At 37.1% G+C, this 72,089-nt stretch overlaps 1 protein-coding gene across 1 annotated transcript; it reads right to left on the reverse strand.

The window, feature by feature from the left end:
- Positions 1-45,436: 45,436 nt before the first annotated feature.
- Positions 45,437-53,301, reverse strand: LOC149770020 (histone H4 transcription factor-like). The gene is made up of 4 exons (XM_089949524.1): positions 51,995-53,301; positions 48,112-48,186; positions 47,299-47,373; positions 45,437-45,501 (listed from the first exon to the last, which is right to left on the reverse strand). The coding sequence occupies exons 1-4, from the start codon at positions 52,044-52,046 to the stop codon at positions 45,437-45,439; spliced, it is 267 nt and encodes an 88-aa protein (XP_089805650.1). The 5' UTR covers positions 52,047-53,301.
- Positions 53,302-72,089: the final 18,788 nt, after the last annotated feature.

Genomic DNA, 72,089 nt, shown 5'->3' on the forward strand with positions numbered 1-72,089 from the left:
AACGATCAAACGTTTGAGTAACTGTCCTTGGAACAAATGATCTTCGATCATGGATCGCTGTCCCTTGGGAATGGTGAAGGTTTTCACTTCCACGCGTCGTATGGGATACTTGGCGGTCGTTCTGCTCAATGTTTGACTGATGTCGTTACCCACTTTAGGTAACACTTCCACGCGTCGTACGTAGAGCCTGGCTTCCTCGATGACAGTTTTGCAAGCAGTAGTACCTATCAAATGGAAAGTGGCACTGCTACGATTCAGTCTCAGGCGAACATTCACCCCGTTTAGCAAATATTTCTCTTGTAACCACATGTCCAAATGCAAACGATCCATTAGTTCTAAACTCTGTCCATCTTTGATTATGTTTCTTCGTTCTATAAATCCGTCATTGTTTTCTTTCTTTTCATCAGTTTCGAAATTTTCAAACTTTTCAGCTTCATCAACTTCCCATAGCACAGAGGCATTGAGATGAGTGTTCTTGGCGTCTATTCCGTACGTCAAGAGATTTTCCAGGTACGCTCGAAAAGGGTAAGTATCCATGCTGCTGCTGACCAGTTTGTTGTTCAAGTACAAGTCCACTCCGCTAAACAAGGAATGCATGAAATTGTTGACGGGAGCTATTACCTCATCGCCATCTAGGGTCGAATTGTCCTCATCGACAACTTTGACTTTCAAGTACAAGTAACTGTTATTCAGATCGATGTAATCTTCGGGCTGTCCTTTGATTTCAAACTCGATGGGAGCTGAGGCTGTCAATGAGGAGACGGGGTGAAATTCCACCCACTGGGATTCTTGCATGGTCATCATGGTGGGGGGCATGGCAAACAGATCCAGTTCCGTCTTGGAACAAGCGCAAGATTCTCGGTGCATCATTTGTTGTCTCTTTTCTCAATAATCGAAAACGTCTAAGTCTCGAACGGTTCTTCTTTTCTTGGCCTTTTTAGCTTGAAGTCTGGTGAAAGGGTGTTTTCTTCGTCGTCTCCTTCTGCCTTGTCCTTGCTGAATGCCTGACTCGGTAGCGTGCAGGGCATTTATAGGTGTGTCTCGTCGGCCCAAAATGTCTTTGCCCGTTTGCAGCAAGACATTTTTGCCTGCCCTCATGAAGGCTTCTTTAGGGTTTTGTTTGTCGATGATGACATTTTGGAGAAATTCTTTGCCTTGCGTCAGTGCCGCATCTTTCAAGGCGTGCAATCCGCGTGTCACCATCGGTTTCAACACCGGAGCCACCGAACGAAAGGCCGATTTCAGCATGTCTCCTAAACCTTGTCCTCGCTGTCGAGCAACCCCTCGGTACACTGGATACATTACTTACTTATTTTGGTGAATGGAATATTTTGTCCCAAATCTCCTTTTATAGTAATGTTGACCGTATCCAAATAAGACTTGCTGACTGGCAAATAGTGAGGATGGACAAATTCGCGGTGGACGTGGTAAGTGTTTCCACCTTCCTCGTCAGCGTTCGCGGCAGAATCCACTTTGAAAGAAATGACACGCAGTAACGGTACGGAGGTATGTCCCACCACGTTATACTCCACCACATCGGAATACACGAACATCAAATTCAGTCCTTGATTCAGTTCTACTGGGGTACGAAAGAACTTGCTAAGAGACTCGTTGTCGTAAATGATTGCTAGCTCACTTTTTTGCTCAAATTTCTTTCTCATCTCCATGTCTCCGCCCAACATGTCAAACAATTCAGGACAAAATAAGAAAGACATCATTTTACGCCCCTCAGGAAATTTCATTAGGAAGCGACGAGCTGTTTTGTGGTACTCCAGGGTGACGACACCTTTTCTGACTTCCTCCAAAGCTTTCAGAAACACGCCATTAAACCTGGTGGCTATGGTACTGACCAAATGTTGACCACTAAAATAATAGCCTGGGGGAATGAACAAGTGATAGGTGGTGTACTTTTGATTTTTTGTGCCAGGGGTTTTCTTGTCATATTTGCTATGGGTATCCAAACACTGTTGCAATTGTTCGTCATAAACTTCCACATCAAATTTATTTTGATTGGGAAGGACATTGAGGACTTGGGTCGGGTGAATCATTTCTACTAAAGCCACTTCCCAATGGGCTTCGTGATCTAAGGGGATGGCCTGAGGTAATTTGGCCGTGTAACAGCACAACGTGTTGTGGGGAAACACCTCCATGGAACTGTCACTGGGTAAGGTTAAGTAAAATTGGTTTTGGTGACTCATAATTCCAGAGTTCTGTAGCTGTCCGAGGGGTTACTGGACGTCAGAGGCGTGTCTCCGCCCAAAATGGGGTTCTGATTGTGGTTGGAGTGGTGACTGACACTGGCACTGGACACTAGGTTCCCGTGGTTCCCGTTCGAGGAGAATTTCAGGGAGGGATTGGGAAGCAGGTAACCGATGCAACTGCTCAATAAAATGGTCCACAATTGTTTGTCTCCTTGTTGCAAACTCAGATTGGCGATGGCTGCCCCGATGACACAATACACCACGAAGATTTGGCAGAAAAAGACGATTTGCGTTTTAGGCACACGTTCTCCACACCACACCCACAAGGGTTGTTTTTGTAAATCTTGCACAGAAGAACTAGGTGAAGGAGGAGTGGTCGACGTAGCTGCGTCTGCTGTGTGAAAGGGCATGATGGTCACTTCTTTTTATAGTCGATGACTTGCGAAGCGTCGATCCAAGAATCAAAACTGGGTGGATATCCTTTCCAACGTACTTTGACTTCTTTGACACGTCGTTTGCCCACTTTACGGGTTCTGCGTTCGAGAATGCTTTCGATGTCGTACACGTCGTCCTCTTTTTGGTGACACGTTGTAACTCGGGCATATAAAACGTTCCTTTGAGCACTTCTCCATTCATGTCTTCCAATTTATAGACGGCAGGATGACGGCCATGCACTCGTCCAGTGACGCGAAACAATTCGGTCGTCCAGTTAGGTAAGTAACCTTTGTCGAAAGTGCGTTTGGTTTTGCCAATGCGCACCCAATCTCCTACGGCCAACATTCCACTTTTCTTGGGGACAGCCCTCGTCGGGGACGTACCGAACAGACGCTCAAACACCAACACTTCGTTGTCGGGAATCACGTCTTGCGGGGCACGTCCAATGCTTCGATGGTAAGATTGGTTGTACGCTTGCACCAGGTGCGGTAAGATGTCGATGTACTTCAGGGTGTGGTGATGCGTAAAATATTTCCGCATGCGTTCTTTCAAAGTGCGTTGAAAACGTTCCACGATGCTGGCTTTGGTTTCGGGATTCTCGGTGGTAAAAAAATGAATGTCACGTTTCTTTAATTCTTTTTGGAAAGCTTGGTTCAGAAATTCGGTGTCTTTGTCCGTTTGCCATCGAAGAGGGTGACGACCGCTTTGTTTCAACACCCGTTGCAGGGCTCGCACTAACTCGCTGCTCGATTTGGAAGTCAAGGGCACGACCCAGGCAAATTTGGAAAAGATGTCGATGACACAAAACAAATATTTGTAGCCGCGATTGTAGCTGACCAAATGAGAGACATCGGCTAAATCGGCTTGCCATTGATGATCGATGCCTTCCAATCGGGTGCGACTTCTGGCAAACTTGCGTCGAATGGGTTTGTGCAAAGTGTAGGTAGCTTGTTCTTGTAATCATCGTTGCACTTGAGGTAAACGGAGACTTTTCAGTCGACTTTTGGCAGCAAGATACAATTTTTGAACTCCTGCGTAACCTGCAGGATGGGAGGGATCGTAGTAAATGCTGAAATGCTGGCTAAGACTTTTTCCATTTTTATTTTTTGTGTTAATAAGACACCCACTCTTGGAGGATGCTACTCTTTTTCTCTTGGGGTATTTTCTTGGATTGCAATGCTTTGCGTGTGCGACCGGCAATAGGTGTTGAAGAGGAGGAGGATGTCTGAGCGGGGGATATCGGTTCTTGTTTTACTTCTGTCTTCACTTTCTTTTTCTCTTGTGATGAAGAAGGGGTGGCCATCATCTTTTTAATCCATCCAATTCTGGAGGTAGGTGGTGTTGTTAACTTGCGTACTTTTTCTTTGTGGAGTTTGAAACCCTTCTTCTTCTTCTTCTTTTCCTTTTTCTGTCTTGGTCACTGGTACTGGTGGTACTGGTACTGGTACTGGTGATGGTGCTGGACTTTTCATCAAGGTCTTAAAATCTTTCAGAGTGGGTAGAGCTGTTTCGTCTAAAGCTTTCTGGTGAAAGAGTTGCAGTCGTTGCAAGAGTTGACCGTACTTTTGCGATTTTTCTGTTTCGGACAAATCTTGGCGATCCATCAAAGACTGCAATTCGTGTTGTAACTGGGACATCTCGCTCAAATTGGGATTGGGAGGTAAATGCGGGGTGCGTTATTCTTGCCACCGATGGTATTCCATCCATCGTTTGTAAGGCACTAAAGCTAGTTTTCGTCCTTCCATGGGGTTGTCAGCGGTCGATTCTGAGATCTTGGGACTTCCGAGGGCCTTTTTATCTTGCTCCTACCAGTCCTCCCAACATGGTTCCCAAGACTCCTTTCAGTATGGGGCCTAACAAGAGAGGTAAAATACCTCCACGTTGCACTAACATCTTCTTTTTTTGACGAATGGGAATTTTCTTTCGAACCATTTGGCGAAGAACGTGACGATGTTTGCCTAAGCATTGTTTCTGGTGTTTGGACAAAGGGATCGTGCCTTTCAAAACGTTCAAACAACATTCGCACACGGTATCGATGACCTCTTTGGAGGCCGATTGAATGAGTTTTTTTCGTAGGGGTGGAGAAGCTTTGGACAGGACAGATAACATGTCCCCATGTTTGGCTAAACGTGGTGGCAGTCCTTTCCTTTTCTTTCCTTGGGGTTTTCTGGAGGGTGACATCTTTGAGTCTTCAGGAGCACCAAAAACACTGATACCCTACTTGGTCACAGGCCTTTTTTATACTGGAACGCGTCGCCACTGATTGTCTTTACGTCGTATCAGTTTGAGGACAGGCATGACACGTCGTGCAGGGGTACGCAACGGACTAAATCGAGCCAGTTCTTGCTTGGACAAATCCAGTAAACTTTGTAACATGCCCGATCTTTCATGGACTTTGATTTTGGGAGAAGGTACTTTGTGAGCAGCAGCCACTGCCACTAAATTGGAGGGTCCTGCCACTGGGGAAGTTCTTTTGGGGGTCATCAACGGAGAAGTTCTTGGTGTGATCAACGTCTCCAAGTACTCTTCAGTTCCTGGTGTCATCAAAGGAGAAGTGGACAAACGTGAGGATGCCGGAGACGCAGTCACCGCTGTGGCAGGTCGTGGTTTACGAGTGTAAGATTGCGTCCTAGCCGAAGTACCTCTCTTGTGACTAGTTTTCTTCTGTGCACTTTTCAGTTCCTGGGGACTTTTTTTCTGTTTCTTTTTCTGGGGGCTTCTTTTCTTTTTCCGAGGTGGTGGTGTCTGGTCAGAGGAGGGTCCTGCCACTGGAGAAGTTTTTCTTCTTGGGGACCTGGTCTTTTTCTTTTTCTTCTTGGAGCTTCGTTGGACTTTTTTCTTGGGGAGAAGTTTGGGGGCATTAGGATCCCATCTTAAGAGAGAGCGAATGATGACCCCTCCTAGAGTACCGCTCCCTCCAGGTTTCAAAATGATTTGTTTTTTGGTTTGAGTGTCGATGCGGGGATCGGCCAGTTGGACCAAAGCGACTTTGTTTCGATCGAAAAAGCGTTGGGTTTGATGAGGAATATGAATGATTCCTTGGAGTATTTGACGTGCCGTCACCGTGAACCATCGTAAGACTTCTTTGAGACTAGCTTCTAAGACACGAGCTCGTGTTTGTGGATTTTTTTCTCGACTGATGCCATACAAGGCACGAATCAATTTGACGGGAAGATGCGACTGAAGGGACGTCATGTTCACACTGTGTGTGAGACAGACGAAAGGGTCTGAGGTTTTTATAGATTTTTTTATGGGGAGTGAAATGAAGTCGAGGACGGAGACGTGTACAGGACAGGCCCTCCGTCTTGGCACCAGTGGTGAAACAAGTGGGTACGAAATCGCAAATCCTCGGGGGTCGTAGGTTTCAAATCGACGAGTAAATAGGCGTGTGGAGTTTGAGTGGCATCGTCGTACGCCTGAGTCAGCCAAGGCGTTCCTAACTGTTTGGCTAAGACTTGCACTTGCGATTTATCTCGAGGGCTTTTAAACAAGACCACGTAATGTGCATTGAGACTGATGGTGCGATGGGCTTTACCTTGTTGAAACAAATTTTGGGTGATGTAAACGACACTGGCATTACGGTGATGCCCTTTGCGCGTGAACCACAATTTAATTTCTTCTTCGTCTTCTCCTAACATGTCGTCAAAAATGACCAAATGGGTTTGACGGGAGTCAGAGACGATGCCGTCGTCTTCTTTAGGAATGCCTTCCACAAACACGATGGAATCGCCTTGACTTTCTCGCAAGAGGTTGTACGCCGATTGCCACTCTTTGTAACACCACACGATCCGTTGAGGTGGTCGATCGATCAAATGATGTTTATGTTCGATCAAACGTTTGACGAATTCGGTTTTGCCTGAACCGCTAGGTCCAGCAATGAGCATGTTAAAGGGATGGCGAAGATACAAAGCCTCCCAACTGGCACGATCTAAATGTTCGTCGATGACTTTGACAGTAGAGGAAGAGGAAGCAGAGACAGCAGAGGTAGCCATTGTGTGAGAAATGTCACTTGTGACACGAAAACAAACAAGACAAGAGTTTATATACTTTTTCAGAACAGGTTTATTGAATGTTTTTTTTCAAACATGAATACGAAAGACAAAAATACATAAAAGCAAAAGGCTTAAGTACAAGGATAAAAGGCACATGATAACCATGAACATGGAATAAACACAAGTGTCTGTACAACAACATGTTTTGGGTAATGTTCTAACCAATTCTATGGTAGGGGGTAAGGTCACACAAGTGTCCTCCCGAAAGGGTCTTTCAGGTCTGTAAACGACAGTCCTGTCCTGGGTGACGGGTTCTTCTGGCACCGTCACTAACACGGGTTGAAAAGTAACTTTTTTCCTTGAACAACTCTCGTGCATACTGTGCCACTTCTTGGGTCCAACCCTCAAAACCCCATTCTTTCCAGGCACGGACATCTGTCCAATGGGGATGTAAGTCACAAGCTACACACACATCGTTGTACACGTCTTGGGTAGCTAAAAGTTGACGAATCTTTTTTTCCTGTTGAGGTCGAGAAGTATCCAGATGAAAACGCAAGGCTTTGAGCAAAAGGAGTTTTTCGTGACCATTTAAGGCCATTGAGGTGGTAAGTACTGATCGTAAAGAGACCACAAAGAATCGGCTGGTAAACGAAATCCCAGAAAACAAGTCACTAAAACACACACTACTTGTCGTCCCAAATTGAATGGATACAGTTCTTGTAATAATTGATGGCAATGATCCACGGTTTGAATATGGTCATTGAGTACCTTCCACGGAATCTGTTGGATTACATACGACATAAGTCGTGGCATGGCAGCCTGTTTTTATAGTCTCTTTGTTTCGAAAAGAATACACGTACTTTCTAGCCAGACATCTTCGTTCTCCAGTGGGGAATCTAAATGTTGCATACTGTAACAGAAACGTCAGACTTTGTTTAGAAGTTTCCTCTTCCAGTAAGTAGATTCCACGTAAAATATGTCTGTAATCCTTTACCTTGTCTTCCTCAATGTGTTGTACTAGGTGAATCTCGAAGTAACCAAAATGATCAGCACGTGGATCATCGGGAGCCTGGAAGTATTGAACAAGGTCTGACCACTGAAACAATTTCTGACGAATCAGTTCTCTTATACCATTCAGGTACCAGTGCTTAAAGATCTGGTGACGTAACGGATGCAATTGTTCTTTACGTTTCACTTGTATTTTGACCAGCTCTCGGTAAATGCGTTCTCTCAACTCCACAGGCAAAGCACGAATGTCCTCTTGTAAAGTATCCATGAATAGGTCAGTCCGTACATTTCACAATCTTCTCATAGAGAGCAAAAGTAATCCACATAGTGAGTAATTTCTGAACACTGCCATTCAGGGTAACGTCCAAGAATGTCACTGAACTCTTTTGATGTAAACGGTCTAGAGTAATATAATAGGAGGAATGCACCCTTGACCCAAAGAAATCTAACACACTGGTTGACTTTTTTCACTTTCCTCTTATGAATTTCTCGACACAAAAGTTCTACAGTGACCCATTGAGATTTCACTCTGGCAAACCCCTGCCAAACTTCCTTGTAAATCTTCTCTTACAGTTCTTTAGGTAATGATTCAATATCGTTTTTGAAATGAAGTTTAAATACTGGTCTCGGTGATGTCCAACATTTGACTCCTAACCAGTCTGGTTTCTTCTTCGTCAACGACATGGTAAGTTCCTTTAATGTCTCGGTCCCACTAAGGGTAAGTAATGACAATTCGGTGACCATCGAGCATGTTCTACGTAGGCCGAATCTTGCGGTTCCCAGTGGTGAAGTGACACACCGCAACTGAAGCACTTGACTTTATCTCCTTCGCCCAAGTAGAAAAATCCGGCTCTGGCTAATTCTTCGGGGGTCGGTCCTCCCAGATACTTAGGCCATTTTCCTTTGAACGATTGAAGACGATTTTCAAAGTCGCAGTATTCCGACAAACGCACAGGAAACGAATATTCGTCTTTCACAGGTTCGTTTCGATGAGGGTTGGGTGACATGAACAGGAGTTTGCTCAGGGCTGGATGACATCCGTAAGGGGGTAGACGTGAAGGTGAACATTTCCCTTTAAAATGAAACTCAGTAAAATGTCCAAGAGGACGAGCGGCATCACTTTCGCATCCTACAGGTTTGACACGCACAGCATCACTTTCCATGAAAGGGGTAGGGACACTAAAGTTCCCATGATGCTTTACGCCATCGCTCAGGTCACAAGGTACAGCATCGTACCCATCGCAAGGCTCACAATCGCATTCCACTTCCGAAGTCTCACACTTGAATTGTGCCTTTCTAAACAACTTGTTTCGTGTTTCTCTGAAAGTATTCATCTTGTTCGCTCGGTCTTGGTAGTCACAATGAACTATCGATCTTGCCTAGGGTTCCTTTTTATATACAGACCAATACCGACGTGTCCATACGGTAAGGTGAAATGATTGGGAAGTCGCACTCGCTTCTGGCACACGATTTGATAGACTTTTTCCAAGGGCCGACTGACAATGTGGTGAGTGGGTAAACGTACAATCTTGTTCGGTTGATAGGTGGTCACTTTAAAGTGTGCATCCTCTCCCGATTGCAAGGCTTCTTTCAATGCCCCAAAGTTGACCACTCGACTGGTACGATGATTCAGAGTCAGTCCTTTCACTTTGCACGTCGTGTGCACTTCTCCTTGTTTGTCCCGGTATTCGTAGCCGTAATTTTTGGGACCGCCACTGACGAAACTTAGAATCTTGTCGTCGGGATGCTCGTCTGTCCAGGCTCCTAAACGGTCTCCTTCGATGTCAGGGTGATGTTGAATCGGGTGATGAATGTAAATGCAACTGTCCGTGTCAAAGTACAGGATGCGTTCCCCTAACAGTTCTAAAGCTTCGTACAATTTTAAGCGAGCATGAGCTGTCATGTAAGCCGCAATGATGACATTTCCAAAAGGGTCGTCTTGTACAAAGTTCAGATCTTCTTCGTAACTGACCAAGATCAAATCCTCTCGAACGATGTCCACGTGTTTCATGTATTTGGTTTTGTCGTGAATCATCTGGAAGTAGCGGGAAGGTTCTGTCAAATATTCCGTCTTGGGGAAACACGGTCGTTGTGCCATTTTACCCCACAAGCAATTTAACATCACTTTGGCAAACGATCGCCTGTCTTCGTTTTTCTCGATGTGGTCTAAAGTGATGCCTTCTTGTTCCCGGCATTTCTCTTTGAATTGTATTTGGTCTTCGGGAGTGTGGCACCAGGAAGGATAGCCGCTGGCTTCTTGCTTCAGTTTCAAAAAGGCATCCACGTAGTCGCCGAAAATGCCTTTCTGAGTAGGGTCACCCTTGTGGTACTGTTGTGTCTTGGGAAAGTGGCAAATTTCGTACACTTCTAACAGTTCGTATCCCATGTCCAGAGCTTTGAACAATTCTACGCTGACCCAGGTTCCCGTCAAGGCCCGTTCTTCCTGGCTGTGATGACAAGGCTGATCTTGGTTGCACGTTTCGGCACAAGTACGGCACAAGGGAAACATCAGTTTGCCTTGACAATGGTGAGGTAAGACGGGATGGTATAGGTTCGTGGGAGGCAAAACTTTGCACTTGATCAAGCCTTCGTATTGTCGAATGTTTTTCAGGTCGATGTGTTCCGTCAGCAATTGTGGGTGCGACAATATTTGCACACGTAGGGATACAGCGAACACACGTCCAAGTATTTGATTTTTTTCTCCTTTCTCTTCGTCGGCTTGGTACAGCAAACAGGTGGCATTGGTCCTTCCTCCGTACAAACTATCCCTCGGGTTCAGCGGGTCCATGAACTGGTAACTTTCCACGAGGCGTTTAAACTCGGGATCGGTTTTCATACGGTGATCGTATTCGTGTTCCCACATTTCCACCACTTGGTATCCTTGCTGTTCTAACTTTAGGCGCCGCTGACAAGTGTCCTGGTACAAGTCTTCCATCGTCCGTTGTAAAAACTGATTTTTAGTGTCACGGTCAGGGTAACAGACGGGACATCCGTGAAATAAGCAACCGTTAAACTCGTACACGATCTTGGGGTTTTCTAAGTCCCAACCATCGACCGAATACGTTCCGATGGTCTATTCGCCTCCTCCGTTGCGGGCATGCTGAATCCATTTATCTTCCTTGTCGCACAAGTAATGTAACCAACGTAGGGCTTTGACCGAGTATTGACGCTTGACATAGTTGGTCGTTTGAGGACTGATGACAGCCACGGTGTTTTCAGGCATAAATCGTTGGCGGTCCACTAAGGAACACGCTTTAGCAATGGTGCAAGCTTCTTTCAAAGGATCGACCCCTCCGTGTTCCATGAACAGTTCTCGAAATTTTCCACAGCAACGTCGTAAAATGTCCACGTCGGAACGACAATACTTTAACATTTCTTCCTGAAAGTCGAAAGGGTCAGAGGCATGAGCCTGGTACCAAGCGTAGAAATCTTCTCGTTGTTCGGTACGCATGTTGTCGGGGTCGTAATAGTGAGCCTCAGGCAAATGGGGTAGAACGGCGTGTTGATTGGCTTCCGTATTGAAAAAGTGAGGAAAGTACTCTTTAGCCATTTCTGTCATTCCAAACGTTTTAGGCATTCGACTCAAAGGCATGGCCAAATAGCTCATCGAATCTTTAAACTGTACTTGTCCCACTTGCATGAAAATGATTTTGGCTCCGTTCAAAGTCACTTTAGGACGTTCGGTGCCTTGTTCCGTATAGTATCTCAAAAGAAACTGTCCATCGTATCCGGAGAAATTGTGAGCCATCACCGTGGCATGACGATGACAATCTCCGTAACGTTCGATGTCCTCTTGGCTCCACGTCTTGTCGATGGGATCTAAGACCCATTGGGCAAAATCGGCTAACGTGTTCGGTCCTCGAAAGATTTTTTCACGCCCTCCGGGAATTTTGCTGCAGTGAGGGCAATGACTGAAGATAGGTTCTTGAATGCACTTCTCGCACGCTCGATGAGCCACGCAGAAATTAGGAATGTGAATGCCAGTCTCTTGCATGCATTCGAAATCGAAAAAGATGAAATTGCCTTTCTTCTTGTGACCGTGCTCTTTCTTTGGTGGGGGTTGGTATTTTCGCACGTAACATTGGTGTTCCAAGTCCACGATGTGGTGACAGATGTGACATTTTTTCTTTCCTCGACATACGTGTGCCTTGGCAGTATTGGTACATAGGCCTTGTCCACAGGTAGGGCACAATCTCAGGAGTTGACAAGCACATTTCTTCTGTGAACCTTGCGTCTTCAAATGTTGTTGGTAACAGGTAGGGCTGACAAACGTGCGCAAACAAGTTAAACAAGGCACTGGTTCTTCGCTCAGACAGGGTGGAGAGGCCAAACATCCTGGGCATTTCCATCCACAAGACTTGTGTTGCTCTCGATTGTTATAACCATAATCACATTTCTCACAATAATAACCGTATCCCAGGAATGCAGTGATACTGGTAATGGTATCGAAATGGTCATCGTGATGATAAAGGTGAATGTATTTTCCGTCCTTAAAATCTTGGCCTCGAAACAACAGAGACCCACGCATTTCTTGAGGGTGCACTTTCAAGGTGTAGCGTGGAGCTAGGGCATCTTGCAATTTCTGCATCTCAGGTATGTCACAGGGTGTGTCTTTGGACAGGCCAGCTTTTTGCAACAGGAGTCCCTTGAGGAGGAGAGACGTGGGCCATTTTCAGTGGGGCTTTACCATCGGTGATGTCAAACTGGTCATTAGATTGTTGTACGTGTTGAATCTTGTCCATGACTTTGGAAGGGGTTAGTTCTGCGGGTCTGCTAAACTCGATCCAAACAGGGGATTTCAAACCGTCGTGATCTATGGATAGTGTCAAGCGATCGTCTTCTTTGGGTTGACATTGTCGCTTGAGTGCGGTGAGCAAAGAATCCCACATCTCGGTGATAAACCCTTCTGCTTTCTCCAATGGTACGTCGGCCTTGAAATCTTTAAACTTCACCGTGTAGGTGTAAGCCGTGGTTCTAAATTTTCTAGAGGAGCGCTTTTCCGTCTCTCGAATGGAATAGTACTTTTCAGGGTTGACTAAGGGTGGTGAACTTGGTTTAGAGGTTTCAAATTCTGGTTCACTCATGTCCTCTTCAAAATCACTGGCATGAATTTGTGCCAAGATTTCAGCCCTGGTACGAGGCGATAGATCACGTTTCTGCCTCTTACTTTCTTCTTCTTTCTTCTCGAATGAATAGGATCGTTTCATCTTGAGTGCAAAACGTCAAATGACTCAAGTTTAAACACCATAGACTAATTTATAGTCATGGCAGACCAGCGTATATAAAAAGGGTGCGTGTCTTGTCCTTTCACTATTCATTTCGCTCTCAAGCCGAGCACAACGATGGAAGAGACTACCCAGATGGAACGTTTCGTCAGAGCTTTGCGAGGGGTCATTAGAAAATTCTCTTCAGACCAGCCGACGGACTACTCTCCTTCCTTTCGAGATAAAAGTCAAGATACTTGCTATATCTGTCAGAAGAAAGGGCATTGGTCTTCAGAGTGTCCAGACCGTCAAAAAAGAACAAAAAAGGGGCTAAAAAAGACAAAAGTCAAGATACCTGTTATTATTGTAAAGAAAAAGGACATTGGTCTCCAGATTGCCCAAAAAAGAAACAAGAGGAGTCAGAAGAAAAAAGGAATTCTTCAGAAGAAAAGAGGGATTCTTCGGAAGAAGAGAGGGGTTTTTCAGAGGAAGAAAGCAGACAGGTGAAGAAAAAGAAACAGGAGAAAAAAAAAAAGAAGGGAAGAAAGTGAGGAGGAAGAAGAGGAAAAGAGTGCGACGGTGAAGAAATTCAAAAAACCGAGAGACTAAATAAGGAGATAGAAGAAGTCAATGAACTTTTTATTAAAGTGTTGTGTTGTGAATTGTGAATTGGATTGTAAAAAATGGATAAAAGAATAAATTAATGATATAAGGTAAGTGTCTTTGAGTTTTGATTTTAAAATAAGAACGTAAACTCACGCACTCATACACAGAAACGTACTATAAGGGTAAAATGGGTGGGGTTTTATTTGAGTTATTGGCAATTGAAATTATATTTCTTTTCGAGGAATGTGGGTGGCCCTGAAAAGGGCCTTTTAATTTTGGTGTAGGGGTGAGTTTAAGCAATCAACTTTAACTGCCATAAGCCTTTGCCACGGCCAAGGCCTACTTCTGGACTGCGTAATGTTGATGATGATGATTGGGTTGAAATCACTAAGGGTGGTACGGTAGGCTTAGTCACAGGGTTGACGTGTTTAGCTCGGGAAGGTCGTATTCTCTTCGGTCGTGATAAAGAAGTCTGATACATTTGTTTCAGACTTCTTAACTCCGCTAAAATGTCCAACAGTATCGTGGCGATTTGATTTTCACCCTCTTGTTTCTTTGCTGCTACTTCTTCTTGTTGTTGTTTTTTTTCTTACCTCTTCTTGTTGCTGTTGCTGTTGCTGTAGGAGAAAAGCTTGTTCCGCTTCCTTTTGTCGTTGTATAAATTTCTCCAATTCTTCTTTCTGTCTCTGTCTAAAATTCTCCACTTGCGGTAATGAAGAAGGTAACGAAGGTTCCGGAACAAATTCTTGCGAGGAGAGAAAATCCACAAAATCCCAATTCACCTCTTCTGAAAGTAAGTCCGGGTTCCCTTGGGCAGTCTCCCCTGCTGGTGCACCCCAATGGATCGTTTTCTGAGTTTCCGTCATGTTGAATCACTGTCGCATAGATTGACTGTACACAAGCGCTAGCGAATCTATATAGACCACGTGACGTCACAGACTACTCTCTTCGGATTGGATGCGGACTGACTGAATTTTGTAACGCGTGTTTGGATTGGTGAATGAACTCAATCCGTTTCAATCCTTCCTCTACCTATAAATAAGCGCAGTTCACTGCATTGATTCACCTGTTCTCGTCGCTTCAAGATGTGGACCGATGTGCAATCTTCTACGCTTGTGTCTTCCATGATGTTCCGGACGGACATGCTCATGTATGTCCGATCCAAGTGGACCGTTGTACACATGACAAACACCAGTCTGTGGATACGTAGGATTTACGTGGAGAGGCAAGGATGCCTCAAAAGAGTCCTGATTTACGGGCCAACAGTGAGACGCAGCCTAAGGACAAGAAGAAGACCAATGCGGTGCCATTTATGTTAATGAATACATTAACATAAACCCAAAGGCCCTTTTCAGGGCCAGATATATTTCTCGAAAAGAGAATGACTTTTCAACTGCCTACCCCTTTTTTTAAATTTAAATTTAAATTTATTGTTAAATTTAAAAAAAAAATTTAAAAAAAAAAAAATCCCATGTTCAATTCCCCTTGAGGCTAGAGTGACCCAAGACTTTTTCCCATGTTAAATTCCCCTTGAGGCTAGATTGTCCCACGATTTTTCTCCATGTTAAATTTCCATTGAGGCTAGATTGTCCCAGGGGGTCCTGTAATGCTAATTCCCATTGAGGCTAGGGTATCCCTATTTACTACTTTTTACCGTGTATTGTTCGACTCGATCTTTTAACGCTGCCTGCCATTCTCGCGCTTGATTGTACCTGTAATGTTGCGATGCAACGTCGATTGAGGTACTCATTATATTTTATGCAGTAACCAATTGAGGTGTTTCAGCTACAAATTCCAAACACCATCAGTAAGATGTTGCGGCTAATTTCTTATTAGCTGCTTCCAGAATAAATATTTCTTCGTTTCCGCTATCTAATATAACAGATACAATCCCGGAAAACTTATCAGTTGAATGACGCCATGGATACGTTGTAAATAATTCAAATTTTGCAGCACTGAACACAGACAGCTTGTACACGGCAGCGGCTGTTGCGGTACATTTGACAGTTTTACTTTGCTGCGACCACGTTGCGAATCCCGATGATACTGTATATACGATGTTGGTAATATGTCCAGGAGTAACCCCGCCGGGAATTTTAATCAAACTGGCTTTATTAACGATTCAGGAATCCCCGCTACGATGTTTAGCTGTGTTCGTTTGATCGTGTCGATGTTCGTCTTGATATCAACGAGTTTTACGTCAACGGCCAACGGGTCACCAAAAAATTCCTCTGCGGTTTCATTAATTTTTCTAAAATTTCTGCTGTGATTTGGAAACGCGTTTACGTGAACGTCTAACTCATTCTGCAACGTGGATAATTTATAGTCAAAGACGCCGTGGTTGACGTCAACGTACTTTTTTGTTGCGGCATCTTCGTCGGATGTAGGATCTCTTAAAACTACTATCTTATTCCCGTTTATGCTGAGATCTCCCGTCATTGTGTCACCTGTATTTTTCACGCGATTAGCAATACTTGCTGTAATTTGATATCTGATGGTTGTAAACGATACACTTGAATCCCTGATTTTACCACTGTCAGTAAACACAGGGATATTATCCATGACCGCACCGAGCACTCGTCGATTTATATCATTCCATTTCATATTGCTGGTTTTTAGTTTACCATATCGATCCTGAAAAATAACAACCTCATCTGGGTCAACTCCAGCAAGATTCATAATATTAGCGAGTTCAAGATCAATGTCATCGGACTTTTTCTTAACGCGTGAAGAAGATCTTCTTCCGTAAATATCAACAATTATATAAGATCTAAGATCTAAGATCTGTTTAAAACGAATTGGTTGCTTGTATAATAATGCACGACTTTATGTGGTGGTTTGGATGATTTTGATATAGCGTTAAGTACATTAATTACTTCACGGCCGCATATTGGCGGATCTGTCATTGTTTGTGTGGGCAGCGTTGAATACCAAACTTGCGCGTGAAGTGACGCAACATACTTGATAAATTCAATGGGTGGAGCTAACCCGCATGAATCAAAATAAACGATTCCACATGGATCAACCGCGTATGATACCCAATGAGTACCGGGTCCTGAATTCGAGTCGAGATTAATAATACCAGTTTCGAGTTCGTTTGGTTGCTTCGGTAAATGATCTCGCATAAAAACACATCTGAAGATTTTTATTTTTAATCGTTTAGCAGCATCAAGTAAATCAAAAATTGGTGCTGGAGCATCTAACGAAGTGATCCTGGAAGCCTCAGACCTATTCCCCAACGAGATCCTGGTAATCTTAGGCCGCATCCCTTTTTTGTGTACCCCTTTCCTGTTGCTTTTTCTAGAGCCATTCAAGCAGCGATTCCAACAGCACCTAATGCGGCTGCTGTTGCTACGGCTGGGGTCTCAGCAGCTATTAACGCTGGAATAGCCGCGAGAGGTGGGAAAATACCACCGATTTTAACTGAGTCCTTAATCGCACCCGCAGAGAGATTAAGTTTGACGCCTGTTTTTGATTGTTTTGCGCCGTTGAAATGTTTAAGTTGACGTTCTGATAATGATAGTTTATTTTGACCACCCGTGATCTGATCTCGCTTTAGTGATATTTTCATTCCGCAGTTTTTTGCTGAATTTGATTGAAGGTTTTTAATCTAAGCGGTAGTCAGACTGACACTAACGTGATGATATGGCATTTTATGATAAATACTTTCCACCTCCAAATAATGATTAAAGATTTTCCACTGGTGCATCAACGACTCTCATTCGACCACTACCACCTTCAAGTAACATGACTGTTTCGCTGAGTATAACCGTAATTGCCCTATAATCAGCAGCACCTGTATTTAACGTTGCTTTAAGATGTATATCAACGACAGATTGTTTTGATAGATCAAGATGCTCCAGTGAAAAATAATAAATCGGATACAAAGTTCTGAAATCATGTTGTGATATTTGCAACCAAGTATCTACATTTTGATCACGTCACATGAATGACATTAAACGATGATATACACTTCCTATATGATTTTGTTCATAATTTAGTTGTATGTTCTCTGTTGGTTCTTGTTCTCCGTTTATCCGTAAAGAAATATCTGTGATACCTAGTCTGTCAAATATCATATGAGAATGGGTTTGTGAGCCTAATCGATCGTGGTTCTGAAACGCAATACAAATATGCCGTGGTGCAGAAACACCTTGTTGTGATGCTATATGCCATGTAAACTGACTGTTGACGTCAGTTTGTATACTGTCTGAACTTGTTGTTAACCATGACAACAAGAATTTACCACCTGTGTCCATGAAATAAATCAAATTTTGTTCTTCTGCGATCGTTGGAGTCATTACCGGAATCTACAGTGAAGGTTTCGATAATACTACTTTACCAGCATCACCAAGAGGTCTCCACAGAGCATCGTTATCATCAACCTTTCTTACAAGAACAACCATGTGTCTAGCTCCAAAAATAACCTTTCTAACATTTCTACAAAATCCGAAAATATGCGATAGTGGAATTGTACATGAAAAACTTCTATTGGCTCCTAGCAACATATTTTTACGCGTTGCAAATCCGAAGATGAAATTTCATTAGAACCATGAACCACCGGCGCCACATCAACATCAGCGGCATTGGCAAAATTTCTTGGTCGTCTTATATTATACAGATTATCATCGGGGTGACCAGAATTATCTTTCACAAACATCATTGTGGGACCTGCTGATCTTGTATAATCATTAGAATATCTTGCTAGACCAATTATTATTGTAGCAACGTCGACATTATTCTGAATTGATTCAATATTTTTTCCATCGATCATATATGTGGCGCTATCAAATAATGTCATAATATCATTGTTGACAAAACCAACTTTTACTGCATCTTCGTAATTAGTATTATCCGTTTTTACAATTGTACCTTCTACCTCAATAAAAGCCTCAGCGGGTAAAAAGTCTCTACTTGTGTCATGAACTGGTAGTTCAATTCTTCCTCCACGTAGATCTGGTGTTTGTGCATCATAAGAATAAAACTGATAATCACGTACAGATCATCTTTAAGGACAGGTGCTTCCATATCAAATGCTTCGTCGGATACGCGCTTGAACATTTTATTATAATTATTTCCGTCTAACACGTTGATTACCGCGTTCGGGAAATTCCACTTCGGGAAGTTCCACTTCGGGAAATTCCACTTCCTGATATCAAACTTGAGATATTATTTCCTGGTTCACCTAGTCCTTGATCTGCTAACGCTGCCAGTTTTTGATTTGCAGCTTGATTTATTATTTTACTTACGTCTGCGGGCATAATTTCAGTACTTGGTAATTTTACTGGTTATCGTTTACGTCTTATTAATCGTACTAGTCTATCTTTGATCGCCGAGAACGCCTTACCAGCAACATTGATAATTGCACCAGGAGCTTCACGAACAACATCGATAGCTTTCATCGATAATTTATTGCAATAGGCGCTGCTTTTGGGGCTAACCTTGTAAATAATCCCTGAAAAGCATGTCCATCTCAGTAAATTGTTCTATAGATTGGTAATCGTGACTTTACCGCTCTGACCTGTACGGATTTACCATGATTATTATGCACGATCATCTTATTTTATTTACCATTTTTCTAACAACTAGTCACTGTAATCATCAACAAGTTCATCGATAAGTTCTCGGTAAACACTGATGTCCATGATACCACCTTGAAATAACCGCCGACAAATATCAGCTGCTTCATTGGTTATTTCTGGTGAGTTATTTTCGACACGTTTTCCCCTATGAGAACTTCTAACCGTGACACGTCATTGAGAGTATTGTCAGGACATAAACCAGAACCTTTTTTAGGTTCATCTTGAGATGTTTAAAATGATGGTGGTTGCATTACCGGATAAAATGATTCAGTGGTGACCGGATATGTGTCAGGTGAATCACTTCGAAATCCACGTGGTGACTCTGCCGGTGTAAATGACATCACCGGTGCAGAATTTTGTTTTACCTTGTAAAGGTGGAGGAAGCTGATATGAGGGTTCTTGCTGCGGTGGAGAAAGTTGATATGAAGGTTCCTGCAGGGAGAGTTGTTCTTGCTCTAGTTGTTTTATTTTCTCTCTATAAAGTCTTTTTACTTCTTTATCAAGATTTTTATATTCTAGATCTCTGGCTTGTTTTTTGTTTCTATATACGCGATATATCCACTTAATAAGATTATCATCACTTACATTTTCATAATGGAGTTTTAAAATATCAGATTTATTAAATATACCAAATAATATTATTCTGGGTAATTTTTCTCTTTTAGTATTTCGAACATCTTCGACAAACCCTTTCCTAAATCTTGCAATCAATTCTACGCTTTCTTCTACTGGTTTGGGTTCAGGTGCAAGTTCTTTTCTCGCGTCGGCAACTTCAGTACGAAGTTTTCCAATATCTTTAACTATTTCTTCACCGACAGGTGGAGGTTGAGCTGCAGCTATATCAGTTGGAAGATCTCGTAAAATCTTTTTTGTTTGTTTGGTTCTTCTTGCTATTTTTTCAGTCTGCGCTGCAGTTTGTTCTAATAATGGAAAAATACCCTTTTTCCTCTTCTCATCATCCTCAATATCTCCCCATATTGTTTGTTCAATAGCCACCGCAGCTTTCTTAGTAGCTGCAGTGACGGGTTTTAATAGTTTTTTAGTGTCTTCCTCGTACTCAACTTGTGCTTGTTGCTGCGCTCGTAAGTTTTCTCTGAATGAATCGCTAACAGAGAGAACTTTTTTGATTGCTTCTAATCGTTCTCGAGCTATCCTTGCAGTATAAGATTCTGGATGTACCATTATTTTAATATAACATAATGATTTAATTATAGCAGCAGAGAGGGTGGGGGGATCTCGCGAGGACGTAATTACGTAAAACGCATGCATAATAAACTAGAAAAAATCACCAACGACAATGGAGTAATATTAATTAGACAAATTCCGGAGAGATTTTCTCAGTAAAGTGCCGACGCTTTTTAAATCTGTCGACGCATTTTATTTTTCGATCGTTCGTAGGAAGGCTTATTTTTCGACGTTCGACGCTTTTCAGACAAAGGTCTGTCCACCCTCTCTGCTGCTCCATTTCCAATCTATATATTTAACAAATGTTTTTCCTCTCGAATAACATTCAAGAAAAAGCCTCAAACGCGCCTGCAGACTTACAACAGAGACACAAGAAACGTGAATGACTCCAAAAATTGTATGAATATGATTGCTCAGTGATCTCCTTATATACATCGTCTATTGCGAGTTTAGTTTCGCAATAGACTCACGCGAAAGGAACACTACTCATGTTGCGTCGCATTGGGACTTTTCACGTGTCCTAGCTAAAACAGAAGTATTCTGGGTCCATTGAAATCCCATCATTCACTGAGAAATTACGCCATGGGCGCCACTGACGACTTATTATTAAAATCATCATTATTGATTGTCGTTACATACGTAAACATCTATAGATCCTATGCAACGAATACGCCCTTAAGACACACAAAATCAAACTAAATATGTTTTGTATAACGCACAGCCATGAATAAAACTGATAAAAATTAGATAAAATCATATACCAGGAGTTACACAAACTAGATATACATAACAAGATGTATCAAGCTCAGTTCTGGCACAAATTTTATGTTTGTAATAAGTTTTGTCTACCTTCTGGTTTGCTTGTATGTTCCCTCTATTATCAGCATTTGAAAATAGGACGGATCATCCATACTTTTCTCCCACGATTTAGTGTGTTTCAGTTTGCCAATGGCAATATATCCAGGATGTCGGCAAATGTTGTAACCCGGCTATGAGTGCATATTGTAACTAATTTGCTGACTAATTTTTTCACATAGAATACCTTGACAGGTTTTGAATCGGCTAAATAAGTGGAGATAAATGGAAGGAGAAAAGCAACCTTCAGTTGAAATCAAATAAATTACGGCAAACATGAAGATAAGGTAATTTGCCTCTAACACGATTCATAGCCTTGTCGGTACAAACACAAAAGTTGATATTAAATTTCTAGAGTGTACTATCTATAATTGACCATGTCTCAAAGGCGGAGATATAATCATGTCATTGTATTCAAAATAGCTGCACTGAATTGCACAGAGCCATACTACAATCTGAATTAGGTTTACAGAGGCTCTTTTATAAATCTTATGATAAAATATTATCCTTTAGAATATTTAAACAATTTGGTCAAAATATAATTTTCACGCAAGTTAATGTCTGTCGAATGAGGGGTTGAAAGTCAATTTAGATAAATTGCAAGAATGAATCCATTACGAATTGCAATCTTCCTAAATAATAAACTTTAACCCCAATCATATTATTTTGTCGTTGAGATGTAATATGATGCTCAGTATAATATTTATTATATACTTCCTAACATGTGTTACATAGGAGAGATAGCTAAGTAATTACATTTACTTTAGCAGCAACGTTTATTGTTTATTGTTTATATTTAAAGATAAAATGACTTGAGAGGTAACTATATCATGACTTTAATTATATTTGGAATAGGACTAGAAATCAAGAATAAACAGAAACAACTCATTTCATTTGTTCCCGCGTTTTCTAGAAGAAGGAAGAAAGTATGCAAAACGTCCGTGCGGACGTGTGCATTTGTAATTTTTACCCTATTTCATCTACATACTTCAATCTAAAGATTTCAAAGTTTTGGCTATGATTTAGGTTATCTCAGGTATGCTTGTTGCTTTTCATATGGATACTATTTATTTGCCGTCCTAACTTATGCTAACGAGGCAATACAGTGACACACATACACACATGTGTACATACATACATACTGACATACCAGTAAACAGGGAACAAAGAAAACATAAACAAACAGACGAACAAACTCATGCACATAATCTACAAAGTTTTGTGTATTCTCCACACACACACACACACAGACAGACACACACACAAACACACACTCACTCACTCACACTCACCATCAGAACACATAGCAAACTACATCTAATCTCACAAAAAAACCTTGTATTTTTAGAGTGTAAGAGAAGAAAATTAAATCTTACACAGATACAACCACACACCACGAATGCAACACCAAAACACACACAATCCAGAACGTCTTGAGTAAGCTAGGCGTTTAAGAGAAGGAAATTAAATCTCGCAAACCTACCATCCAATACACCACACAAATACTGTCTATCACAAAATGTTTTACCATCCAATATCCAATGCAGACACTCCAAAGAGCCTCATGTAAAGAGAAGAATATGAAATCTAATAAACATACTCTTACACAATACCCACACCATATAACATCTAATAAACACACTATCATGCAAGCAATGGGTATGAAGTGTTTATAGACATACCTCTAAGATCCTTACATATAAACACACACAAGAGTAGGCAAATGGTTTCTTATTAGATAAAAAGACACAAACAGACACACACTAACACTCTCATCATTACACAATTTTTTTCTGACAAATTGAATAGTATCTCTTTTCAAGCGATCTGGTTAGCCATGGAAATGACTGACGTTTACTCAAGTGCACTTGGTTATTACCCGCACCTGCTAGACCTAGCACCACAAATCCATTGTAGCCTCCATCTACCTCCATATAAACGATTAATTGCAATTGGGAGTGCTGAGGTGGCTTGAGTGGATTCAGAATCTCAATCTTTCGTTAATGGGAAGCTGAAGACTCTTTCCCTTGGTATTATGTGTTGTGCTTGTGGGTGTCGCTCTGCCTCACACTCTCGGCCCTATCGCTCAAACTCTAGATCCCAGTTCTCAATCTGGGGTTCGGTGTTGGTGTCACCCTTTGATGCGGTGGTGGTGTCATTACAAACGAATTGACCTTGCAAGTCAGGCGCAGTATGAAATGGAAGAGTGCCACCTTTTTCTTTTCCTCTTCTTCATTTTTCTGTAGGGTCTCTACAGTTTCTGCTTAATTTATTGCCTCCATGGCTAGCTCTTCCACGAACCGACGAGCGTATTCCAGGTGCATCTGAAGTTCCAAAAAATTTCTTTACCTTTCTCATTTTTCCTTCTATGTTCACACCACAACGATGTGCAGCCAGACTGGCGAACGCTCCGGTTTATGTCTGAACCACGGACGTGAAGGAAAACACCCCTTACACAAAACTACAATACAGACCAACAAAGTAGCATGCAAAAATGGACCTCGCGGACCATAAAGGCAATCTTGGCAGTCGTTCTGCTCAAAGTGTGACTGATGTCGTTTCCCCTTTTATGTAACACCTCCACACGACCCATTCAGAGTCTGTCTTCTTCCATGATGGTTTTGTACTCCTTTGTATTGGCCATCAAATGGAAAACGGTACTGCTTTGATTCAGTCTCAGGCGAACTTCCACGCCTTTTATCAAATACTTGTCTTGCAACCACATATCCAAATGCAAACCATCCATTAGTAATAAAGTGATTTGTTACGACTGTAGCTGAATCCCACATTGTGAGGATCGTCAGTTTCTGTTATGGCCATGTGTCATTGAACTTTCCATCTTGTCAGGTTTTCATGCTGCATAATCATCCTGATGAGTGTTCTTGGCTTCTTTTCCTTACGCCAAGAAATGGTCTAGGTACCGGCGGTAAGGGTAAGTATCCATGCTGCTGCTGACCAGTTTGTTCTTCAAGTACGAATCCACTTCTCTGAACAAGAAGTTAATGAAGCTGTTGACTCGAGCTAATCTGCCTTCGGCATCTGGAGCGGTGTTGCCAATTTTCAGAACTTTCAATTACATATACAAGTTACTGCTTTGATTTAAATTCGATTGGGGGTTGAAGTCGTTAGAAACTAAAGGGGATGAAATTCGTTGGGTTTGATAAGGGGTGTGAATAATACATTGAAGTAATTAAAGTACTTTCACCATAACCATCTAAAATGATTCGCTTCTAACAAACGAGTACACAATGTGCATTTATTTTGCGACTAATCCACGGGCACAAATAAATTTGGCAGGAAGATGAAATTGTAAGGAAGTAACGTTGACGGATCTGAAAACGAAACGAAGTGGCGAAGGTTTTTATTGTTTTTTTTAATACTGATATATTAAATCTTCCTGCCCTCCTTTTCCGCACTATATGGGCACGAAATGGCAAATAACCTGGTGTGATGGGCATTAAATTGACAATTAAAAAGGCGTGAGGTGTTTGGATGGTATCGTCGTACGCATAAGTCAGCCAAGGAGTTCCTAACGGATTGGTAACCCTTGCACTTGAGATTATCTCTGGGACTTTTGATCAAGACCACGTAATGGTCGTTGAGACTGATGGTATGATGGGCTTTACTTTGTTGAAACAAATTGTGGGTAATGTAAATGATGCTGGTATGACGATGATGCCATTTGCATGTAAATCGAAGCTTAATTTCTTCTTCTTCTCCTGGTCGAAAATAACCAGAGGTGTTTGAGTCGAGTCAGACAAGATCCCGTTGTCTACGCTAGGAATGCCTTCACAAAGGCGATGTATTATTTTGGACTTTCTTGTCTTATGTTACGTGTTTAGGGTCGAATAAACAGTAACACAAGAATGAGTGAAAACAACAAGCTTTGAAAAAATATAATAAATAATTAATTTCCCTGGAAAAATATTGTTAAAACATTCGTCAACACAAAGGATTAATCAAATGCGAATTCTTGCCTCCGAGTCACTTGTACCTTCCCGACTTGCCCTATCATTGCCAAGAAAACTGATGTTTCCTGGGTGTTGAGCTGTACCCAAACCTGGAACCATGACCAACATTATAATCACGCCGAGGAAGAAAACAATTTGACAGAAACGTGGGTCAGCGTGAAATTGTTTTGTGCTGTGACACCGACTGTTAATATACGAGCAATCACAATACAAGATTCTCAGTTTGCTGGCTGCGGTCCTAAAAAGTACGGCTAAGAATACAGTGACACATAGACAAACGAGGAGTATTTTATACCGACTGCAAAGTCAAAAGATTGACGCTGAATCATCAAAGGTATCAGGTGGCGAACTTAGGTGCTCCTAAATAAGTTTTGCAGTCTGGGGAGTATCAAGACTTTAGAGTGGCTACCGGCTACCTTCGGCCCACACAAAATTGTACTATTACCAACGTACGAAATATTCAATCGCCCTATGAAACAAATGTAACAAATTGTATACCAGAAGTAAGTGGGTACTACCAAACTACTTCACTTTACCATGTAGTCACGCCGATATCGGTAAATTGTAAAGGTGAAAATTTCTAAGAGCGACACTTCATTGAGTCGCAGAACTAGAAAGGTGACTCATTTCACTCAGTCACAAGCGATGATGTACCTTGCGATGATGTGCGATACCTATGAAATCATCGATTTAGCACGATATGAGAACTTCTTTACTACTTCAGCCACCATAGAAAGTGATGATGTGCCTGTAAAACTTTACGAATTCGAAAGCGATGCCATTTTTTTTCGTCCACCAGCAAACGGATTGAATGCCGCACGACCATTCAATTTTATCTGTGAATGTGATACCGTGCCTCTACCACCCTAAGCAATTATCAATGCCTAATTGAACTACTTCGGATATCACCATCAACTCATCGAACTGAACCTGTCAAATACGAAAACACGTTGCCTGTGGATTTGCCTGGTTAATGCGACTTTGAAAGTCGATTCCAAACTCTCTAAGGAAAGTGTACTAAATATATGGGTGGACGTACACCCGAATAATTAGTCAGAGCTGCATTTATTTACTTGGGTGGTGGATATAAAGTCAAGTGCTTCAGTTGATGTGTCACTTCATCTGTGGCAGCAGAAAGACGCGGCTTATCTGGAAAACGTTTCGTGGTCTCCGCACTGACAATGCCTTCCATTAGTGGGACCTAAGTAATATAAGTCTTTACGCACCTTATGAATACCATGTTATTTAAGAAACCAGATTGGTCAGGAACCAAAAAGCATTTGTCAAAATACAAGTGAAACGCAAACGCAAAGTTATTCGTTCATTTCTATTCAAAACTCTTTTCCAAAGTACACGAAGACTAATTCTTGAAGGATACTACTTTAATTACAATATGTAAACAATGTTATTAACAACGACCCTGCAACGATTAATCCAAGAAGACTGATTCATGGAGGACACTAATTATATCATCAGTGCAAACGTGGATATAAAAGCTTACCACCATGCCACGACCGTTATCAATAGAGTTGAAACAGATGCCATGGAAGAAAAGAAATGACCATATACAGACCTTGGTGGATTAACAACACCTATTACGTTTTTTTTTTTTTATTTGGGATGTCATTTGGTGTGCGTGTTATTGACTTTGTTTATCAGCAGATTCATTGTGGGCTATTTACGACCACTAGCTACCAAAATGACTTTTTTACGAAGATTTCCTGCAAAAGCATCATGACGACTTTGCCCGTAAATGTGCACGAGAGACTATTACGGTTTAAAGTATTGCGCTTTCATATCGATACTTCTCAAACTCTGCTTGAAAAAAAAGATTCATGACGCTTTATTGTCAAGGATGCTTCCGAAAATGTGTGGGTAGCTTATGACGTTCTCTCTTACTGGAACACTTACGTTAACTGCAGTGGCAGGTTAACCCGACCTAGCAGAGAAAAACCAAATGCAGGACAACAGTACCATCATTGACATCGACACGAGTGAAAAACCATTCTGGGAAGAATAATTAGAGACTCTAGTGTGTTCTTCGAAGTTCTAGGATAACACAAATTCATTGCCAATTTGTACAGTGACTTGTTTCTATTGGACTTTGATCCTTTTGCTTTGCATTATATCCATGAACTTAACCATTTGGCTATGATGTGTTTTTGCATTAATGCCAAGGTTCAACTTTGAATTAAGGTGTATGAAAATTATAAAATATCTTGTTTTATCTGTGTCATTCTCAAAATTCGGAAATAAGTTTGCTCGGTATCTATAAGCACCTGGAGAGTTAGAAAGCGCTACTGACCCGGAATAGTCCATCGATATATTTACTTTCCCGGACCGGATTGATGGAGACAACCAACACCTTATCATTTGAATCATATTAGTTGAGGAACCGCAAAGCCCCTCCGCCTCCATAGGATATTTGTGCAAGATGAATTACAGGTCATTCAAATAAATCTGGAACTGCCACAAACATCTTATTTGGCGCACTAGTGCATTAGGTTAACTTGAATAAATCTTTTATTGATTCACCATTGCGCGATGGCTAAGCTGGTGATTCTACTTCAGAGTATTCATTGCTTGGTATCAAGCGGTGACAAAGTCACGTTAGAGTATCTGTAAACACCCATTCCTATGTTTCTGACATCGTATCATATTTTCCGTGTGCTCTAATAGAAGTCTGTCTCGAAGACATTCATCCTATATGTAATGCAGTAAAACGTTTTTTTACAGTGATTCTTGGAAGGGGTTTTAATGTTTTAGAGCCACCAACAACGACTGAATACATTTTGGGACGCAGTTCCACGAATTCCTCGAATGGTTTACCCAAGCGGTCGTCATTAAATTTCTCTACGACTTTCTTGTTGACATTGCTAAGCAATGGATGGTCCGTTGGACATTCACATATGTCAAACTCACACGCTAGTGATAACATATCGTATCCGCATAGACATCTTTTGTGTCGGTATAAAGCATCTTAATGTTGTCACCTTATCATGGCTTAATATAGTAATACAACACATGCATTAACCTAATCAAATTTGATCATATAATTGACTTATTTAAAAAGTAAAATTTTTTTCAGAGGATAGCAAGAACTATCATTGAACAACTGTCATGAGAAGGAAAAAAAAAGTCATGATCAAAACTTCACTGCACATCTTATTATATTTTCAAACCGGTTTTATTGCACACAATTTTCATTTGTCCTACAATTGATTTGTCTTTTCCCTGATTCGTGGATGGTTTGGCTTAAAAGGAATTCTCCTTGCTGAAATCTGCGATAATATTGTTTGCATGATATGCTCCATATTTTAGTTCTTGAATATATGTCAACAAAATCATATGCTTTTGTTTTTCCACATACACCAGGCTACAAAATTCCTCACCAACGTACGATTTGTGTACACATTCATTTGAAAAAAATGTTTAATGTTAGAGGAGCTTGAAGAAAGAATTTATCTAGGATTTGATTACGTTTCCAGACTATTTTGGTAATAAGGAATACATTAATTAATTGATAACAGACAACATATCTATACTTTGTTTTAATGCTTGTCTTTATCCGAATTCAAATTGTTGGTTTATGAGCATATATTTCTCGTCTCCTTCGATACTAATGAAGGCATGTTTAATTTTGTAGAATTATTTTCAAATTCAAATATATAACTTGTATACAAGTAGTAATATACAATTTGCACCCAACCACTGAATAATGAATATGAGCCTAATTTTCAATACATAAACCACACGACAATAACAAATCATACATGTCAAACCTTAATCCACTTTTGCGTATGCTAAATATAGTGAATAAATTCAATCTTGAATATCGATTACCAGATTGCAAGAAACAAGAACAAAGGTGAATTTTAACTATCTTCAATGCGTGAATCAGATTTCAAGCGCAATTGCACAACTGTCTGTTACCTGACACAAAAATGTTGCTAATACATTTCTTGACTAAATGGTAAGACAAATTAGTGACCTTTTTACTCGCGTTAGGTGGAAGTATATAAAGTATGGTGGTAGACAGAACGAAATAAAAATCTAGATAAAGAATCGAGGAAAAGCATATATTTGCACACACACAGACACCACACACAGATACACGTACACACACACATACGGATGATGAAGATGCAAATAAAACTTGGTGCATTCTGAAAGCCACAAAACGTTGGTGGTGCAAAGAATAAAAATGTCCAGTATCAAAGAAGATAACATATCGATCCTGATCAATATTAAACCGATACATTATGTAGGGCCGGCGCACCCTCATGCTCCCCGGTAGTTAGGATACATTCATCAGATACGAAGAATTTGGAAGAAATTTACAAGACATGTGAACAACGTGCTTACCACCTTTTCCAACGATGTAATATATATGCTTAACATATCTGACTAACTTTACTATAGAAGTGGATCTTAAGTTAAGCGCTGTATATTTTGGTATGTTTGATAAGATAATTATAGCTTACTGCATTTGTATGGGAAAATAGGAACAAGTTTTCGGAATGAATACTGCACGAACTTGTGAGTGCAGTATATCCTTCCGACAAAACGAGTTCATATTTTCCCATACAAATGCAGCAACCTTTTTATTATATGCTCATTTATTTATTCTACCTAAGGTTTAATTATATCAAAACAATACACTACAAGAAACAACGTAAATGAATGAATGCCGTATTCCAAACTAAATACACAAGCGCAGATTTGACATTACAAAATGTCATCATTATTAATGCGCACATAGCTCCGCCCAGATAAATTTGAACTTAGTCGCGAGGTTGACATAACTTTCGAAAGAAAATGGCGTGTCTAGTTAAAATTTAAATTTGCAGTCATATTGTGAATGAATGCGCATTGCAACGACTTTTCCATTTGATCTGGAGTGAACATATGTTGGTATTTGTTTCGGTTCGACGAAAGTTTGTGATTTTGGACTGGATTCATCTGTACAAATTATACATGAAATACATCGGATTGAAGTGGCGCGGGAGAAGCGTGTTTACGTCTGCAAATGTGTTTCTCTTTCTGTCATTGAATGTTTGGAATCATAACGTGGGGAAAATATGAAGTCTTTCAATTGCAATTTTCAAAAAGACGCTATGGAATTTGATGTGTTTTTCATTTTGAGTGCAGTAAGGAGGATGCAATTGCACTTATCGAAATTACAGCACACTTTCGAAATGTGTAATCCAGATTGAAAACCTATAAATCTTGATAATCACTTACTTTTTCTACCTATTTTTGATGAGGAGTTCAGTTATTCTCGTATACACATACGATCGCGACCAACACTGTGGTCTATTGTTCAAAACAGGACAGTGGTCAATATATACATGTTATTGTACCATTTATTTCCTAAAACAAAGACTAGTTCTTTTTATGATGTGTGGATAGAAGCCAATTCAGGACAGGTACAAATAGTCGACCACTCCTCTCTTTTTTATGTGCATTTCTTTGAAGTGCATTTTTGGATAATTTTAAATTCAAACTTAAAATATAAAATCCCTGGTAATCAGACTGAAACGGTCATAATTGATCAAAAACATGCTGACATTAAATACGATATATATATATATATATATATATATATATATATATATAGAGAGAGAGAGAGAGAGAGAGAGAGAGAGAGAGAGAGAGAGAGAGAGAGAGATATTGCCAATCAGAGATCGCTTACTTCATAAGTTAAACTTTTACCAAAATTCAGTAAAGAGATTTGTTTGTACAGGTATGTGTCTTTATTTAATGTAGATATATGTTTTGTAAAGATATGTCTTTATTTACCCAGTCACAAGGACAAATATGTAAGCATTATATCAGCAACATATTTAGTAATAATATAATGTGTGTTAAGACAAAATCGGAGGCACAACTTAACAATCTCTTGACGGTCAAAAAAGGAATTGGACCAGGCCCTTGCGATCATGGATATTGATGTCGCCATTTTAGCACTGTGTGATGATGAATCAGTTTAAAATAACATCTATACATATTGGCATTATCCGAATGAGCAACAAGATGACACAAACATTGTGGATGACAACATAAGTTAATTTGAACGGACTATAAAACACAGGTAGCAACAAAAGAAAAAACAACATACATAAATGTAGCTCTGAATGTACAGGTATAGAATCTGAAACAGTAAAACTTAAGATGAATAAAATTCTCACTGTAAAGCGTTAGGCAAATACAACACTTAAAATAACGAGACAACGTGCAACATTGGTATATCCTAGTACCATTATACTTGTGCTGCTATTAGCAAAACAGACCAATTTCGAGTCTTTCTGTGCGTTAAATGTCGAAAACTGCCAAATGACTTTAGGGCGTTTCACAGTTCAATAGGTGAATTACATTTGTTCACACAGGTAGGTCATTATTCAAACTCTCCCTCAAACATCATGGAATCAAAATTTGTAAAACCGTTTGTCCAAATATCCAGCAGTACACTAAACATGGCTCATGAATCAAACTTAATGCATTTTGGGAAAATCAAACAGTAAACACGAAACTAAAAAGCTTAACAACTGTATTAGTGAAAAAAGATAAATCGTAGGCGAATTAACAAAATCTACTACAAATTGTCATAGGTTCGGAACAAGGAAATAGCTGTTATCCAGACAGGCAGATACACGTCACAATCGATTTGACTATGCTTCTGTCCCACAAACCAAATCAGTGATTAAAGGATCAACTATTCTAAAAGTATTCAATACGAGATGAATTTCATGCGATGTTCAGGTGAAATAGTATTCAGGTTTCACAAGCTCGAAACAAATTTGACAACCTCGAAATAAGCTTGAACGAACTTAGTGTCAACCAATACGATAAAGTCATTTCTTATGGAAGAGAAATGATGATGATGATTTAGGTCTTATACTAAATCAGCTTGATATCAAATAAAGGCTTATTGTCAACAAATTAATTGTCAATGTAGATATAGTTGTTGTATATTGCCTTGTTCCAGGATTATATATGATAAGTACGCAATATGATGTTGACATTATGGTCAATAGTTGCAGCTGATTCAGCGTACCATACGTTGCAAACCACGACGCCGTTTTGGTGTTACCATCCACTTTCTTTAATTTGCTCTGATTCAACTGTATCATCCGGGCTTGGCAAATCTATTGCAAACACGCACAGAAAGTTAATCCTATGCTAAACGAAACTAAACCAACCTTTAATGAATCGCTCTCCAGCTACACAATACCAGTTTAGCCAAATTAGAAAGCACAAATGCACAGAATAGTAATGGGTGGCAAAATGACAATAATATACAAAACAAATGAAACAGTAACTGACGTAGATTCGATTGCAATTTTGTATAAAATCAAGTCCTAATGACTTAAACTATTATTTCACACATACACGTATTGAAGAAACAAAATAATGTACCTCAAATTTAAATTTCGTTTTGCAAGCTGTTATGCCACCTGTACACCCAACATTTTAATTCCAGAGGAAACTGTTGATGCAAACGTAAATATATCCGGGGGCAAGTTTTAAAAGTTAAACTGAAATCTAACTATGACCATTAAAGGCAGTGTCAATTATTGGTTTTTATTTGCGTTCCTTAAAACGCCTTTAATGGACCCCCGAGTCACTTCAAACAACCCTTATAAGGCTTCAAGGTAGGACGACCTTGAATTGCATCAGCTTCCGCTCCGGTCGCTGTCTCCCCAGCAACATACGCTCCATTTGGTGCAGGTGCAGTTACAGGTATAAATTCAGGTTAAAGATCATCTGCGAAATAAGAACAAGACAACATCTTGGAAAATATATTACAAATTACGTTTATAATAATACGGTGAAAAGTGTAAGTTAGTTAAGTGAAAGAAGAAAAGACACTGTTTTTCATCAATTGGAATCGGTTAATGACATAGTTTCGCTAAGTCCAGGTTTACCAAATGTATAATCATTTACTAATGTCCATTAGCAGTAGTTCTATGCCAGTGTGATGACAAATTGTGTTCAGCTTAGGTATGTGTGTTTTTATGTCTGTGTGTGTGTGTTCAGTCTAAATTTTGACTTTTGCGAAAGTGGGTGAACATTCGCCTGTCGGATGAAGAAAAGAAAATGTTTCGATAGACGCACAGCGACAAATACAAACATGAAAAATAAAATCTGAAGCGCTCTAACCCTACAACAAACACTGAGCGTGAAATAAATCAATATCATTTATCACGCATTGTATTATGTTAACACATACTGGACTGTTAACGTCCACGTAAACCGATGCAATTGCAAGTTATAGCAAAGATGAACATGATGTTTCCCTTGACACCTATTTTTGTTTGGTAACGATGATACTTTCTCAGATTATGGTAATCTGAAACTGGCAATGTCATCATCTGTGATATAAGCAACTGAAATGAAAATCTATTTTGCCATGAGGATATTATTCTGAAATTAGTGCTAGGCAAGAACGCATCGAGTTACGGAATAAATATGATTCACATTACAAAGATATTTTACAAATCGCCAGTAAGTACATGGATGTTCAAACGTTTGTTGGATGGTGAAGCTAATTATTTGATCATTTTTCCAGTAATGATAACATGTATTTATAAAAAGATGCATGGTTTCGAAAATCGTATTACCATTATATAGAAGTTCTGACAGTAATCATGCCATCATATCTTATTTACGACTGTATGTCCAAGGACGTAAAATGTGTACAAATACATACATATTTGAAAACATAAATGATCAATACGGATATAAATTTTGGTTTTAACGTTCCATGATATACCCCAAAAGGCTGAAGTAGAAGCAACGTACTATCAACAGGAACATATTGTGGGTTGTATTCATCCTGGTACATACATAAGACAGAACAATGTATATGTATTACGTCATTCTATTGTTTAGTATTGTAAATCATAAGGACAATGCCCTTTTGGAAGTGGGTGTTTTAGCCTTGATCTGCCGCACAGTAATATAAACGTAACGCAATTATTGCAAAAATGAAAATTAATATAATTTACTGGCATACCGATGAAAGATAGATTTAGTCCAATTAAAGCCCCAACATGAAAATCCTTAATGTTCGTTAGCCGCACGAATTTCCTTCCTTGGAGTGAGCGTATCAAGCAATTAATTCAGTTAATCGCTGTTTATATTTAAAAACTACTAAGAGTTTTAATATATTAATATATACCATATACAAATAATAATTAAATCGAAATTTTAGACATGGTTAAACCAAGTAGTTAATATAGGAGATCAAAATAGATTGCACATACAATAATTATTTTACATATAAGTCACTAAACAAGTTTAATAAATATACTTTACAATTTGATAACGATTAAACAGCGAACATGTATTGAACACCCTATATGATGGAATCAATCGTGGAGGAAAGCATCAGGCTGTGCTACATCTTATTTGCGATCGTGCCAGAATTAGTAAGATCAAATATACAGGTTTCTTATCTAAGTTCAGAAATGTAAACTATTGTTTTGATATAAAATATCATTACTTCATAAATCATCTTTGTATCCAACCAACAAAACCACATACTTAACCACAATCTGTAATAGCTTTCTTTTATTTCTTCCAATGGTAATTGGAGATAAATAAATGAGAAAAATAAATACTCAGAAGGTGATGTATGCATATAATGATATAACTGTCAAATCTATTCTCAAAACAAACGCTACCATGGTTGCCATATTTAATTGCAGTAACATAGGAACTAAAATAAATTTATGAACCAATCGGCTTATACTGAATTGTATTGTTACAGCTCGTTCGTGTCGGAGTTGTAATATGGAATTTTCCATGGCGATTGAATTAGAGGAACATATGATGTATCACAAAGGTAAGAGAAACATTTTTCTTTAACTTTAACGAGGATATCAAAACAAAATAATAAAACCTTTAATAAACATTTTAATCACTAACATACATCAAAACAAAAGATGAAACCTAGCGTCGTAATAGAGAATAGTGCAAGTCTAATTTGCCTGTACCATTGTCATTACGTGTAAATATATAGATACGACCATTGGTAAATTGTTATTCACAGGGCTCTTAAACTAAAATAAAACTTTTAGGATATATATATATATATATATATATATATATATATATATATATATATATATATATATATATATATATATATATATATATATATATATATATATTTGTATGTGTGTGTGTGTTTGTGTGTTCTGTATCAAATATGAACTTTTAAGATATAGGGAAATATCAGACTGTGCACCAATCGAAAGTGTATATTTTACGATCGATGTTCAAAAGCATGATATATGAGTTTTAAATGAGTAATATGAATTCGGTGAGAAATATTATGCAAGACGTGGATTCTCATCTTTCTTATACCAGAATCTGAAATTCATTCAGACCAGTTCTCGCTTGCTCATGCTATCATCTGAGTTTGATGTTACTGTTTAATGACACTCCTATACTATGCACAATATCTGAAATGAAATGTGGTACATACCTCATATAATTGGTATAGATACGCCCGTTTTTAAAATTTCAATATTGGCAATAATTTCATTTGTTCATTATTTTTCTCTAAGCATAACTTATGGACCTTTAAAGATGCTAATATGGAACTTGCGAAACATACCAGAACACTATATTATATTCCTTTCTACTGTTAGGATGTTTCAATTTTCAGTATGTTTTATATTTTCGTCTATCGTTCCTTGCATCCGTCCATAATATGCAGACTGTTGTTTCTAGACTATTATTCAACAGCTGTTTAGCTTAGAAATGCATTAAATTTGGTAAAAACAGTTCACTAGTTCTCTCGATGTGCCTTTAACATTTATAAAAAATTCAGCCATCCTTTCATTCCTAGATAATTGTTTTACTCTTTATCATTGACAATCTTAAATTTTTTTAAAGAGGTCTCCAAGATCTCTGTTTTACTAATGTACAATGTGGCATTAAGAATGTTACAATATATTCTAATACTTTTCCTGGGTAAACAGTTTGGAAAAGTACCTTATTTAATTTCAAGAACACACGCACATACACACACACACACACGCGCGCACACACACACGCATATATATATATATATATATATATATATATATATATATATATATATATATATATGTATATATACACTACAGCTAGGTTCCGAATCTTCTTGTACAGAAATTTACCAACTTTACGTACGTGTAGAAGTTGTAACAAGTACTTTTCCACTGCAATTGATTTAGAGGAACATATAAGGTATCACAAAGGTAGGAGCGAAGGCTTTTCGATCGATAATCAAATTATCAAGAGAGAATAATATAGAATTGCAGTGAGAAATTTGTTTAATATCTTACTATACGACTACCAAACTACAAAAGTTGGAAACTCCTATCGTTATAAAAAATCATGTACGTCTAACTTGTCTGAACTTTTCCATTGTATATAGATACATCCGCCCCCGCACCTCCCACCCGAACCACAAACCCCAACCCACCACCACACCCTCACACCCATATAGATATAGCTCAGCTTCAGGTACTTTAATCCAAGGTGTCAATTTTACTGCTACTATTGCAAAAAAATCGATATCAATGACTAAGGAGTATTATGAAAAACGCGTAGTTTCAAATGTCTTATTCTTGCATTTGAGGTTCATCCAAACCAATTTTCACTTGTCCACTTTATCATTTGAGCTTTCCAGGTTTTCTGTAAAACTTCAATACTTTTTAAGTTATCTGAAATTTGGTACATGTTTGAGAGGATTCGATTCAAACTTTGGAATGTTTTGAATCATTAACCGCTTCATATATCTTTCTCCTTTGCACGTTTCGTTTCTTTGCTAGGGAAAATACTATTTTTTATGCGCCCTTTGATATGAAGATATTTTCACTTTCACTTTCACCATAATTGCAACTTTGATCTTTCTGTCCATGCTTCTACTACCACTCTATAGTCTTAAACTAATTTTGAGAAAAACCCAACCCAGCAAGTCCTGTAAAATCTAACAAACGATTGAATTCTCTAGAATACAGAATTAAAAGTTAAGAGAAACTAAAATATTATGAATTAAATCCCAGAGATTACTAGATGTTCTATCACAAGTCCAAACGTATGGAATGTTCCAATGAATTCCAATCTTGAAGTGCTGATTTACCAATAGCATTAAATCTGCAGAAGTACCAATATTATTGCTGTATCAAACGATTATAATCCATAATATCTTTGGATTCGTTGAAAAAAATCCTGAATTAATGTTTTAGTCCAATATATTAATAAACACTATGTAATGGCGATGAACCATTTAAAAATAATTCCTCTCAAGTGATATATCAACACAGCTTGAAGGCTATTCCACAAAGCTGGATGTTAAGATAGGAATGAATAATTGTCTCCATTATATGCAAACTCTCACCTGACCCATGATACAATGTACAAGTAAACATGTTTAAAACAATGATATGAGTCACAGACTTCCGTTATGGACAAAGTTAAATCACAATACAAATTACATGTACATAAACGCATCCATCTTTCTTTTAAAAACTATAATTTATGGACTATTGCTTATGAAAATTGACAATATATTTGTTAAATTTATATTTATAATGGTCTGCTAGTTCTCTCGCTTTGCCTTTCTTTACTTTCAACATTTTAATATTTTCATCCATCCTTTCCTCGATCCATTGTCATCCCTTTATGATTTATTATTTTAAGTAGAGAATATTTAAGACCTCTCCAAAATTATTTTAGTATCACTACTATACTAGTGATTTTGATGTGCATTTTGCAGTTAAGGAGGTTCAACGATATTTTGTTTCTTGCTGTCTTAACAGCTGGGGAATTGCTATATTTCATTTCCAGAACAGGATTCTTTAACGGATATATATATATATATATATATATATATATATATATATATATATATATATATATATATATATATATATATATAATTACGAATGAGTGCAAGAGCAGACTATTTTAGATGTGGATTATTGTGCTGTCTAGACTCATCTGCATATCGTGTTTTTGTTTCCTAACTCAAAAACCACGTTTTAAATAGGTTTCCATGTTGGTCCTTAAATGTTATGTAACCATATTTCAATGTTTTGAAAGTAATTAGCGCCAAGCATCATAGAGGGTGGGGAACCGACGACTAAGTTGTCGTAAGTTTTGTTTATTCAACTAATATGTAATCCATCCTTTGAGAAGAAATATAAATCTCGATTTTTGTGTCTGATTGCTTGTAGACCAGGTTAACTTGAAATTAAATTTTGCTTCAGGTTTCTGTATAATATAATATTTTAACAACCGACTTCATTAGTAGGCTACACAAGGCCAGATTGTGTACAAAAGGCAACCATGGTAGCGTTTGTTTTGAGAATAGATTTGACAGTTATATCATTATATGCATACATCACCTTCTGAGTATTTATTTTTCTCATTTATTTATCTCCAATTACCATTGGAAGAAATAAAAGAAAGCTATTACAGATTGTGGTTAAGTATGTGGTTTTGTTGGTTGGATACAAAGATGATTTATGAAGTAATGGTATTTTATATCAAAACAATAGTTTACATTTCTGAACTTAGATAAGAAACCTGCATATTTGATCTTACTAATTTCGTCAAGGCGTTAAAGTAACGCCTTGAGCACCGTTATATATATATATATATATATATATATATATATATATATATATATATATATATATATATATATATATATATATATATAACGGTACTCAAGGCGTTAAGGTAACCCCCGGAAGTTAATTAAGTGATGAAAGCGCCTCCTATCTAAAAGAGGTAAGTTACTTGTTGAAACACTCTATATATCAGTCATGGCTTCAGGTAATTCAGCATGTAAAATTTGAGAATATACAAATTTATTATCTACAATATATAGGTCACAGTTTAAATGAACTTGTTACTGCAAAATGTTATATTATTCTCGCTTGAATACTTGCATGATTTTATTGTCAAGCTCAGTACTTACCTTGATGAGACTTAATGCGCTGTTCGAGCTCATATTCTTTGAAAAAATCCTTCCCACAACCGAGACACGATCGAGCTGCACAGAAATAGGTCATATGGTACTACAATTTGAAATTATGCAGAAAAAGAGTTTTTTGGTAGCTTTGGTGAATGCAGTCACCTTATGTTTTGTGGAATAAGGAGAAAGTACGGGCACATTGGGGAGGGTAAAAATAATGTCCTTATAGTGTCGTGGGCAAATGCATGCTTCCTGACATTTTCTAACGTTGCCTGAATACTATAATTTTTTTGAGAATATATTTGTCAGAGAATTGGTTCTAAAATGTAATCACACGTTTATTTTCGAGACAGAACCATGGATAATTGTTGTACCATTTATAAATACATATAAGCATTTAGGCGAGGATAAGGTCATGGTTCCATGAAACTAGGCAAGCACACTCACACAAGATAACAGTTCCCAACTTGTTCAGTTGTAACGGTTTTAGATCAAACGAATTTCAGAACCCAAATGTAACATCGTAATCTCATCCTGTCGTTGTTACACCTTTTCTTACCTTGGTGACCCAACATATGCTGACAGAATTCCGATTATGTGGAATATCCATTGTTGAATATTTTACACCTTAGAGCTGCACAAAAGGAAGATAAATAAATAAAACATATTGTAACGTTTTGAGTTACTACATAAGAGGAAAATATAGTCAATTTACGAGGACAAAATTCGTTATTGAGCCTAACGATGTTTCCAGTATGCAAAATATTCTCATTTGAAGTGACTTACATTTATTGGTAAAACTTTTAAGTGATTCCTTCTCACAGGGGCTACACCAGAAACAATATTTGACATTGTTAGACTTATATACCTAATATTGATTAAAGAAAATCTTTTTTTCAGTCGTTCTATCCAGCATCAATTCGGTGTTCATGTCCATTGTTGATTAGTACTCCTTTCTAAGGAGGATGAAAGTTTGACACTTTTGATTAGCGTACTTCCTTGACCTAATGCACGTGTTAACGGGAAATTAGGCCTGTACCATTCGACTGGATAGTAGCTTAAAATTGCATATTTTAAAGTGTAAGCGAGTTACTTAATGCATATCTCATATTATTCCCTATTCGAGCCTTGATTACACCGTAAGAACAGCTTTGATCTTATCTTTGTGACATGTAATATGTTCCTCAAACATGCTTTCTGTAGGAAACGTCCCGTCACAATCTGTACAAATAAAGATAAATAAATATAAAGGCACTTACTGTACATATAGATTTTGAATTGTTTGCATTAGTTGTGCTTGAAGACACCATGACGATATCACGGTGTAACAATTGTTTGTTTTGTTTCTGGGTTGTAAGTGTTAATTCCTAATTGTTTATGCCTCAAATTTATAGAAAATGGCTATTATTCCCCACACACGCTGGTTTTGTGACCAGGACAGTGATATTTTGAAACTTTCCAATTTTCCAGAACATTCCAGATATATTCATTGCTATGTAAACTTGGAGAAACTTTCTATAACTTTTCAGTAATATAAATAGTAGTATACATACAGGGGCATTAAACACAACAGTTCAGTTAGTTCCAGCTGCCTAAGTGGATACATATCTGCATTTTTTCTGAGATGGCATCAAGAGGCTGCAAGCATACGCAGACGCATTTTGCTATGGCTGCGGACAATTTATCAAGACAAGAGGAAAATCGTACTCCATGAAAGGATCTGCTAAGATGTGTGAGGCCTACAAAGCATTTTTCGCCATTCCTTTCGGGGATCAAGACAAAACCATGGGCACCTCATTTCACCTGCGAGCACTGCAAAATCAACTTTGGAAAGTAAGATGGACAATTGTTGCTCGGAATTTGATGCTCTAAAAAATTTTTAAATTTTCAAATTGTAAAAATAAATATTTTAAAATGTTTTAAACTTTTCACTTTTACTAAAAAAATATTTCATATATGAAAAATGTTGCCAGAAATAAATGTATTTTTGTAATATGGTACAGAGGGGAAATGAAGTTCGCTATCCCAAGAATTTGGCGGGAACCCACTGACCACTCAAGCAACTAATACTTCTGCATGGTGGACCCTTCCAAACGTCGAACTGGCAAGAATGCACCTGCTATCACGTATCCGGACCTTCATTCATCCATCGCCCCGGTACCACACTGCTCTGAGCTCCCCGTACCCACACCGCCGGAGAGAGAGCAGTCGTCGTTAGAAGAGAGCAGCAAGTCAGAGAGCGAGGAAGACGATGTAGATCCAGATGACAATCTCGGAGGTAGCACTGAGGAGAGAAACCCAAAGAGGTTTACAACAGCATCAAGACCAACCTGGACGCCTTTAAGTATGATAAGTACGGCTGGGAGGTCATGGGAGACTTCAAAATGGTGGTATTTCTGATGGGTCTCCAAGGCAGTTTTACCAAGTTTCCCTGCTATTTTGGCTTGGGTCAGTAGAGACACCAAGGCACACTAGCACAGGCGGGACTGGCCACAGTGGACCGAGTTCTCTGTGGGGAGGAACAACGTCAAGTGGAGCCACTGGTGGACCCCTGGAAGGTGCTGATGCCACCACTACACATCATATTTGGCCTTATGAAACAATTTGTTAGACCTCTAGATAATGAGTCAGCAGCCTTCAATTACCTTCAAGACTTCTTCCCTAAGCTGTCTGAGGCAAAGGTCAAAGCCTGTTTCTTCGTCGGACTACAGATATAGAAGATCCTGGAGTACAATGAATTCTCCAAGAAGTTCACGTGTGAGGAAAGAGCGGCTTGGAACAGCTTTGTCGCCGTGATTCGGGGCTTCCTGGGCAATCACAAGGCTGAAAACTATGTGGAGCTGGTTGATACTCCGGTGAAGAAACAGGAACATTAGGCTGCAGGAAGTCCCTCAAAGTCCATGCTTTAGTATCAATACATGTTAATTTTGATTCATATGTTGTTTTTTCTGACTTTATGCAAACGATAGACACGAATTCACCCTTTTATTCTCACCTGAAATAGATAGATTTCTAAATATCGCTGTTCTGGTCACAAAAGCAGTGTTTGTTGGGAAATAATAGCCATTTTCTATGACTTTAGGCATAAGCAGCTACAAAATAACACTTACTACCCAGGAACAAAAATTGCGTTACGTAGTGTATAAAAAGCTGAAATTTATACGAATATATATACCCTTTTTAACATGCTCTTGGACACATTATTTTATTAAGAAATGCGACAAGTACGAGCTGAACAGAGAAAACAAATGTTGATTCATTCATGAGATGGGGACTTGTAATTATTTGCATTATGTGTTTGAAAATATTGGTATGACGTTTCATAAAATGTGGACATATTTAATACGGTAAAGCCTTTTAAGCATGTTTTGTACATATTTCCTAGATATATCAGTGTTGCAATGTGAAATTCAAATATTGCAGAAAAGGTGTTGCTAATAATAAATACAGTCGCGTGTTGTTTTGTTACATACAGAAAACGTATCGTGAAATTCATTGAGGAAACTAAATTTCCCTTTGAGAGTACCAACTTGATAATGTCGAAGGTATATAAATATTTAAATTTCAAGAGATCGTCATTTGATTATTTACAATTTGAAGTTATTCCGACACACAAGGTCTCCACGAACGAATGTTTACACGGTAAGACATAAGCACTTAATTTGTAGCTAATAAACTGTGTTTCTAGTACCGATTTATTATTCATGTCTATTTTCTGGTTAGACTTCGTAGTCTTTCTTTCGAAAGGTATACAGGAATTTAATATTTTGAATTGAGGTAATCTCCTGCTATTTTCGAAATAGTTTTCATGTACATGACATTGCAAGAAAAACAAACACATTTTCTGGGTAGAAGATTCATATGTAAATACATTTTGTTCAAAATGTAATTCAAGAATAAAAATATTGTCTAGTGAAGGAAGTTGATTTCCGCCTAGTTGCGAAGTGTACATTTATTTGAAATGGATATTGGGTCCTATCCATAATGTAATCCAAATAAAACTGGAGTAATAAAGATTATTCTTAAATGCATTTTCTTGATTTCATATAATATTTTACCGAATATCCCTAATTTGGAGCCGATATTTAAGTCACAATAACAAATGCAGTGTCTTATAGAGTGGTGAATTGTTTTGAAATATAATATTGAATTCAGTTGTTGTTGTTGTTTTAGGTTTCAACGCCATATTACAGCACAAGATAGGCTATACATGGCGGCCAGTATTAATGGTGGAGGAAGAACCCGTGAAAACCCTGAAAGAACCACCGACCCACGAGTAGCTTTCTCACATACCCACGTTAGCCGAGTCCGAGACTCGAACCCACGCAGACAGTGGTGAGATGGCGGTGGTACGTAACTGTGATTAAATTCAGTACGGGTTATATTATGTTCGAAGAAGTAACTAGATAGTGCATATTGATAAAGGTGCTCATGATTTGCATTCAGTTTTTTCTGTTTTTAATATTCCGGTTATGTCAAAAATATTGGAACATTTAAGGCAAAACGTAATGATGTGTAACATTATTGAAACTAAAAAATCTCAAGTTCAACCATGTGTGACAAAGAAACAATAAATATTTTTAAGTGTCTACAAAACTCCTTTGCTTTTCACACATTATTAATAGCAATATAAATATCAGCTTTTCTATTTTTTAAAAAACCCTATTGATTGTTTTGCGTTTAGAACTTAAAATTACAGATGCAGTAAGGTGATATTTCATTTATCTGTTCATAGCAGTAGGGTACAAATGACGGCAATATTATTTCTACAATTTTTTTAATTGCTATTCATATTATAAATGTATCTTCTAGAGTCGTTCGTGATTATGAAACTGTTTCAATGGAACGTGCAGTATATGAACAACAGTTTTGTACTTGACGTAATAGTAATACGTTTGCAATCATTAATACAAAGGTATATCAAACTAACAACGTATCGTATTTTCGCGTATATAAGACGCGTCTTTACAAAATTTTACTTACCCCGCACCCAGGGTGCGTCTTCTAAGTATTTTGTAACAGAACGAACAGTGCAGGCCAATACAACAGTGAAGTTGGTTCGTTCACGTCCGGTGGTATCAATCGCGACTGTCTTCACTCCTTTCTCTGCCACTGATCTAGTAGCTGGAACATCGAATGACATTGGAATCTCATCCATATTGATGATGCCATCATCTGCCAACTTCAGTTCACTTATTTCCTTCTGAACAAAGGTATGTTAAACATCCAATTTATTCTCCCAATCGTCCGGAAGCTTCTGTCCAACAGTTGTACGTGACCGGACTGCAAGATTGTTCCGTTTCATGAACATGTACACCCAGTTGACACTGCCACGACGAAAGTCTGTGGTCTTCATTTCTGTAGCAATAATTCGAGCCTTCAGTTTGATCGCTATCGTTGAAACATCACGGTTACTGTCACGTTGCGAACGCACCCAGTTGGCTAGATTTTCTTCCAAGTTCGGCCATCTTGCCTTTCTACCTCTACGAGCTCGTTTCCTTGGATTCATCTTCTTAATCTCCTCTTCCTCCAACCTCCAATCACGTACATGCTTCTCGCTACAGCTAAATTCTCTTCCAGCAGCTCTGTTGCCACGCTCCTTGGCAAACTTGATGACGTCTAATTTAAAGTCGGCCGTATATGATTTTCGCTTCAGCATCGTGACAATTTTATAAATTTTAAAATGCTAAGCAAATTTATCACTCATTTATATATACCGGTAATAAGAGACTGTTCACATGTTTACCGGTATATATACTAACCGCATACATCGGGCATTTATTGGTCTATGTACGGTACTAATCCCACCCGCTGAAGACTTGGCCTAGCAAATCAATGAAGCCGCCTTTACATTTGGCGTTTATTGTTCTATAATCTAGATACCAGGTACTCAACCCATCCGCTATTGGCCCAGCGGGAGATAAGAATAAACGATAACCGTTGCGGTCCTGCCTCAGACAATTCTTTGATCGCAACTAAAAATGGTAATGAAGCCTTGTTTACATCCGACGGGTGATGAAACATTTGACAAATTTTCATTTATGATAAAGGAAAGGAAACCACTGGAGATAAATTGCTCAGTGCGGCAGATGGCTAGGCCGCGTGCGTCTTATATTTGTGGGCGTCTTATGTAAAGTATTTTTTACACAAATCGTCAAAACCCGCGTCTTATATATGGGTGCGTCTTATAATTATGTGCGTCTTAAATGCGCGAAAATACGGTAATCCATTTGATTAGTACAATGAAAAAAATATTTTGCCACAAAAACACGTATATAGCATCTGACAGCTTTCACTTTTAGTGCGATATGGCAAGCGTTTCTTCCTTATAACATTTCAAGTCTCTAGCCGGTCATGGGATAATGCTTTTTGAATAAAATTACTGTAGTAGCACGAGTTTCTCCATTCTAAGATTAGAGAAAGGCTGCTACTCTAGGTGTCAAAATGCCGAAACCATCAAAACAAGAGTGCAGACCTCCTGTTTCAAAGACATGTCAAAAATAAACAAGGAAACAAATCTGCCAATCCAGTTTAGGTACTGTATTCAACTCGTCAGCGAAAGACAGGACGAACTTTTGCGAGAATAGTACAATTGAAATGAATACAGACTTATGACACCATTATCGCAGTTAAATAAAAGACAATTACAAATTGAATTAGAGAACATTAATAGTTCATTTAATAAATTGCACACTGCACATTCTGCGTGCTTGAACTTATTTAATATTTTTATTTATTAAATTTGTATATAATATATACTAACATAATATAATATATACAATTTGTGATATTATAGTCAAATATGTTCTCAGGAACAATGATGTCATGCTTTCCTTGTCAGTGTATGCACGCTGGCCATGTGAAGCCTGATGTTGGTTGATTGACATCTTATATTATATGGAAACTTGAATTCGAATTTCCTTTCCAGTGGCCCTGTTCTACACACATCTATGTTCCTCAATGAAGAATAGTTTACAGATGATAGTTGAACAATATAAAATAAATAAAACATCGTAGGTGTCTGTTCCAGTTGAGTGTAATGTTGAACATTAATTTCCTTTTATGGATTAACTGACCCTAAAAATGTTATATCAAACGAACGAACTGATGAATCAATGAAAACATTAAAAAGTTTAGGACTGAAAAATCTATGACATAATGCACATCTAAATCTCTATTCGGATGTGTGTACATATTTTGTCAGATATCTTGACTATTAATAAAATCATGTTCTGGAAATGAAATATGGAAATTTACCAACTATTTTAATGGCCTTTTCAATATCACTAGTAGTGTATATTTCGCAAATTAAATTAATGTCAGAGATAATAAATGATAAAATGATGAACATGGACCGATGAATGGTAGGATAGATGAAGATAATAAAGGTGTTGAAATTAGACAATACTAAATAAGAAAAACATATTAAGAGAACTAGTTGGATATTAGTCTTGCCAACCTTTAAGAGATATCTTGAACATTTACAGAAATTGTGTTACAAGTGTCAAAAGTATAGACGGATGCGAAGAAGGATAATAAAAGCCTGAAATATATCAGACCGAACAAAAATTATAAGTAAATCGGACCAGCCTTTTAGCTGCTAGTGTGTTTCTTGAGCTAAATATTGATATTTTAACAATCATGGAGTTATGCTTATAAAAAGAAAGTAAGTTAGAGATGGATCGATTTGAATAATTATTGATAATATTAAACGTATTGAAGCGGAATGATAAATAGTTATTGGTTCAACTAAACCACTCGTTTCATATGTTTGCCTAATTTTGTAGAGACATCTTGGATGATTTGGGGGGGGGGGTTGTTTAAAATCGAGTTGATGAATTGGTAGAAGGATGGATAAAAAAAACAATACAAACAAAACAAATACATAAATGAAGAAGTTTAAACACATAATATACCAAACATAATTTCAGATGTCTTGAATGGCTTTTCAGCTTAAAGAAAGAAAAAGGACAAGGTCCGAGGGAAACTGGTTAAATCAACTTCAGAGACAGAAGTAATCAATACGAAACTCCATATTTCTTTGAATACTTCTCACCTAAATCATATTGTCATTTATTAATATTATCTCCCGTTTTCAACAGTAGCAAGAAGAAACAAACAGTTTGTACATATTTCATGTTTGTGGGAAAATAGGCAAACATGCATTATAATTGTACCAATTCCCAAGATTTGTAGTTGCATAGGTTCAAGATTGAAAAGGTAATATTGTTCTTTACAGCTGCTTTGATTACAATTGGTGAAACATTTTTCTTACCCTGATTGCCCCACATATGTCGCCTGAACTCCCATTCAGTCAAGCACGGCATTTCGCAAACGTGACACGAACGTTCTGTAAAAACAATGATAAATAAAATCATTTTTCTTACTAACATAAATTTACCTTCCATATATAATGTCTTTAGATTATTTGTATTTTTTTAGTTAGGAAATGATAGTTTGATATTTGTTAAAAAGTGAAATTTATTTGAAGATATCAACCATATTCCACATGTCCTTGGACATATTGTGTTACATATTTCAGTGTTACAGTATGAAATTCAGATTATTCATCAATTGATCAATTCGTGTTGGAAGCTGTAAATAAAATATCATAACCTTCTGATTTACAACCTAAGGGGCAATTATGACCAATTTTTGAAGTGTAAAATACATTTATGTTATAGCGTTACACTGACTCTTTCGTCGGTAAGTAAATAGTCGAATTTCAAGGGACTGTGATTCCTATACACAATAGCCATGCTAAATAGAACATTTATTTTACACAGTAAGATTTATCAAATGTATATTCACCGTAAAACTACTTTGATCAATCTTTCTAATACGAATTATTTGTTCGTGTCTTTTCTCCAAAATTAGTCTTAGTCGTATTCCTTTTTTGAAAGGTGATGCAATATTTATACGTTGAACTAGCGAACTTACGGATATTTTCAAAAGTTACCTTATTCTAAGGGTCATGACTACGGGAAGAAAAGCGTGAAAGATGTAGCACGATAAGATTCCAACTTTTCTATTCGTATATATAAAACATTAAGTTATGATAACTGTTTGAGAAAAGCTTTTTTCTTACCTTGATGACACCTCATATGATTCGTTAATACGTTTTCTGTGGAAAATGTCTTATTACAACTGAGACATCTACAGTCTGTACAAATAAAGATAAATAAAACTATGTTCATTCGTAATATTACTGTGATTTCTATATAGCTACATCGACTTATTTACAATCAAGCGTGAAAAAGTAAACCATATTTTAATATCCTTAGACATTTTGTCTTATTTGAAATTCAAATTATGCAGACAAATAGTATGTGTAGTAGTTGTGAAGTAAATCAATATCTGATCGTTTTCCTACATAAGAAGAAAGTATGGGAAACGTGGAAAGTAAAATAAATTTGCTTTCTTGAGTATACACCCATAGTGCTTGGGGTTTATTATTGGTATATAAATATTTTAATTTTGTATTCCTTTTGAGAGGGGATGACATATTTTTATTTTATATTAACGTACTTCCTGCAAATTTCAAACTTGCTTTCATTTTCATAACTTGGTATCGAAACAGACTAAGTCTGGTATGGAACATACATATCGTGTTTTTTTCAAAGTGCAGTTCAGCCTGGAAAGGTTTGTAAACGAAAAGCTGATTTTCGTCCAATAGCTAATTATAAATTGATATTTGGGCATCTCAGTTTGAAAATGTCAATGAAATTGTAATGGTACAGATTATCTCTAGATACATTTTCTCATCTTCATCTAACAGTTTACCAAATGAGCCCAAGTTCAATTAAGTAATCTAGCCATTATAAAAACATTAAATTGATGTCTAATGAATTTATGACGTAAATAAATGTATGAAATTTGTTTTTAGTTAATATCCCTGTTGTAAACACATAATGGAACGTTTCCAATCAAAACAAAATAATAAAGCGTGCTAACACTAAAGGTAGAACTAACCCCAAGTTCAAGCGTGTATAAGAAGGAATTAAATTGTGATTAATTTCAAATCTTTGAAAAACTATATTGGTATTAGGGCAGTGCACATCTTTTCACACATTAATCACACTATAAATATCATGTTAGTATTAAAACAATAGCTCCTTTTAGTCATGCATTTTGAATTTAAGTTATAGAACTTATAACATGAAATATGATCATATATTCGAATGACGACAATATTATTTATACATGTCCTTTTAAAAGTTGACCATATTAGATATATTAAAGAAGTTATCCTACCTTCCGGAATCAGATGTTTCGAAACCGTACAAAGATATTTTTCAAAGCAGTTTTCAATGCCTTTTTCTGGATTCAAAGATGAAAATCGGTTATTTCCATGGAATCTGATGTATTTAACAATACTAGTTTTATATTCAAAGTAATACTTATATCTTGTAATGCTTATACGAAAAAATAAATTGCCATCAAGTTCGGTGAAGAAATATATATCCCAACAATTTATTACTCTACACCTACCTAGCACATAACAAAATTATGAGGTTATCTACACATCACATATTTCCTTATAAATTTACATGACATATCCACGTCTTTAGTAATGGTTTTTGCAACAATTGCAAACTACATTAACCTGATCAATATCTTCGAAATAGTTTAGCGAAACATTATGAAATACATTTATGTATTTAAATTATTTACCTATATCTTAAATCACGCCTATAATATTGATCGTATTTAAAGTGTGCCACCTTAATCATAATGATAATTAGCAGTATATCAAATTGTCAGACTAAGCATGCATAGCGTCATACGAACTTCAATTGACGCTTACGATTTGACTAATTTTATTATGTGCTATAAAGACACGCCATCATAAGATTCGGTACCTTAATTTGTCTATTGTTCTGTTGCATTGAGGTTCAAAAAAAAACAAATGATGACATACTGCTGCTAGTATGTACCCTTTGCAATATTATTTAGGTTTTTTTTAATAATTTCTTTATTACATAACTCAGTTCCTCACTGGCCTGACAATAATTATTATTATTGAATCGCGATTACTATATCTGCAACTCGTGCAACAACTAAAACTCTTATTTTATATACAAATACAGTTGAACCTATGGTTGACAACTATATTATTATAATATTAATTTATTTTGCATAACCATTTAACCTGGACTTTATATATTTAAACGATTGGTCAGTTTCCAAGATAGAATCGAACGTGCATCGAAGTTCGTCTAAGTTCTCAAACCTTCTACTTCCTTCGATATATATATATATATATATATATATATATATATATATATATATATATATATATATATATATATATATATATATATATATATATATATTTGTGTGTGTGCGTGTGCGTGTGCGTGTGTAAGTGTGTGTGTGTGTGTGCAGCTGGTTCTTTGCCCTGGTGCAGCAACATGTGTCCTGATAACTCGCTTTCTGTCAAAAAGTCATTATGGCAAATGCAACAGGTACAAGCTGGACAAAGAAATATACAAAAAGAAGATTCATTCATGACATCAACGTAATTTTTATACGGGCTTAAAATTAGTATTTACTGTTTTTTGATTGAAAGCGCTGTTAACCTATCTGATTAACATAATTTAACTTTTCAGCGTCACACTCTACTTTCGTCGGTATTTAAATATTTGGAGTTATATAATGATTAAATGTTATAACTGATTTCTATCCACATCAACCCCACTAAAAGAGCATCGTTTTCACACTGTAAGACTTAAGCAGTTAATATGGAGTTTAGAAATACCTTATACAGTATTTAATGTACCACTTTACATTTAATATTGTTGTATAATTTCAGCAGTAAATATTAATTATACTCCATTTAAAAGAAGGATGAAATTATTGTACTTCGGATTTAAGTACATCGAAGTATTTTCCAGTTTGTATTTACACAAAAATTCAGGACAAAAGCTACATTCTGAATGCAAACTAGATATGTACACTACATTGTCACGCTCTGCTTTTAAGGTGTTGTTCATTGTGACACGTTGTTATTGGTTAAATCACAATTTGTGCATTACTGAAGATTGGTCAAGGGTCCTGTCCGCAAAGAAATCTGAGTAAAATAAAATTAGTACATGTGTGCTTAGATGCATTTTCTCTATTACATCTGACATCTTACTGAAGAACCCTAAATTTCAGTAAGTAAAGAAGCCACATTAATACATTTAATCTATTATAACATTAATATGACATAGCGTACATAAAATGCAATATCTAGATGTTATATTTATGCTAAACGCATGGATGATTATAGATTAATCAATGCTCCTTTTAATCTCCATGTTATGTTAAAAAACAATTTACCAAATTGTGCTATCGATGAATCTGTAAACAATCTCAATATATTAGAAATCAATTCAATTTACTTTCCATCAATCGATAATGTTTCTCAGAAAGATTATAACATACCCAGTCTCGGACTTATATGATCAAGCGAACATAATCGCGATTGTCGATTTGAGCACGTAATTTTATGTTTTGTGCAAATATTTTAAATTAAGATTTTTAGATTAATATCATGTATCACCATAAAGGGGAAAAGCACACTAAACTCTTAAATACTAAATTGTCAGAAATATATGCGAATGTATTTTACAATTTGTTAAACCAAACTTCCATGAGGTTCAATTATAAATAAAGCTCGCCACCTATTATTCTTTTCCTCTGTCTCTATTAATTTACTGTCATATATCTAATAAAAGTGTATACATCTGGGCTTTATATATTATAATATATTTTAATAACTCTCGCAAACACATACCTACCTATATAAATGCCTGAAAATCTGTTTACACATGATACATACTAAGAGTGAAATGCTGGTATCAGGATCACACGTTTTCGTACGTCTCGACTAAAGTCTTAATAGCGTGGTGTTAGATTAAAAAAGAGTATTAAGAAATATTTATTTCAATTTCAAATAAAATAATATTAACATTACGCAGTCTTACCTTGCCTCCTTCCAGCTAAATTTTCTAACGCATTCTGGATCGATTGCAACATGTCTAGGTACTGAGGAGCTGCTGTAGATTTTTCAGATAGCTGGGTCAATATATCTTTCTTGCACCAAGTTAAAAAAACTCCTTTGTAATTCGTATTCTCTGTGTGGATCAAGGGAACATTCTTTCATCTGGTCAATTTCGGAACTGAAGATCATACTGAATTCATCTCCGCATGGAGATGAAATCTTCCGTAGCAAGCTTGCTAGCTCTTTCCATGGTTGCTCGAATGTCTCACTGGAAATTCTGAGTTGTGCTATGTGTGCAATAATGGCATTTCTATATGATCTTAGACGCCCTACGTCAACACTTATGGATATGTCCCAATTATGTGGATCGTCATCCCAATCTTGCAGAGGAGAATGCACTAACTTACCATGTATCCACGCAATGATAATAATTGTAAGGTCACAGTCGTTTAGATCTGATGTCCTAGAAATGTTTTGTAATTTAGAGCACTGTATGATTAAATGTTCTGGGAGTTTAGGTGGACTGAAAGAATTAAAAAAGTTTTTGATTTTCTTTCCTTTGAAGGAGAAAAAATGTTCAAGATCCGTACACATACTTTGAGCCAAACTTAAAATAGTTTCAGCTGAATCGCTCGTTGTGTCTGCTTATCAATGCTGTCGAAGATCTTATGCAAATCATCATCCCACTTGTCAAAAAAGAGATCTAATTGAAATTCTATATTGGAATCTTCAATTTCGTTTTGGAAACCATAGAGGAATTTGTCCATTCCATAACCTTTCGGAACAAGTTTAGTTTCTTGCAACCCTAAATATATTATACTATGACCTTCGTTACAGAACCGCCGAAAGATTTCAGAGCACCTGCATTTCCAACTCTTTAATTCTTCTCTGAAAATTTGGATAACTTGTTGAAACTCATTTCTTGATGGTGTGAATAATGATTTTGATTTTTGGTTACAACGAGACAGAAATCCGTCAATTCGCTCAATTTCTAAAAGAAGGTTAGTTTGAGCATTCTTTAGATGACTGTGAAAGATACTATTCCATTGAATAGTAAGTGTACATATTGAATTCAGCTCTTGAAATTCCTGTTCAATTATTGCTAACCAGGAGTTAACGGTGATATCGACACTGCTTGAAGCCGAACTGCATTCTTTTTCAATATCTTTCTTCCATTGTTTCAACCTATCTATTTGGTCCAGTACTGCCATCGGTTTACTATAGCTTGTAGACCAAGATGTGAGCAGTTTATTAAGAACTGAGTCAGGAGGAATTTGCGACGTCTTGAGGATTCCAAAGAGATGACAAATAATATGTCTCTGCTGGATTATGCACCTTTTCCATCCAAAAACGAGAATAGATACTAAAACTTTTTGTTAGAATTTCTAATACAAGAAATTGTCGAATCACTTCTCCTCCCTTCTGCATTATTGTATGTGCTATACGACACCAATTTGCGCTTTCGTTATCCATGTTTTTGTTCCAGCAACAAATTCGTAGAAACCGTTTTCATGCAATTGATGGGGTGACACTTTTTGTTTATTTCAAACGTGCCGTTATGATATATTTCTGTACCACCAATGCATTTAAAAAAAAAACGTGAATGGTTCATTTGAAAGCATTCTACTAGGAAAAATTCATTCTGCCTCTAAGACACCTTCTCACATCTGCAAAGATACGTATGACCATTATATCCAATTTAAACTGAATTTTGAGAAGTCAGCAGAAATGTTATTCATATACATTATTGGTAGTCAATGTATTACGTCATGTTGTATTGGAAAATACCTTAAATTTGAAAATGTAATATAAATATATATGTTCATTTTAGTTCATTTGTTCGATTCAAAGAACTGGATCCTTTATTTGCAATTAGGGTTTTGATATTTTTGTGCCAATGTTCTTGAACTAATGGGCATTGTTATAGTAATGATAACATAACAATGCCAACCTTCGTCTTGTGTAATCTGAACTGTAAATGAGAAGCGATGTGCACTCATGTGAGAGTGTAGGGCATTTATCCCACCCTAACTGGTGAAAGGATTGAACTAGTACAGCTTGTTTTAAAAAGAGACAATTTACTCACTGACAACTGAATAGTGGACATTTTGTGAAAGATTGAAAAATAATGTCTTCTCTTCTTTCTCCGATTATTTAATTGGAATAATTTGGGTATTATTTTCTTTGTAGATAAATGGAATGTGTACACAAGCTTCGTATGCAATACAGGATTATTGGTATATCGTGAAATTAAATGTCCTGTTGCATGCCCGTTAATTTCATCATATTTAGAATTTCAAACGTTTCATCTGCGTTTTAAAATTTGAAACAAATGAATGTTTTAATACCTATAGAAACAGCTGTATGTCCAGATTGTTAATATATTCGTCACACATCGTAACCATTAGTATCTGATTTAACTTCACTTTCGGTAAATCATATATCTGTGTATCCTAAATCAAAAGGAGTTTACAATTCTATAATTTCTCAGATATTTAATTGAAAAGAGTTACGTAATAGCTTAGCTTCATGTTTGTGTCAAATGCAAAATCAATACTTTCTTCAAATTTAAAAGATTTTCAAAATAGTGCTTAGCATACTTGTACATTTAAGTTCCACATTTTAGACATTACAACATACCTGTAACTATCATACCTTTTTCGACAGGTCCAGTGGCCTATGTTGTCAGAGAGTCCGCCTCGGATGCGAGAGGTCGCGCTTTTGAACCTCCGTCCGAGCCATACCTAAGACTTATACAAATGATGCATGCAGTTGCCTCGCGCCCAGCATTAAGTGTTTAGAGTTAGGACTGGTGTCCTCGTGTCCGGATGGTGCAACTGGATGTGACATTATGCCACATGTGTGCAGCATGATGCCCCAGTGCTATACATCACTGTAAGTTGACATCGTAGAGATGTGACTCAAATTGTTAAAGCTAACTGATACATTTTACCACACACACACACACGTTTATTTTAAGCAAGCAAAACTTTAGTTGTGATATAACAAAGAAGAGACATCCACACATTTTCATATTATTTTAAAAGTATGCGCTTTTAGACCACATTACGACACCTATACAACTGGAAAATAACTAAACATCCGTTTAAGATAGTGACACAGCTGGCTTACAATACTAATCTAAATTCATGGATAACCTGTTTAAAAATAAAACACAAAAGTCAATGAACTCGTTTGATCGAAACTGGGGGTATTATTTCATGTTATTTAATTGTTTGACACTAAAATTCATGAGGTTTGGCGTATTACAAATCAAACCACTAAAATGTTTCATACATATCATGCAAAATGTAACTAATAACTACTTAAAAGGAGACAAAATATTTTGAGTTAAAGCAATGCGGTATTGAGAAATCTACCTTCAATTTACACAAGCAAAGTAAAGGAAAGACTTAAAGACGAAATGGCTTACGCACATAATGGCTTACGTAAATTAATTTGATTCTCAACAGCAGGCAGTCATTGATGACGTGCAATCATATGCAAAATTAACTTTGTTTATATATATATATATATATATATATATATATATATATATATATATATATATATATATATATATATATATATATATATATATATTGACATTAAGATAAATCTTTTCTAGGTTGTTTGAGCTGTGAAATCAAGTCTTTAATGGCGCTGAGATACTGGATATTTGATCAAAACAATTATCGAATGAACACTAGACTAAAAAAAAATTGGATGAAAGGAAAGACTAGTACAATACTATCAATTAATTCTTCTGGGAAAAAAATCTCATTTGTCTCAACTGACTCAGATAAGGAGGTAAATACCGTGGCGATACTGAATATAATTCTGACTATCAGTATACCGAAGTGCTTTGCTCTTAATAAGATCAAAATGGGTGGATGTACCGACTAAGTAATTGAGGTTATAAAATGACACGCAGAAATTTATGAATCACAAGATTTAAAGGTGATAATCACCTGGGGATATTTTCTAACATGATTAAGGTTCTCATTATGTTTAAAACCTAGAACTGTTAATGTAAAAGAGTTTCTGCTAATTAAACAGAAAGAAGATAATCATTTTATCAATAGTTGATGGCAACTCGAAACTTTGTGCAATAAAAATTAAGGACAACACAAATATGAAGTGCTTATTGGTAACTACTAAGTTTAAAAAAGCACACAATTACGAATCATAATGAAGGATACGTAAGTTAAAATTTTGCAGTGGTTCACTTTCTGCTGATACTGTAACAAAACTGTATTCAGAGATAAAATTTAATGTATCACTGATAATGGAGCGGGCAAGATATTTCTGCCCAAACATTTTCTTTATACGCTAATATATCTGAAACGATAGCTTTGTTCTCCGCTTTCCGCCAATTTCCCTGGCAACTCTCAATGACGCACGCACTTGGCGCCGTAAAGAGTTCACCGTTATGCGCCTTGTCGTTTCAGCTGTGTTTTCTTAGCACACATAGCACTGGCATACACCGTTAAGTTTGCTGCGACCATGCGCTTCTCATCCCCAAGGGATTAGAATGGGAAACATGAGTCATGGTGACGTTTTGCCCTGATATATATACATTTCTTATCTATAATTTACTAAGCTGACACATATTTTTTTAAAAAAAGGCGCAAGTGTAACTGTTTTAATATCGGTCACGGTTATATTATAAACTCAGTGTAACATGGAAATTTCTGGAACAATATACAAAGCACACCAATTGTTTGAAATTTCTATATCATATCTGTTGAGTGGGCGTTAATTCAATAAATTTGTTAATACGAAACAACCTTTGTGAAATAATATGCTATGTACAAGTTATGTTTTTTTTTAATATAAATAAACGTGATAGTAAAGTAACGTCGATGACAAACAGTAATATAAAGATGCAAAAACGTGCATCGAGTATCATTAGTGGTACAATGCCTATTGACTAACGGATCCACGTAGGTCTTGTTATGCGAATAAGTCATCATATCATGAAAAAATGTATTGTGTCAACTATTTCCACGGAATAAGAATTCAACATCTTATATTCAATTTCCAGAGAATTTTTAAATGACAATATCGCTATATTTTTACTATTCCAGGTATTGCGTAACGTTATTAGTTGCTTCATCTTTTTTGTCTAAGGCGAACACATAGTTGTGTATTTGTCCAGTTCAGCTACGCGAAGCGTGATCTATTCTGAGAAAATGATGGTGTCATGTATTGCCAATGTGGTTTACGATTGTGTTTGAGCTTTTTCTTGGCCAATACGCTAATTTCGTTGTACATTTTGGCCTTCGTGGTCAGCTGCCTTCAAACAAATATTCCTGCTATCGAAAGTAGGCCGCAGCTCAGTTATGTTCTCTCGAAGGGTATGATAATGAAGAGAACGCGCCGTCGTTCTGCTTATTTTTATAGAGATTCAACCTCGCGGACCCTTTCCAGGTGAAAGTGGGTCTGTTGATCATTGGGTACAGTTTCATTATAATTCCTTTGTTACAAATTTATATTAAAGTTTAATTGATCTGGAGGAAAAAACGTAAGCTTTAATATGAAAACGCACTTCAATCCTGTCGACTTGGTTTACTGGCAAGATGGCTAAGAAGTGAAGGAAAGAAAAATTATTTTGCTTAATATCATTATATTTGGAAAATGAGCGGTTTTTACCACGTGATTAGTAACATACTGAACAAGGTTATTGACAAGAACGTTTAGCCAACTAGAACCACCCATTATTGCAATACCACTCGAGCCGCATAATAACAATATAATAAAATATTATTATGGTGCTCGGGTCGTATTGCAATAATAGCCTAGTTCTAGCTGGCTAAATGTTCCGGTCAATAATCTTTCCATTGATGGATGTAGATTAGTCAATCAGTGATCTCACCAGAAACAAAAATAACTGTATCCGATACCACATCATATTAGTCTGACAACAAAAACGCAGTTAGTCAAGCAGATGGAGACAGAAGGTATGGAATATGTTATCCTTGGCGAACCACTAACACAATAGTGTCTGTTGTTAAGTGCACGACGGCGCTTGCAGAGCGTTTACTGAAAAAGTACCGACAGCGTAAGTTCAGTGTTCTTTCACAATAGTGCACGCCAGCATTTGACTTTTATGTAAGATGTGTATGACAACTCCCGGACTCTGCCCTCATGTAATCTACTCCAATGTGGTTTCCTTTTGGAAACTCTACGCCACGCTTCGTAGGACTCGCCAACACATGAATTACTTGGAGAGAGGTGCTGTAGGTTTTTATCCCTCATTAATATTCCAAGTCGTGTGTTTGAATTGAGCATGACATAAAACCGCTATATTGAAAAACGATGATTACGTGCGTGTAAAGTTCCATTAAAAACTTGATAACATGAATCAAAAAAAAGGGGCAAGGGTGTCGCGATAGACCTGATTCGTTGGGTTCAGTGACTGTCATATCCAAGATGTAGGAAGATGTAATAACCGTCGGGAAGGTTAACTTCTACAGTCAGGTTCAAAATACAATTGGTATTGTCAGTTGCAGGGTAAAGTTTGTACCATAATGGGATCAACAAATATTTCCGAGCACTTCACTGGTATCTGGATAAGTGTGCATCACCTATTTTATAGCAATCGGCCCTGTTAGATGATGAATTAACACAACATATATTATCAGAACGACAAATTGATTGTATTGTAACAAGCAGTTCGCGTCAATAGCAGCGGTTTTCTATAAACTTAGTCGTTGCAGATTATTTCAGAAGTCAATTTAATGCCTGTAAATCTTTATGAAATTACATGGTGGTTGACTAAATTAAGAAATGTTATTATAAATTCTTGCACATAATCTAAAGTATGATAAGTGTGTAAGTACTGTACCACATTTTAAGATTAAAGAATTATTTGATGTTGTTTCTTGTTAGGGAATCAGCTAAAACGTAATTGCGTTCTAGTCCGTTTGAAACCATTTTTGAATATACTGTCATTGGACCGTTGAAGTGATTAAAGGATAATCTTCATTTAAATGAAGATTCCAAGCTTGATCTTCGTGACTTTGTGACAGATTTCAAATATATTTTGTCAAAGGATTGTGAAGAAGGAAATTAAGGTGGGCAGAAATAAAAAGGGAACGATTGGCACGCATGTGATAGAGTTCTGTCTCCCTTACACGTACCACAAAATCCTATTAGGGATACATTGTATGCTCCTTATGCCATTTAGAAGAAGGTATAAAGCTGAAATTATGTAACACTTCATGGAGAAGGGAACTTAAATAACTTTGACAGAAAAATATGATAAAGGAACGTTTTGGTAGAGATAGCTCATTTAATCATTCAATCACTTTAGTTGAAAATGTCCCACATAGTAATGATGTATATGATCGAATGCAATCTAATTCTAATGACTCTGATGTAGCCAAGAAATTTTGAACAATCGGGACCAAATACTTTCACCTCCTAAACTAGAGGAATGGAGTGAATGAAAACAGCTATTATGTGAATATGAGCTTTTTTTTGCCTTATGTTCCTACACGAACAAATAAAATCTATCATGATGCTGAAATGTTAGATTGCACATTTAGCTTTCTTTGGATATGACTGGATATTATCATAAATTTTTCTCAAATTTCTCCATAATTGTCGAGCCCCTGAGTAAATTATTCTACAATCAAAAAGTAATATTTGGCTGTGTTATTGGCTTCGTTACAATTCGAAGTGCATATTAGTTCAATTCCTTCTCAGACAAAACTATTGGGTGATCACAAAGCCTTTACTTTCATTAACGAATTAAAAAAGAAAAATCAGATGAATGCAACAATGAAAGGGAAATATAGTGTGATTATATTTTTGTATACAAATTATGTAATGATATATATATATATATATATATATATATATATATATATATATATATATATATATATATATATATATATATATGTGTGTGTGTGTGTGTGTATGCTTCTGTCTGTGTGTGTTATGTCATTAATAAAACATCTTCTATATAATTAAAATTAAATAATATTAATAACATACGTATATTTGACTGACACGTAAAGCTTTCCTGTACAACTCCTGCTTTTTCCTGAGGGAATATATTATGCCATTTTGGTTTATATTGTGTGCTAATTGTTTGTCCATGACTAATAATTGTTTATAGTTTTCGCATACCTGAATTTCGTCATGACTTTGAATGATTGTTGTGGGTTGGGTTTCGCCTCTCTGACTTTTGCCACGATTACAGTTAGTAAACACAATTTTTACCAGCATTTAAATTCAAGGGTTACTGGAATTTTCCATGGGATAGATTAGTTTATATGTTTTACAGAACAGTCTCTTCCGAACTAATCAAAATTCGCATTAATAAGGTTTGGTAAACAAGCATGCATTCCTGTCATAAGGTCAGTCCGTGGAATCGGCTTGTTACTAGCGATTATAGCTATTTTCAGATATAATTTGATAATATTTATTTATTTAATTATTCACTGGAATTAGAAAGTGCTCATTGACATTTTGGAATAACAAGAGAAACACATCAACTTTAAACAAATGGAACGTTTATTTTAATTTCAACTTTTCTATAATAGCGTGAACAATGGGTTTCGTTGTACGAACAAAACCATACTAATCTATATTTTTAAAGCACATTCTAAACTATGAGGGAGATGCAATGACAACTCATATGAAAGGTTGGGCCGTTTCGTCACATTTGAAGAGGTGGAAAGATTTACCTTAATATATTTGGCCTTTCAAAATGTCAGTGGGCTAATTTACAAGTCAATACTGGACATTTGTTGAAATTTTGAGAAAGAGTATATTGGAATTATTGATCATTTTATTATTTCTGTTATTGTATAACTGAAATGTATTCGGGATCTTTTGTGTCTCTGTAATGCTTTAAATACAGGGAACACATCATAAACTTCAGATGTAATGTCTGATCATTTGTATGAAATGAAATTGAAAATCGTTATCGTGCTCATTAATTTCTTCATTTTCATAAGTTCATGATATTCATATATGATTTATATTTTTAAACACATTCATCATTTCTCACCAATCCAAAATATTGACAGCTCTAATTTGGAATACTTTAGTCTAGTATGCCTATAAAGTGTTTTCAGGTATGGCGAAGTTGTCAGTTATTTACGAGTTTTAAATATGTATTGACAATGTTTTACAATTAATCGTAATAATGGATATGTCGCATGATGAGGGATGTGTCCCGCTGAAAGGTTTTGTGGGTTCTGTTGCTACTTGGATATTATAGCAAAATTGGCATAGAGAGCACAGCCACAGTGCGTAACAGATGACGAATTTTATCAATAACTTTAGTCTTATTTCCGATATCCCTGGTTTAAAATTAGTCCTCAGATTTGTTTAATTTGTGTTTAGATATAGTTATAGAGGACATCATTTGTTGGATTATTCATTGGAATTTGAAAGTGATCTTTGACTCTGGACTAAAATATTTGTCTGGAAGTTTAGTGCGTTTATCTAACGGACTTCTGGACAATACCACTGCGACACATCAAGACGGTTGGCACATCAGCACATTGGATGACATAGGCTTGATCAGGAACTCCGATTTATTTGACTTTGCGTAGACATTTTGATGACAACTTTATATTTAATTTATTATACTGTAAGTTCTTCTTCATTTTATAACTTAGAGAATTACGTTATTTGCTAAGTTTTACAACACTCATAGTTTTATCTAATACTACACTTTCAATAAAGTATAACTCCTTATTTGTGAAATCCAGGGACTTGGAAAGTTATATTATTTCATACAAATTTAAACTTAATAAAGCTATGTATCAATTTAGCTACTATGACGCAATGGCAAGTGTAAAATTAGAACTTTATTCGAATTTTACATGTTGCTAAATAGATAATTACTTTATTTATGCAATTAAATTCCATTTATATGCAACTCTCTTGTCTGTGTTATGGAAGCAACAATATATTTATGATATAACAGCAAGGAAAGACATATATTCTCTAACATTTAAAGTAACAAATATTTGACCACACTTTGACACCATAAAATCCTGATAACAAATAAAGATCTATCTAAACATAGTTATGGCTGCCTAAATATATAAATCGAAATACGTATATGACCTCTTTGAAAAGAAAAACACCATAAACCCAGGAATAAACCACCAACTCACAATGATATTATTAGAGACCTCGTTTGATTTCAGCGGATATTATGTCAGTTTAAGAAAGTGTCTAACTATAGGGAACGTGACGTATATATACTCAGAGACAAACAGACACAAATTTTGCAAGTATAAAATATATCATACAATATGTAAACTACTATATATATCTTCTATAAATCGCTTGAGCTATAAAATTGTACTCTAAAATTTGAGAAGATATACAGGATGTTTTGAATGTAGTACCAGTGCGTAGCAACCACATACGTTTTAGAAGGAAATCAAGTGATACTAATACATATATGTGCTTATTTAAATGACAATCCATTTACGCCAAATAAATATTAACAATTGACGGTAAAGGAAAAAAAGCTCACTGAAGTCATTATGTACGTTAAAAATAAAAGTAGATGAGCGAATGTTCTATGAGTAAATGTTTTATATAATAATTCGAAGTGATATATTCAGTTTAATATGAAATTAAAAGAAATAGTCATATTGTTTGATAATGAACTATGTTTAAATCGTTCATTTGCTTAATTACTTCATGAAAGAGATTTAAGGCTGTTGGATAATAGTTTGTTTTGGAACGCAATAGAACATGTTTGCATGAAAGCAAGAATATAAAATATGTGTTGATAAAAAGAGGTTCAGAAATCCATAAATAATTATAATGTTTATCAATAAAATCTGTTTATGACTCAGTGTTGATATATGAAGCCACAGGTCGCTCAGCATAATAAATTTTGTACCGAACTTTAGCTCAGGCATTCGACTTTATTGGTTGGGCTGACTCGCTAGGGCCATGATGGCTCCCGCTTAATATGCAAGGCGAACACAATGAACTGAATACTGCTCTCTTATTGTCGACAAAATATAAGATTTTCTATTGGCAAAGTGCGTCATTTTAGATCAACCATTGAGAGGAATGTATTCAGTCAGCTCGCTGCAATTTTGCATATTAAGGGGGTACGATCATGGCCGTGCCTATAGGTACCAAAAATATTACGCTACTCGAAGTGTGACTTAAAATATTAGAGCTAAATCATAAATAGGTCGTATGAGAGACTGGTCATGTGCCCCAGTGGTTAGAGCGTCCGCCTCAGAAGCGGGAGGTTGTGGGTTCGAACCTCGGACGAGTCATACCAAAGAATTACAAAAATGGTACTTACAGCTGCCTCGCTTGGCGCTCAGCATGAAAAGGTTACTGTTAGGACTGGTCGGCTTGGTGTCAGGATAATGTGACTGGGTAAGACATCATGCTACGTGTCTGTTTATTAAAATGTTATATTGTTGGACCCAAACTAAGAAAGCTTATGATAAAGTGTGTGTGTATGTTTGTGTGTGTGTGTGTGTGTGTGTGTGATCTAGATTTTTTAACGTAGCTTTATCAATTTTTAAGTCATATCGCTACTATGTCTGCAGTGTGGCAGATTATAGTGATGTCTAGCACTGGGGCATGATGATAAAGATATTTTCGAGACAAATGAACATTTGTAATTTTTATTCCTATTTTAGGTATGCTTGTAAAGCATATTTACTAAACTAGTATTTTAATTTAGATTTATGTATGTTATAAAAAAAATGACCTGTTAATTAAAAAAACAGTGGTACTGTCTACTTGAAAAATATACATAAAATAAACACTTTTAGGAATCTGTATTTAACTTTCTCCAACCTTACGTCAGAAACAATGTCAAAAATAGCCTCGAAATTATGTTTCTTCCTATTAGAGAACATTGATGAAAGTACTGAAAGGATTTCATGTTATTAGTCAATTGACTTTCACTGATTTCAGATAAAATATTTGTCCTATGTATACTTAACTTGGAACTCTTTGTACCATCCAAGAACCATGTGTCCGCATGATTTTTCGCGTGTTTCACACATAGCACTAATGATACACTTTAATATCAATGAATACCGTCACCTGAAATAAAACTGAATATTTTGTTTGGAATACTTACAAAGCAAATAGGTAAGTATTTAACTATTTAGCTTCAGTGTTGTTCAGTACCGATTGCTGTTTTAGATTCTTAATACTGCCAAAAAATCTGGTGGTGTAGGATTATATATATAATTCAATTCAAGTTGTATGATGCACATGTTTAACTTTGACATGATACATCTGATTCGCTGTAGTGGTATAATTTTAGGATTCATTGTCATGACTTTCATCTAGGTCTAAACAAATTTAAATGTGTTTACCTCCAAGAAAATGATTTACAAGGGTTTGTAACATTAATTTACTTTTAATGCAAGCTTTGTTTTACAATACTATATAATATATTTATCTCGTTCAAATGTCTTTCATTACCAGAATAAATATATTGATTACAAAACGATTAAATGTGACAAATAAAGGTTCACAAACAGAACATTAGAAATCTGCTCAAAAGATTTAGCAAACTTACCCAACAGTCCAATTTAGGGTTCGCTAATCTCGCGGCACTATTACTCACCTATTCATGAATCAGTCCATTGTAAATTCCGATGGCACCGATGGCCATATCATTCAAATACTCACTGCTTTCATGTTCCACAAAGGAGGTTATTCTAATTATAAATACTACAAAATACCAATAGATCTACCTTATATATAGTGACGAGGTCGGAATTTTTTAACTCTAAAATTAGTACAGAATAACGTTGAAATGAATGTTAAAAGACATAAGAAGAGAAAAATATACTTTCTATGCCACCCATTATCTATAGCCAAAAGGAAAAACGATCTACATGTGTGCGTATGTGTCGCTCAAGGCTAATAAATATTGTAACCAATGTATCCTATACCATTAAAGTTGGCTATTACGAACATAAGAGGGACTAAAACAAAATGGTCTCATAAGCAGGGTATATACTAGGTATAAATTTTCCACTTTTGTAATCCACCAGGAAGTATGTATGTATGTATGTATGTATGATGCATAAATCTATTGAAATACCAATAAATAGACTCTTCGAAACAGACAAGTCATATGAAATGTTATAAGGGTGTTTTATTCAGCATCTTGTAATCGATGTTACTCAAGAAATAGAAAATAATTACCTATAATAGTTTTGTATTTTTATTTTAAACTTAACTCGATTGGGGTTGCAGCAAGGGTTAACATATTCGTACTGGACTGTATCATCGCTTTCAAAAGGTCATAGCAACAATCTTTTGGCTACATTGGCAAGGGGAAATATCATTTGGAATTGTCAAGGAAGAATGTAGTTTCTTGTTGTAATATGAAATATCTGAGTGGCTTTTTTTATAGATTTTTGTTTGTTATGACAGGGTGATTGTAGAACCGGGGCAATTATGAGGAGTGATATAACTGTTTATAGTATTTAATACAGATGTGATTAAATGCATCTAAATGTTTGTCTTAACATGTATACCTTTGATATAGTCCATGATAAACGGACAATTGTGTAGTCTGGGGGCAGGAAGCGATTCCAGGAAGAAGAACAAATTCATTTTAAAGCATTTAGTGACATATCATTTTTCAGGTTTTAGGAAATTGTTAGAATTTTACAACTCCAGTGGTCCAAGTGGTTTGAGAGTCTGTCTCGAATGCGGGATGTTGCGGGTTCGAACCCTGACCGAGTCATTCCAAAGACTAATGAAAATGGCAATATCAGCTACCTCACGTGGCGATCATTAAATGCAGTGGAAGTGATAATTATATTTTTTGCCCTTTAGACACTCTGTTTTGCTTGATAAGATTAAATTAACTAGAAAAATAAGTTGTTGATTTCAGACCACACAGACGCCAAAGTGGCTAGAGCCGCGTCCGCATCGGATGAGGGAGGTCCTGGGTTCGAAAACCGACCGAGTCATGACAAAGACTTATAAAAATGGTACTAATAGCTGCCTCGCTTGGCGCTCTGCATTAAGAGGTTAGTGTTATGACTGGTTCGTCTTCAGTCTGGATAATGTGACTTTGTTGGTCATAATGTTACATGCCTGCGACATGATACCCCAGTACTAGACATCACTCATCGAATCAACATAACTCGCCCACTTCATCTGAAGCGAATGAAGTTTGTGATGAGGTCGGTGACGTGGATGTTCAAGAACACGCTAATTAAGATATACTTTTTTACCAACATTCCATAAAGGAGAAGCAGTCAACCTTCATACCCGAAAATACATATTGTTGTAGGAAGCAATATATGACGTCGCAAAGTTGCGGCACCGCGAGTACCGACAAAATTTTTAAGAAGCCATCGCTAAACGCCTTGTGGATCTGTTCGTGATTACTATGAAGTACAAAGAAACAAATCATAGCACATGTGGCTGCACAAGCACAAACAGATACAACTACAACAACGTTAATACAGAGATAAATTAAATAAAAAAACCAGGAGTGAAGCAACCACAGCTTCTAATCGTGATAAAATATCAAAACCAATAAACCCATCGACAAAAATTCACAATTAAAAATGCGCTTCACCATCGCCTTCGTATAAACATGCCTAATGTGCCACAACAAAAACAGATCGCACAAGAGCTTGAAATATACATACCAAGTCGCATGAGAAAAGCAGACATATTGAATCAGTGAGACCTATAATGGTACTGGATCTGCTATGGCCGGTTCTCACTGCAACAACAGCAACACATAAAGTAATGGCAAAACAACTAAGATAACTTGCACACGAGCATAACATCAGAATACACAGGGGTACGATAAAAGCCGACAGTCTTGCGGTAGTAGCCGAGTATAAACAACACCATTATTGTCGATATGCATCTGCTATCGCTACTGAAGCGGCTGAGTATGTTTGCGCAAAAATACAAAAATCACAAGTACCAGAATTCAAACTTCAGAAACGTATTGGTGAATTGGAAAATCATGTGGCAATTATCCCACCCACATACACATCAGGCAAAGTTGCTAGACAGCTATTGACGAATATCATTACAGGATTTTTGTCAGATTTACATGAGCACAACGAAAGATGAAAGTCCCGCATATCAACTATGAGGATTTTGAATATCTGAATGTTTAAATGGATATCAAACATTTCAAGTCGCTGAATAAATCGCATGCAGGTTTTGTTGTGTAGTGGTAATGGAAAACCAGAGCAGCCAGTCCTTTATGTTTCTCAGAGTGCTAGCTCTATGGATACAATGTTGCTGCGGTAGTATCACTGAAGAACTACAGAGGGCAATTATGCCAGAGACTGGTAAAAACATTGTCAGATTTACTGCAGCACACCAAAAGATGAAAGTCCCGTATATCATCTATTGGGATTTTGAACGCCTGTGTGTACTAACGTCCAAATCACCGTTCTACAAGAATGCGATTAAATCGCTCCAAAATAGCTAGGCCACAGTGTATAATGACATGTCTCGCACATAGTGTTATGCCATCCTGACAGCCACAGATCCGATAAATTATGTGCCAGGATCCAATTGCAGCATGTGGCCATGTGAGTGATCCTTGTACATCAATACGCTTAAGTGCATCTGTGGCACATGCACAATCTTTTGATGTCAACAGCTCGGCTTCTTTGTATCTACCGGCAACATCGACAGTAGTTAGCGCGTACTTATAGGTGCGCAATCGGCATTGACCATAACGAACATATCATGTCAAAAACATAACAAATAAGCCTGATGGACCTCATTAGGTGTTTGGACATGAAACCAACAGCGTGAAATCATTTTCTTTACGAGCAATCGCATGAGTGACCTTTGCTGTACTAGCTAACTTCTCCACTGCAGCTTCACCTATCCAGTACTCATGCGTATTGTAGAAGATTTTAGATAATGTTCAGCTTTTTATGCCCTTCGTTTATATTGGTATATTTTTTACATTTAATTACAGGCTTTGCATCCCAATGCAGTTTTGGATTTTATTTATATTGTATCGATCCATCTTGCGATTTGTTCTCAAATGTTGGATTAATCGCATTCAAGTCATGGATTGACACAGTCGCGTTGACGCCCACGTATATCATTGGATGCTTGGTTAACGCAGTATCAACGCGGTTGATAGGCCCTTCAACAGGTTTTGGTTGTTTATTAGAATCAATTCGTACATCAAGCAGTGTGCTAGGTCCACGTCAGTTGTATCCAGGAAAATGCTTGTGACCAGTAAATTTACTGCATAGTATCCCTGGTACATTTATATTGCAGCCGCAATATTAACATCATCGATTGTTTCTTTGATCCGGACCCTGCAAGTCCATAGCTATTTCCCAGAAAGGTAAACTTATTTGCTCCACATCAATCACATGTTCACTGTTCGACCATTACGAATTTGAACTCAAGCTGGATTTTTGGAGAGTGTTTACCCTTGACCTCGCACACTATATGAAAACAGACAAGTATTCAATGACATGGGGCAGAAGAAAACTTTCAGATGCCTTTTCAGTCATCTACTGTTCTGCACAAGCACCACCTAAACCGTCGAAACATGGTGTTGGACCCGAAGAACTGGTGTATCGCACGTACATTTAAAACGTGCTAAATAAAAAAGACTATGAAGAATATCTATCAAAAATAGGAAATTGTCTTCGTGGACCGAGCGACCCAAACTATCTTGCTGATCATGTCAAAAACATAACAAATAAGCCTGATGGACCTCATTAGGTGATCAATTGTAAATAATCGTGGGATCAGCTTGTGAAAGCAATAGTGCACCTAAAGTCATTAATGAGGCTCCATCGACTTGTAAGTGAATGCTCACTACAGGATCTGTAAATCGAGACATATCGTGCGCTGATGGATGATCTGTTGAAGATAATCATGTTTTATACAACACCGATGATGAAATCTGAAACGATTGAGACCGTGCGTTTTTTTTTTTTTTATATTATTTTTTTGGTTTTGTTTTGTTTTTTAGTGAAATGTATGATTCAGTGTAACAGGTGGTTGCAATTACAGACCAGTCATCGTTGAGAACAGTTCTTGGTTGGTTCAAATATCTCCAGGAAAGTAAGCACATTTTGCATGCAGGACCTTCGCAGACTGGATATCATATCGGGCCTGAGATTGTGAGAATTACTTCAAAAATGCAAGTCATTTGAACTTGTGACGCTATCAGTGGTAGTTATGCAAGCAGATCCGTAACAACAATTACCGAACATGCAAGATATAGCGATGATTCCACGAAAACCGATGTCTCAACCACGTGTGAATCAAAGATGCAACTAATAATGCAGATCATATGCCAACTCTAATTTGACGAGTTCGACATTTTGTATAAAATATACCATTTCCTCATTTCAACTTTGGATTTACAAAACGTCGATCGTAATGTGTTGGTGATTCACTGAGGCTTTCGTGTACAATCTTAGTCAGTCTTTGGATTTTGTAGACTTAAATTTGGAACCAGACACACAGTCATCTTGTTTCGCAAGAACAACTGCAATGATACAATTTGGCAAATATGAGGTGCTGATTGTGAAGCCGTTTTAGCAAAGTTACCATTGTGAATATTTGTGTTATCCCCCTCATTTTCTACAGAATCAGGTTTGTTATCATTTATGCAGTCGGAAACCAATTCAACATTATCATTTCTTGCAAATACTACGGACGAAAACCCACCAACTCCTATTCCAGAACAGTTTATGTGGCAGCAAAAGTAACCAGCATGGTCTTACTGCATCAGAACATGTTTTTGCAGCATTGCAAAATGTAAATCAAATGATAGTGAAACCCATAGCAAAACATTATTTCACACCCTAAGAGTCACATCAGGTTTGAGGATATTTGGTTGAACTATGCAACAGCCACTTCTCTCATTGACGTGCCTATCATAATTTGTGGTCGCATAATGACCGACATCATATAAATGACACAGGTCTGCAAATCTCCCATCAAAACTTTAGTACAGTGTATCCGATTTATTACTTTTCATTGGAACACTTGGAGTTGTTCAGGTGGTCAGTCGTTGATATATATTTTTACGCACGATGGTGCTTATTACAGATGCTATGCTGTGATACATTTTGAAAAGAGGCTGTAATTGGAAGATGATGGTGGTCGAATGGGGGGTTATCGATGCACGTGCGGAAAATTTGTAGAATTCATAATTACATTAAGTTTTAGATAGCAATGTCTTATCACGAAGTGATTGCCGGCCTTACTGAAAATCAGCTTGAAACAATACATAACGAAATCAAAATTCAACTGTGGGGAGAGATTAAAACTCCTTTCAGGAAATTAAACGGAAACGTGTCCGTGAGGTTGAAACCAACTCAGCTCGCTCAGCTTAATACGGTCAAACACAACAATACATCAGTGATATTAAATTGATCCAGATCGGAGGTGAAATGTTTTCATTTCTTGTAGCGATTCTAACATTGCTGGCAGCATCGGCTTCAGCGGTTGCAAAAGATATAGCGTTCTCTGGCAGTCGGAACTGCATCAGGATGGCTCAGAAAGAGGCAGTGGGTGGCCGTATTTAAAAAGTAAGAGGCATGCCTTTACCAGGAAGGTGTCGTCGAATACACTTATCAGAGGTTTTCGATTATCCGGTCGGTGAAGATCATGCCGTTGACCCATCCATTGAACAGTCTTGATTTATTAGTGATAGCAAAAAGTAATCAAACATTTCCGTGTTATTTTTATGCGAGATGAACTTACATTGAATGTGCCACGTACACGTGAAACGGAAATCACACTGGATCACTCACCATTACTGCAAGCGCTTATCTTTTTCACAATAAAGTATGTGTAATGTTATACAAGAATGTCCATTAACATTTACGAACGTTACTCAGCTCAACGACACCGTGCAGATTTAGATCTGAGCCAATTTGCCACTGAAGCAGATTTGTTTGACTTTACTAGTTGTGTTGTTATTGTTGTCGATCCAAGTGATCTTCTGACTTTTAAGATCAAAACTGGCAAACGTAGACATTCAATATATTTATTGTCAAGTTGAAACCTACTGCCGCAAAGAAACTAGCTCAAGTCACTGAAAACGGTAGAAGCAGAGGCATCGTTTGTGTTTTACAAAGAGTAAGTTGATGACTCTAATGTTGTAATAAGTCTTTAAGTGCAAGAAGAAATCACTTACGTGCGTGGTATGTTCATTTGCAACATATTTAAAACTGTTGAGCAGAAACTATTAAATAAATACAATAAAATAACAAATTGTCGAATTATTTGTAATGAAAATGGATTTAATAGGGGCCATCCATTTAGTACGTACTCAAAAATCTGTTAAAGCTTGACCCTCCCTCCTTCCTGTACATTTTTACACCCCTACACATACGTAAGTACGATTGACGAACCGTTCAATTCCATGGAACAGTCTATAATTAATCCACGCAGAAACGATCAAGGATTAATAATATTAACGTGTTTAATAAAAACGATAGTCCACCAGCGTTGAATGTCTGGCTGCATCAAAGAAATAAGCTGCGCAACTTTAAATAGGTTGTCTAGTGTCCGCTAAAATTCAGACGCCGACTGATAGGGTACGTATTAGACAAATTATTATCAAGGTTACCCGCCACCACCCCACCCCTCGTTTCGTATGCGTACGTACATTATCAGTAGACTCCCCCCCCCCATACTCAAGCGTATGCATTTGGTCAACCCCCTTTATGCGTACATACTAAATTAATGGCCCTTAAACCCAAATCCAGTATCTCAATAGCACTCGATTCTGGATCACATAAATTTATTATATAGTGTTATTACGGCGAATGTAGTTAAATAACAGCAATTGTAAAGAGACAGTCTGGTCTACGAGTAATGATATGTAACGAACCCGACACACGGTATTCCAAAATCTTATATATATAAGATAGCAATATGGTTGATAACTAAAGATGAAATTCAGTTTGTGGCAATGCACATTTTATCCATACTGTTGCTTAACCTTCTTAGACGTTTGTGTTTAAGATTTAAATTTATCATAGTAATATACGTGATGTAATCTGGCTGCGGTGATAACGTTGAGGAATTGACTACTGATGGAGTGCTAG

The sequence above is a fragment of the Sinohyriopsis cumingii genome, unplaced genomic scaffold, assembly GCF_028554795.1.
Source record: "Sinohyriopsis cumingii isolate HCF-2022 unplaced genomic scaffold, ASM2855479v2 utg002864l, whole genome shotgun sequence".
Classification (NCBI taxonomy): Eukaryota; Metazoa; Mollusca; class Bivalvia; order Unionida; family Unionidae; genus Sinohyriopsis; species Sinohyriopsis cumingii.

Bases quoted from the DNA above. Each gene is read 5' to 3' on its own strand.
- LOC149770020 (XM_089949524.1), bottom strand. From the start codon at position 52,046: ATGTTGCAATCGATCCAGAATGCGTTAGAAAATTTAGCTGGAAGGAGG. The intron at 48,187-51,994 runs GTAAGACTGCGT...TTATTTGTACAG, and splicing joins TTTAGCTGGAAGGAGGCAAG to ACTGTAGATGTCTCAGTTGT. The intron at 47,374-48,111 runs GTAAGAAAAAAG...TTGTTTTTACAG, and splicing joins TCATATGAGGTGTCATCAAG to AACGTTCGTGTCACGTTTGC.